A 61,903-nucleotide genomic window follows, 5' to 3' on the forward strand; every position below is an offset into this window, starting at 1 on the left:
CTTTCCATGCATAGATATATCATAGGCGGTTCCCAAACAAAAAATAAAGTTTATTCCTTTTTCCACCATAACTTTCACTTTCCATGGCTAACCGTATCCACGGGTGCCCTCCATACCAACACTTTCCAAGGAATTTATTATTTGACAACATAAAGTAAATTCATTTATTTTTGCATTTCGGGACTGGGCATCCCTAATACATTTGCCTTACTATCGTGCAATGACAAATGAATAAACACTCATCTTGAGAATAACACATCTAGCATGGAAAATATTAGCCACCCCTCACCGCTCCGCGAGCGAAACAAACACACAAAAGAGAAGTTTATTTTGAAAATTAGAGATGGTACATGCAAATTTGCTTAGAACGGCAACAGAATACCGCATATAGGTAGATATAGTGGACTCATGTGGCAAAACTGGTTTAAAGGATTCTGGATGCACAAGTAGAGGTCATACTTAGTGCAAAATGAAGGCTAGCAAAAAGATTGAGAAGCGACTAACCAAGAAACGAATAATCTCATAAGAAAGCATTAAGCATAATTAACACTGAATAATGCACCACAAGTAGGATGTAATTTCATTGCATGATTATTGACTTTCATGCATGCATAGGGAATCACAAACCTTAACACCAATATTCTTACTAGAGCACAATTACTCATCAAAATAACTCACATATCACATCATCATATCTCAAAACTATTACTAAGAATCAAGTTTATTTTGTCCAATGATCTTCATGACATTTTTTTCTTTATCCTTCTTGGATATCTATCACTTTGGCACTAATTTTCATGTGTTGCTTTCCATAAGCTCGAACAAATATAAGTGAAGATCGTGAGCATAAATATTTTTTCTTTCTCTCAGAATAATTTAAGTGAAGCAAGAGAGAATTTCTTGAAAATTTTACTAACTCTCAAACAAATCTAAGTGAAGCAAGAGAGCATTTCTTCAAAAATAACAAAGCACACCATGCTCAAAAAGATATAAGTGCAGCACTATAGCAAGTCCTAGCTCATAAAAGATTTAAGTGAAGCATAGAGAGCAATTCTAACAAGTCAGTATATAATTTTGGCTCTCTCAAATAGGTGTGTCCAGCAAGGATTGATGACTTAAAACACAAAAAAAACAAGCAAAGACACATATCATACAAGACGCTCCAAGCAAAACACATATTATGTGACGAATAAAAATATAGTCTCGAGTAAAATACCGATAGTTGTTGAAAGAAAGCGGGGATTCCACTCGGAGGCATCCCCAAGCTTAGTTGGTTGCTCATTCTTGGATAATAGCTTGGGATGTTGGGGCATACCCAAGCTAAGGCTCTTACATCCTTCCTTCATCCATCGTAAGATAACCCAAAACTTGAAAACTTCAATCACACAAATCTCAACAAAAACCTTCGTGAGATCCGTCGGTATAAGAATAATAAACCATTACTATAAGTGTTGTATGAAAGCAATTCATATTTTGTTTTTGCATTATATCTACTGTATTCCAACTTTTCTATGTCAAAAACTCATCAAAGAAAACCATAGAGCCATCAAAATAAGCACACAACACAAAGAAAATAGAATCTGTCAAAACAGAACAGTCTGTAGCAATTTGACTATTTCAAGTACTTATGTAACTCCAAAAATTATGCCAATTTAGGAAGACGTGAGAAATTTTTATATTTATCTACTGCAATTAGAATGGGTATTTTATCGCTCTCTGGTAAAAAATGATAATTGTTTTCGTGAGCGCAAAACTTTCTGTTTTTTCAGCAAGATCAAACAACTATTACCCAAGAAGATCCTAAAGGCTTTACTTGGCACAAACACTAATTAAAATATAAAAAACACAATCATAATAGTAGCATAATTTTGCTAACACTCAAGAATTGAAAGCAAAAAGCAAAAATAATTTTTTTTCATTTGGTTGCCTCCCAATAAGCGCTATAATTTTACGCCCTTAGCTAGGCATAAGGCAAGGATCTAAGTTTTGTCATCTTTGTTCTTCTTAATTTCCTTGGGGGTATTTTTATCAGGAGGTTTTATAACACAACATAAACCATATTATTCATAGAAACTTTAGCATTCCTTAGTTGATTTTCATCATAACCCCTTTGATTTTCGGCATCAATCCAGGAATAGTGTTGATTAACATTATTAAAAACTTGTTGGATTATTTCTAGAATGGGAACCTCCTTTTTAAGATTCTCATAAAAGATCTTATTATCCCCCATCAAATGCCTTAGTGCATAGTCAATATTGTAAACAATTTCATCTATCATGGGCTTTTCAAGATTCATACCATAAAAATCAAAGATTTCCCTAGCTTCCCGAATTATGTAATCAAACTCGTTCATAAGAACGAGAGTGGCCAACTTTTTGGCTCTAGGATTCTTTATTTCGGGGAGCTCAAAATACAATCTTTGCAAAGTAGGATGAGTGCGGATAAATTTACTTTCAAGTTTCAGAACTAGTGCTGAAATAGCATCCGCATAAGATCTAGTAGTTTTAAGTATAGGAGCATCATCAAGACTCAAATTTCCAACACAATTGAAGAATTCTAGGATACTTTCTTTTCACATAACGTTCCCTTGCCCCAAGATAAAAGTTTTAGCATCCAAGTGGCTTGTACGTCCTATCTTAGGTGTCAGGCCATCATCTGTTTGTGCCATACCGAAATCACTCACGATTGCAAGTAGAGAATAGATCTGACAAGAAAATGGCGAAAGGAACAAGAGGGGTGAATAAAACGACAAATTTTTTTGAAGTGGGGGAGTGGAAAACGAGAGGAAAATTGCAAATAATGTAAATTGCAAGGAGATGAGATTTGTGATTAGGAATCTGGTTATGTTGAAGATCCTCCTTGATGGTAGCTGGAACTACGTCGGTATTTCCTTGGAGAGGGGAGGGATGATGTAGCACAACGACAGTAGGTATTTCCCTCAGTTATGAAACCAAGGTATCGAACCAGTAGGAGAACCAAGCAACACAACGTAAGCAGCACCTTCACACAAATAACAACACCTCGCAACCTGACGTGTTAAAGGGGTTGTCAATCCCTTCCGGGATACGGCGCCTCAAGATAGGCAAATAGACGTGAGGTAAATTGTAGTAGATTGATAGATTGAATGCCAAATAAAATAAATAATGATAAAACACATCAAGGTATTTTTGTATTTTTTAGTTTAATAGATCTAAATCAAAATGCAAAGGAAAAGTAGATCGCAAGGCAAATATATGAGAAAGAAGACCCGGGGCCGTAGGTTTCAGTTGGCTTCTCTCGAGAAAAATAGAAAATGGTGGGTAAACCAATTGTTGTTGGGCAATTGATAGAACTTCAAATAATTATGACGATATCCAGGCAATGATCATTACATAGGCATCACGTCCAAAATTAGTAGACCGACTCCTTCCTGCATCTACTACTATTACTCCACACATCGACCGCTATCCAGCATGCATCTAGTGTATTAAGTTCATGGAAAAATGGAGTTATGCAATAAGAACGATGACATGATGTAGACAAGATTTGTTTATCTATATGGCGGTAGATATAGATCTCGTCTTTTAATCCTTAGTAGCAACGATACAAACGTGTCGGTTCCCTTTCTTTCACTGGGATCAAGCACCGTAGGATCGAACCCACTACCGGGCACCTCTTCCCATTGCAAGATAAATAGATCAAGTTGGCCAAACAAAACCCAAATATCGAAGAAGAAATACAAGGTTATAAGAGATCATGCATATAAGAGATCAAAGAAACTGAAATAACTTTCATGGATATAAAAAGATATGACTGATCATAAACTCGAAGTTCATCAGATCCCAACAAACACATCGCAAAAGAGTTACATCATATGGATCTCCAATAGACCATTGTACTAAGAATTCAGAGAGGGAGAGAAAGCCATCTAGCTACTAACTACGGACCCAAAGGTCTACAAAGAACTACTCATGCATCATCGGAGAGGCACCAATGGAGGTGGTGAACCCCATCCGAGATGGTGTCTAGATTGGATCTGGTGGTTCTGGACTCTGCGGCAGCTGGATGAATATTTCGTCAATGCCTTTAGGATTTCTGGAATATTGTGGTATTTATAGAGCAAAGAGGCGGTCCGGGGGCACCCGAGGTGGGCACAACCCACCAGCGCGTGCCTAGGCCTCCTGGCGCACCCTGGTGGGTTGTACCCCCTCGGGGACCCCCCCAGGTGCAACCAGGGCCCATTGCCTTCCTTCTAGCCCATAAAAAATCTCCGTAAAGTTTCATGGCATTTGGACTCTGTTTGATATTGATTTTTTGTGATGTCAAAAACATGGAAAAACAGAAGCTGGCACTTGGCATTATGTCAATAGGTTAGTACCAAAAAATGATATAAAATGACTATAAAATGATTATAAAACATTCAACATTAATAATAAAATAGCATGGAACAATCAAAAATTATAGATACGTTGGAGACGTATCATCCATCAAGGAAGCAAAAGTGTGTGTGCTTAGATAATCTTTCAAGCATTTGATCAATAAAAGGCAAAGGGTAATGATCTTTTCTAGTTGCTTTGTTTAATTTTATAAAATAAATTATCATTCTATAACCTGTAACAATTCTTTGTGGAATAAGTTCATTCTTATCATTAGGAACAATAGTTATACCTCCTTTGTTAGGGACACAATGAACAGGACTTACCCATCTACTATCAGCTATAGGATAAATTATACCGACCACGAGGGGAGGGGGAGGGGACGAGGCCGTGGGCGAGGCCGGGGCAGAGGCCGTAGCGCTCGGGGAAGAGGAGGACGGGGCGACGCGCCGGCCTCGCCCCTGCCAATGATGCCCTTCCCGATGGAGGGCCACGTTGAAGACCAGCCTTGCGAGTTCTCCATCAGGCTCCGCCGGCCCCCGCGTCGTCGTCTTGGTCTCCCCACTTCGTTCGCTCGAGTGATGGAGCGTGCCCCGCCCCAGACCCTCAGGTTGCACATGAGGGGCTGCGGGAACGGGGGCACGCGGGTTGACGTCGACTTCCCGGCTCCTCGAGTTATGTATCTTCGCCGTGGATGGAAGACGTTCGCCCGCATCCACAGCCTGACGGTGGGGCTCGTCCTCTACTTCAAGTTAATGGAGGACGACCTGCTCTCCGTCAAGGTCATCGGAGATTTTGAAACTCGTTTGAAATGCTACGTGGAGAGCTCCTCTGATGGAGATTCTGGCGATGGAATCTCATCCTCGAGCGAGAGCGATGAGGAGGACAGCGGAGCGGACAGCGGGGACGAGTCCGACTAGGCGTCGGACGCCCCGCGCCTGGGCGGGTGCGGCAGCAGCAACATCTGCACCTGGCAGCTCCTCCGGCAGAAGCTGGCCGGGGGCAGGGCCAGCTCCTTGAACCTTGCGGGGCTGTCTCCTTGGGTGGCTGGCGTCGGGAGGCTCCGGAAGAGGAAGAGGGCGGGCGGCAAGGCCGTCAACTCGGAGTATGCGGGCACTGACGCCTTCATCGTGTATTGCCGGTCCTGCCGCCTCATCTTCTAGCTCCTTTCCCGGCACCGTCATCACCGGCCTGCCCGTGGGTGGCCACCGAGATGTTCTCTTGGTGCTTTTTACTGCTCGTAGCTCGCCTAGGCGCCCCTTTTCCCCTTTTGCCTCCTTGACTTGCCTCATGAGGAGAGGGACAAGAAAGGATTACGGGCATTTATCTCTTTTTTTAGTTTGTAAGCCTGCGTGCCTTTGTTAAATTTAAAACTTGTAATCCCCTTGCTCTTGTTTTTCATTTCGCACGAACTATACCTGTATGGGATGTTTTTAATGAAAAAGGGATGCTTGCCGGGTTTTTCGTTCGTGGGTAAATCCCGCGGCAAGGAGCGAATCCTTGTTATTGTTTTAAGATAAACGTTTTTTGCCTGGCAATAGGCCTTGCCGTCCCCCCACTCCACTCAACCCTTCTCGTGCTCTTGGCGGAGGCAGGGATGAAGTGGGCTTTAGGATCCTCGTCCCACCTCCTTGCCGCCGCGGCTATGACCAAATCCAGACCCAGGAAATAATTCCAAGGTACAGGAAAAAGGGGAGCACGACAACCTAGAGATAAAAACGAGGTTTCACATGCCCCAGTCTGGTTCCGAAATGCATTACAGAGGATAAAAGACTTATCTGGATCCGCAGCCCTTGGCAATCTCATCTTGTCGCGGTTGGATCCTTGTGCTTGCAGCCCCCGACAACTCTGGCTTGCCGGGGTTGGGGCGCCGGTCCGTTTCCTTCTTTCCGAGTAGCTCAGCAGAAGTGCTCATGTGCCCTGTGAACCAAAGGAGGACAGAAAAGGAACAGACGGACGCGCACTCGACCTCTAGGCTAGGGGTTAGTCGCCGCTAAGCACTATCAACCCTAACCAAGGAAGAGACTCGATCTAGCATGCATGCTATAACTTAGGGCGCGAGCGCTTCATTTATTTATGCTCAGGGTCTGCGCCTGGCTTTGTACAAAGGGTCACATGCCTTGTCGGCAAAGCTTGTACAAAATGTGGCTTGCCGGGAGTCCCGACAAGCCGCGCCTTATGGGTAAAACTTCGGTCTCCAGGCGGAATGCGCCAGGCCTGGTGACTCGCATTACCCGATAAGGGCCTTCCAACTTTGGCGTCAACTAGTTGGAATTCTTGGCCTACTGAATGCGCCGAAGAACAAGGTCGCCTTCCTCAAGGCTTTGGGCATGAACCTTGCGGCTATGATAGCAGCGGAAGGCTTGCTGGTAGCGTGCCGCTCTCACAACCGCCCGAAGACGATCTTCCTCAAGGAGCATCGCGTCATCTTAGTGCAACAGCTCTTGCTCAAGCTCATCGTAAGCGAGCACTCGAGGTGACCCGTATATGAGTTCCATGGGGAGAACTGCTTCTTCCCCGTATACCAGGGCAAAAGGTGTCTGGCCGGTGGCTCAATTTGGCATCATCCTGATTGACAAAAGAACCGTCGACAACTCATCAATCTAGCACCTTCCACTCTTGTGCAGCTTGTTAAAGGTCTTCATTCTCAGGCCTCGCAACACTTCAGTATTTGCCCTCTCTGCTTGGTCGTTGCTTCGTGGATGTGCCACGGAAGCAAAATAGACCTTGCTGCCGAGGTCTTGGATGTACTTCATGAAGGTGTGGCTTGTGAAATGCATGCCGTTGTGGGTGATGACTCTGTTTGGCACACCAAAATGGCAGATCAGTCCTTTGAAGAACTTGACGGCTGACTGAGCAGTCACCTTCCTCACTGCATCCACTTCCGGCCACTTTGTGAACTTGTTGATTGCAACGTACAAGTACTCAAAGCCCCTGACAGAGCGGGGGAAAGGGCCCAGTATATCGCGCCCCCAGACCGAGAATGGCCAGGAGAGAGGGATTGTTTGAAGGGCTTGAGTCGGCTGATGAAGCTTCTTTGAATGGAACTGACATGCCTCACACTTGGTTACTAGTGTCGTCGCATCCTGGAGGGCGGTGGGCCAGAAGATACCTTGCTGGAATGCCTTCCCGGCAAGGGCCCTTGACCCTATGTGGGAGCCACATATGCCTCCATGTATCTCCGCCAACAGCTCCAGTCCTTCCTCCCGGGGGATGCACTTGAGTTTCACACCGTTTGGCCTCCTCCGGTACAGGACGTCATCGACGAAATGGTACAGGGTGGACTGACGGGCTACTTTTTCTGCTTCTTCATGCTCCTCAGGAAGCTCCCCTGTTTGGAGGACGTGGACGGTATGTTGTGCCCATGCCGGAGCCTGGGGCTCGACAGCAAGGACCAAAGGTATTTCTTCCGCCATGAGAGCGGCTGTCTCTACGGCCAGGGCTTGACGCCCTGTCGTAGCCAGTCGTTGTTGGGCAGGCTCAGCGTCCGCGGCAGCACCCTTGCCGGCAGCCCCAGGGGGCTCAGTAGGAAAGTACTTGCCGGGACCTGATTTCCTCCGCTTGTTCTGCCCCGCTGATGGTTCGACAGATGGTTGAGTTAACCGGAGCAAAAAGGTACCTCGTTCCATAGGTAGCTTGAATGCGGCATGCTTTGACAGGTAATCGGCGATGTCGTTCTCCGCCCGGGGGACATGCTCCGCCTGGATACCGTCAAAGCGTTCCTCCAACTTACTCACCTCATCTACGTAGGCTTCCATCAATGGGCTCTAATAATCCTTGTTGACCTGCCTGACAACGAGCTGCGAGTCGCCCCTGATGATGAGCTTCTTAACCCCGAGGTCTGCCGCGATCCTGAGACCGGCAAGCAATCCCTCGTACTCGGTAGTGTTGTTGGTGGACATCTCCCTGGGGAAGTGCATATGGATCACGTACTTGAGGTGTTATCCGGTGGGTGCGACGAGTAGCACACCAGCACCAACGCCTTGCAGCGAGAAAGCCCCATCAAAGTACATGATCCAGTCACGGTCTGCTTCCTTGCCGGGGAGAGTGGTCTCCTGGATTTCTTCGTCAGGCGTCGAGGTCCATTCTGCGATGAATTCCACCAAGACTCTGCTCTGAATTGTCGAGGTACTTTCAAACTTTAAACCGAAACTTGACAGCTCCAAGGCCCATTCCAAAATCCTTCCGGTTGCGTCCGGGTTGTCCAGTATCCGTTGCAACGGGAGGCGGGTGACGATAGTGATCTCGTGGGCCTGGAAGTAGTGACGCAGCTTCCTCGAGGCCATAAGGAGGCCGAAGAGCAATTTTTGCATGCCGGAGTACCTCGACCTAGCCCCATGCAAGAGGGAGCTGACAAAGTAAACTGGGTGCTGCATCATCTTCTTCTTTGGCACCACTTCACTTGACTGCGCGGGCATTGCCTTGGTGGCACCAAACTCCGCCAGGGGCCGTGCCTTGTCGGCACCAGGCCCTGCCGGGGGAATATTTGGCTTGCCATCCGCTGGTTCTGCCGCCATTGCCGCCTCCTCGTCGGCCTCCCTCTGTGCCACCAGTGCGGCACTGACCACTTGATTCGTCACTGCCAGATACAGCAGCAATGGCTCTTGTGGTTTAGGTGCAACCAATATCGGCGTGGAGGAAAGGTATTTCTTCAGACCCCGCAGTGCTGCCACGGCTTCTGGTGTCTACTCTATTGGGCCTACCTTCTTCAAGATTTTTAAGAAGGGAAGGGTGTGCTCGGCGGACTTGGAAATGAACCGGCTCATGGCGGCAACGCAGCCGGTGAGCCGACGCACATCCTTGATCCGCTAGGGTGCCTCGATCTGCTCAATAGCCTTGATCTTGTCTGGGTTTGTCTCGATCCCACGCTGCGACACAAAGAATCTGAGAAGCTTGCCGGACGAAACGCCAAAGACGCACTTCTCAGGGTTCAGCTTGAGGTTGATCTTGCGTAGGTTAGCAAATGTCTCTTCCAGATCTTGCACAAGAGTTGGCCCGTCCTTGGTTTTGACCACTATGTCATCCATGTAGGCCTCCATATTTCTATGGAGCTGAGGTTCAAAACCAATTTGGACTGCTCTTGCAAACGTTGAGCCGGCACTCTTCAACCCGAAAGGCATCCGTAAAAAGCAATACGTACCACATGGGGTGATGAATGTCGTCTTCTCTTCATCCTCTCTTGTCATGAAGATTTGGTGGTAGCCTAAGTAGGCATCGAGGAATGATAGCAGATCACACCCGGCCATGGAGTCAACAATCTGGTCGATGCGCGGCAACGGGAAGGGGTCCTTAGGACAAGCCATATTAATATATGTTTAATCAATACACATCCTCCACTTCCCATTCGCCTTGCGCACCACTACTGGATTGGCCAACCACGTCGGGTGAGCACCCCTCTCACCAAACCTGCCGCTTCCAACTTCCTGATCTCCTCTGTGATGAACTCCTGCCTTTCCAGAGCCTGCTTTTTGACCTTCTGCTTGACGGGCTATGCGTGGGGGCGGACAGCTAGGTGGTGCTCAATCACCTCCCTGGGAACACCGGGGATGTCGGATGCTTGCCATGCAAACACGTTGACATTTGCCCACAGGAAGGTGGTGAGCGCGCCTTCCTATTTGCTGTCGAGGGTGGAGCCTATGATGAAGGCCCCTCCCGTGCCATCTTCCCTGACGGGCACCTTCTTGGCCTGCGGTGGCTCGGCTCTGGACCTCTTGCTCTTGTCGGTAGAGCTCTCTGGCACATCCTCAATGGTAGCACAACACTCCGAGGAGGTGCGCTTGCCGGAGTGGGTGCGAGCGGTCTTGCCGGGTTCCTTTTTCCCTCCCGGGCCATCGGCGGCAGGAGCAGGTGCCTTGACGGTAGTTGCTACACCTGCTTCCCGATAGAGTTGGTCGGCGCAGATCAGCGCGTCCTTCTTGTCGGAGGGGACGAAGATGATGGTCAACGACTCGGGCATCTTTAGCATGTTGTAGGCGTAGTGTGACACCGCCATGAACTTGGCCAATGTCGGGCGGCCGAGGATCCCATTGTAGGGCAAGGGGATCTCGGCCACGTCGAAGACGATCCTCTCTGTCTTGTAGTTCAACTCTCCTCCAAATGTCACGGGCAGTGTGACCTTTCCCTTCGGCTGGCTCCTCCCCAGATTGACCCCTGGAAACGTGCCCATTTCCTCGAGGTCTCCATCAGGGATTTGCAACCTTTTGATCACGACAGGCGAGATCAGGTTCAGGCCGGCCCCGCCGTCAACCAACATCTTGTTCACCCTGAGGTTGCATATTGTTGGCGAGACCAACAATGGCAAACACCTGACCGCGGTAGTGCTGTCAGGACCGGTTTTTCAGGATATAAATTTCCCGGTCAATGGTCCTTGTGCTCACCAGCCCCAGGATTATTGTTAGCTGATGAGACCCAATCTTGATACAGAAATTCCAAGCAAAATATAAAATATGCCGTACAAGACCATTCTAGTCTATGAGTACAACAAAAGTTTTTTAATGGTTGACGGCGGAAGCGGTTTGTGGATCATCAGCGTCTATGGGACTCCATTTCCCGTAGGAACAGCTGACCTGGATAACTCCCATCTTCGCGCGGCTGCTATCTCCATTTGCCTAGGTTCCGGGGCTGTCATCGCAGCGCTCCTCTCCAAGCAAGAAATCTGGCCAAGACAATAGCCAGGGGCAAGCCAGTGAGTACTTTGAATGTACTCGCAAACATTATGAACATAGGTATAATATAACAGATGTTAATCATGTTCTAAAATATTTCGTAATCACTTAGTCAGTCACGAAATAAAACTCATCACGCACGCAGGCAGGTTGTTCATATAAAACATGAATAAGCAATCAGAAAATAAAATGCACCGATTGGGTGTCTGAAGCGACGCCTCGAAAGGATAATAATATAAAGCATGCCTTAGTCGGGCGTCTGAGCGATGCCACATAAAGGGCTTATAAAGAAACTAAATAACAAACGTGCCTCAGTCAGTCGTCTGTGTGACGCCACATAAAGGGCTTATAAAGAAACTAAATAACAAACATGCCACAGTCGGGCGTCTGTGCGACGCCACATAAAGGGCTTATAAGGAAAATAAATAACAAACAAGCCTCAGTCGGGCGTCCCAGCGACACCACATAAAGGGATTATAAGAATAATCACAGTGAATATCCTGGAGGTAGAACCGTCCCAGGGATACTTGATAATTCAAATAATACAAATGGTTAGCCATAATAATAATCATCATAGGTCACATGTCATGATCAATGTTCTGGTTTAGTAGTTTTTCCTCTGAAGACCGACACTAAGACCGACACTTGACCCATCCCAGACTATAGTCCTTAACCATGGACACGGCTATTCAAATAGATATAATCTCTGCAGAGGGTGTACTCTTTACCCACGAGTAACGGATTCCTTTAGTCCATCGGGACTAGTTTTGTTTATGGTCTTTTAATTGAAAACACACCTGACCTGCACACACACTAGCTTAACTTACCGGTGTCTAGAAGAACCCACGACGCTCCTTAAGCAAAACTCTAAGTGGGGAGGCTACAACCTCGATTAGCATGGGATCACAAAATTTATAACGTACGCAAACTAGTGGAGCTACCCCCTCGGCTCCAACCGTAAACACCCATGCCCCCGGACTAGGTGGCATGTCTACCGGAGGCCGCCAGTGTCCCCCACCATGGCATCTCTGTACGGTGTGTGCTAAGAAGGGGTTGACAACTTACTGAACCGTACCCTACCGGTGGCAGGGACAAGTGGTAGTACGAGACAAGTATGGGGGTTACTGGAACAAGACTCGATCTACGGTCGACTCAGGAGGTTAAAGCATCACCTGCATGATTAGCATAACAAATGTACTCCACACCAACAGACAGAATCACCACTCATCATACCATACCATGCCCTACTGACTATACTCGTTTCAACGAAATATCAGTAACAAGCCCGTGTCTACCCAAGACAGAGATTTTCCCGGACTCCTTCCTGTAGGCATGAGAGGTAGACGAGGGTGATTACTATCACAAGCATATCACTTTACAATAGCAAAAGTCTTTATCATGCACTCATGAGCATGATCACATTGTCACATAAAATAGCAAATACTCCGTGTCATATCAAACAACACACAACAATATTATGCCAGTGTTCAGAATGCTTGCCTTCAAGTTGTGGAGATGCAGGGTGCATTCCAAAACTTTTGAAAGTTTTCTTCTCTCTCCATAATCATATTAAAAAATTAAATTAACACATAGTTTCAAAATAGTACAAAAAAAGTTGTTCGGAAAATTTTCAAATAAATATGAAAATAAACTAGAGAAAAATTGAGAAACAACAGAAAAAGAATCAGGTCCATTGGAGCTGTGGTTTAGAAACTAGAGCTAGTCAAATTTTAGTCAAAACTCTGCTTTTAAATAAAATAGAAAAAGAAAAACGGTTCGAATAAGAATACGTTTTCAAGACGGAGGAGACGTACTTCTGGGTTTACGTTTCCACTTAAACCAGCGCAGGCCGTCGCTGTATCACTGACAGTGGGACCATCGGGCCCACTAGTCAGGTTTGACGAGTCGCCGCGCCTCCTCCCTCCTTTTTCCGAGTGGAGGCGGAGCTCCGGTCGACCAACGCCGGCGATTGGTGGCTCCTTGCAGGGCTCCGACGGCGGGAACAGGTTCACCGCTCTAGGACGATCCTCTCGGTGGTTGAGAGGGTCGCGGGGACGAAGGGGGTCACCGGCGGTGAGCTCTGCAGCGGACGGCATCTTCGGGAACCATTGGGTCTCGGCCTATGGTGGCTCCCAGTCAAAGCTGAGAGGTTGGGCGGCTCCACACGGTCGAGGGGAGTCGGATGGTGGTGCTGGAAGGACTAGGAAGGCACTGCACGTGACGGACGGGACCGGAGTGTGGCGGCGGCCGAACTGACCGGAGACGAGGAAGAAGGCCTCCCTCCGTCGATTGTTGGCGGTGGGGGCTCTAGAGGGCTGGCCCGAGGTCGTCTGAGGGTCTGGTTGAGCACGGGGGTCTCCTATTTATAAGGAAGGGAGGTTGGTTCCGCCGACTGCCGAGGATAAGACCGGCGAACCGCCATTCTGTAGCCAAGGGGCGCGTGGTGGCGACGGGCGCTAGCAGACGGGCTCGAGGATGAGATCGTCCTGCTCCTGGGACAGCTGGCGCGCTGGAGTGGCTCGGGCGGCGCCATCCATGGCAGAGCCTGGCGGAACGGTCGTGGCGGCTTGCGGTGGTGGCGCTGTGGGGTGCCAGGAGGGGGCCAGGGTGACTCTGCGACGAGAGAGGGGTCGGGCGTGCTGGCGGCGAGTGGTAAAGGATCAGAATGGGCGCGGGGAGGGCGGCAGTGAGACACGGCGTCTCGGGTGCACACACGTGCAAAACCGTGCTCTGGACGCGCCCAGAGCACACACGCCATGTGTTCAGCAAAATTCTCAAGCATGCTAGGGGGCCTGGATATGAGGCTGGGAATTAACAGGACCAGGTTAGAGGTAGCTAGGAGCTTAGTGGACATGGTTGTTGGATTAGGGGATCAAGTTCGTAATGCAAACTAAAAACTATGTCAAATCTAACCATGCACACAAGGTGCTCGACAGAATGCCATGGGCATCTGGGCATCCCTTCTGGTGGCCAAAATCTCCAGATCAGAGTTTCTTTAGATGTAGGTGATGGTGGCATGGTTAGTTTGGCAAGACCAAAAACTTGTTAGTGCATGTTTTTGAGAAAACCAAATCTGGACAGAAAATAGAGGTCATTAATGCATGGAGCAAAAATATTCAAATGGTTCCCAAATCCTGGACTTAAGGGTTTGGTAGGGTGTACTTCAAGCAGGACAAATCCTAAGGCAACAAGAGCAAGATAAAATATGGTTGCAGTACAAATCACCAAACTGGAACAGAATGAAGATGAGGATGGTTTGCTCAAATTTTCCAAAGAACACCAATGGGTTTTTGCATTGAAATGAATTATATACTTCCACTGACATCACCAAATTTTTATGTAATTTTAAAGAAATATTTAAATAGGTTGTAGTGCAAACTACAAACTGAACCAGATTTGAAAACTTGAGGTAGGGCTCAAAATCCCGAAATGATTAAGAGAGGTTCTTGCATAAAAGTGATTTAGGAACATCACATGTCATCCCCAAATTTTGGTGGAATTTTTAAATGAATCTATCAAAGGGTTGTAGTGCAAATGGGACTCTAAAACTTATGAGAAACCATTTTAAAATAAATAAAGCTTAGGAAAATAATTATAGAAATAATTCCACTGATAAAAGAAATGTTCTTGAGTATGCACTCAAGTACAAAATTATTTTTTTGAAAAGTTTCCATTTGGAGGGAAAAACTCCACCATTCAGAAGAAAGAAGTGGTTCTGAATTCAAAAGATAAATCCAGAAAATAAAAATTTAATTTCCTGGCAAAATTTTAATTAATAAATCATGGTTAAAATTTTGGGGTGTTACAACACTACCCCCTTAAGAAAAATCTCGTCCTCGAGATTTGCTAAGGACATAATTTGCAAAAATATTACTCGTACCATGTGGCAATCGTAACATGGAAAACAGATACACCACACACATGATAGGGGGGTCACATTAGAATCGCTAACTAAGGTGCAACTGTGGTGTACTAGCGAGGTAACCGATTAGGTGATAAAAGAACGTGCGGTCTGGTATTTAGCGTATGCATCTTGTGAGTCGTATAACGCGAGGGCATGCAGATCAAATTTTTTTGTTCAAAAACATTTTTCATTTCAGTGGTCTTTTAGGAAAAACCTTACCATGAAATTTGCCATAATGAAAAAAATTGATTTTCAATCACAAGCATCAACATCTACTTAGACAATATATTCATACAGAGAATTTAAAAACACATCACAGGTATCACAAGAAGCAGTCAAAAGCTACACAAACTCACACAATTACGACGCTGACGGTTGAGGTAATACACTATAGGTCACGAGGAAATATTCATCGTAGTGGGATATATCCTTCGTCTATTCGGAGCGGATGGGGGACTCACAAAAGGCGTCTCTCTTAGTCTGGCCTCAGGGTTCTGCTAGTGGCGACTAGGGTTTTACAGAGCAAGGGTTTGGAGAAAACCCATGGTACTATGGTAAAAGAATCCCATAATTATATTTAATAAAATCCCCAGGGTTGCATCTGGGGTCTTTATATGAATCCCAAGGTACGACCTAAAAAAATTGGCTGTGAAGGCAGTGCACAAGGTGAGGGATGCTTGGTAAGGTCACGGAGTGGCCTCATGTATAGCATCTGGGCTAGATGACATATCATGTTGTGGGGGCAATATTAATTGTTGGTTTGGTTCTCTAGTGGTCGGGGTCATTGTCACAGATATACATATATCGCCAAATGCGATGTATTACTGTGGTTGTTGGCTAGGGCAAACTTTCCCTTTATATAAAGAGAACGGAGTCTTCCTTCGCACGCTTGCGAATGGGGCAACTCAGGTGTCGATCACGGGTGTGTAGTTTACTGGGCTAGTCTGATAGGTTGGGCACCGACTGCCAAAAGCTTTCGAGGTCACTGTGTGGGCTATCGGGTAGGATAAGCTTGGTTGCGGTGAGGTTAAGGTCTGGTGGGTTGGTTAACCTAGGTTTATCGACCCGGCTAAGATAGGATTAGCCAATGGTCAGCCTGGCTCTGATACCAAGGTTGTCAGGACCGGATTTCTAGGATATAAATTTCCCAGTCAATGGTCCTTGTGCTCACCAGCCCCAGGATTACTGTTAGCTGATGAGACCCAATCTTGATACAGAAATTCCAAACAAAATATAAAATATGTCGTGCAAGACCATTCTGGTCTATGAGTACAACAAAAGTTTTCTAATGGTTGACGGCGGAAGCGGTTTGCGGATCATCAGCGTTTATGGGACTCCATTTCACACAGGAACAGCTGACCTGGATAACTCCTATCTTCGCGTGGCTGCTATCTCCATTTGCCTAGGTTCCGGGGCTGTCATCGCAGCGCTCCTCTCCAAGCAAGAATTCTGGCCAAGACAATAGCCAGGGACGCCAGTGAGTACTTTGAATGTACTCGAAAACATTATGAACATAGGTATAATATAACATATGTTAATCATGTTCTAAAATATTCCGTGATCACTTAGTCAGTCAGGAAATAAAATTCATCATGCACGCAGACAGGTTGTTCATATAAAACATGAATAAGCAATCAGAAAATAAAATGCACCGATCGGGTGTCTGAAGCGATGCCTCGAAAGGATAATAATATAAAGCATGCCTCAGTCGGGCGTCTGAGCGACGCCACATAAAGGGCTTATAAAGAAACTAAATAACAAATGTGCCTCAGTTGGGCGTCTGTGCGACGCCACATAAAGGGCTTATAAAAAACTAAATAACAAACATGCCATAGTCGGGTGTCTGTGCAATGCCACATAAAGGGCTTATAAGGAAAATAAATAACAAACAAGCATCAGTCGGGCGTCCCAACGACACCACATAAAGGGCTTATAAGAATAATCACAGTGAATATCCTGGAGGTAGAACCGTCCCAGGGATACTTGATAATTCAAATAATACAAATGGTTAGTCCATAATAATAATCATCATATTCATCATAGGTCACATGTCATGATCAATGTTCTGGTTTAGTAGTTTTTCCTCCGAAGACCGACACTAAGACCAACACTTGACCCATCCCAGGCTATAGTCCTTAACCATGGGCACGGCTATTCAAATAGATATAATCTCTGCAGAGGGTGTACTCTTTACCCACGAGTAACGGATTCCTTTAGTCCATCGGGACTAATTCTGTTTACGGTCTTTTAATTGAAAACACACCTGACCTGCACACACCAGCTTAACTTACCGGTGTCTGGAATCACCCACCACGCCCGTTAAGCAAAACTCTATGTTGGGAGGCTACAACCTTGATTAACATGGGATCACAAAATTTATAACGCACGCAAACTAGGGGAGCTACCCCCTCGGCTCCAACCGGAAACACCCATGCCCTCGGACCAGGTGGCATGTCTACCGGAGGCTCGGTATCCCCCACCATGTCCTCTATGTACGGTGTGTGCTAAGAAGGGGTTGACAACTTACTGAACCGTACCCTACCGGTGGCAGGGACAAGTGGTAGTACGAGACAAGTATGGGGGTTACTGGAACAAGACTCGATCTACGGTCGACTGAGGAGGTTAAAGCATCACCTGCATGATTAGCATAACAAATATACTCCACACCAACAGACAAAATCACCACTCACCATAAGATACCATGCCCTACTGACTATACTGTTTCAACGAAATATCAGTAACAAGCTCGTGTCTACCCAGGATAGAGATTTTCCCAGACTCCTTCCAGTAGGCATGAGAGGTAGACGAGGGTGATTACTATCACAAGCATATCAATTTCCAACAGCAAAAGTCTTTATCATGCACTCATGAGCATGATCACATTGTCACATAAAATAGCAAATATTCTGTGTCATATCAAACAACACACAACAATATTATGCCAGGGTTCAGAATGCTTGCCTTCAAGTTGTGGAGAGGCAGGGTGCATTCCAAAACTTTTGAAAGTTTTCTTCTCTCTCCATAATCCTATTTTAAAAAAAATTAAATTAACACATAGTTTCAAAACAGTACAAAAAAAGTTGCTTGGAAACTTTTCAAACAAATATGAAAATAAACTAGACAAAATTTGAGAAACAGCAGAAAAAGAATCAGGTCCATTGGAGCTGTGGTTTAGAAACTAGAGCCAGTCAAAGTTTAGTCAAAACTCTATTTTTAAATAAAACAGAAAAAGAAAAACGGTTCAAATAAGAATACGTTTTCGAGACGGAGGATACATACTTCTGGGTTTACGTTTCCACTTAAACCAGCGCAGGCCGTTGCTGTATCACTGACAGTGGGTCCATCGGGCCCACTAGTCTGGTTTGACCAGTCGCCGCGCCTCCTGCCTCCTCTGTCCGAGCGGAGGCGGAGCTCCGGTCGACCAACGCCGGCGATTGGCGGCTCCTCGCGAGGCTCTGACGGCAGGAACAGGTTCACCATTCTAGGACGATCCTCTCGGTGGTCGAGAGGGTCACGGGGACGAAGGGGGTCGCCGGCGGCGAGCTCTGCGGCGAACGACATCTTCGGGAACCATTGGATCTCGGCCTACGGTGGCTCCCAGTCGAAGCTGAGAGGTTGGGCGGCTCTGCACGGTCGAGGGGAGTCGGATGGTTGCGCTGGAAGGACTAGGAAGGCCCTGCACGTGATGGACGGGACCGGAGTGTGGCGGCGGCTGAACTGACCGGAGACGAGGAAGAAGGCCTCCCTCCGTCGATTGCTGGATGTGGGGGCTCTAGAGCGATGGCCCGAGGTCGTCTGAGGGTCTGGTTGAGCACGGGGGTCTCCTATTTATAGGGAAGGGAGGTTGGTTCCGCCGACTGCCGAGGATAAGACCGGCGAACCACCGTTCTATAGCCAAGGTGCGCGTGGCGGCGACGGGCGCTAGCGGACGGGCTCGAGGATGAGATCGTCCTGCTCCTGGAGCAGCTGGCGCGCTGGAGTGGCTCGGGCGGCGCCGTCCATGGCAGAGGCTGGCGGAACGGCAGTGGCGGCTTGTAGTGGTGGCGCTGTGGGGTGCTAGGAGGGGGCCAGGGCGACTCTGCGACAAGAGAGGGGTCGAGCGCGTTGGCGGCGAGTGGTAAAGGATCAGAACGGGCACGGGGAGGGTGGCGTCTCGGGCGCACACACGTGCAAAACCGCGCTCTGGCCGCGCCCAGAGCACGCACGCCATGTGTTCGGCAAAATGCTAAAGCATGCTAGGGGGCCTGGATGAGGCTGGGAATTAATAGGGCCAGGTTTGAGGTAGCTAGGAGCTTAGTGGACATGGTTGTTGGATCAGGGGATCAAGTTCATAATGCAAACTAAAAACTATGTCAAATCTGACCATGCACACAAGGTGCTCGACAGAATGCCATGGGCATCTGGGCATCCCTTCTGGTGGCCAAAATCTCCAGATCAGAGTCTCTTTAGATGTAGGTGATGGTGGCAAGGTTAGTTTGGCAAGACCAGAAACTTGTTAGTGCAAGTTTTTGAGAAAACCAAATCTGGACACAAAATAAAGGTCATTAATTCATGGATCAAAAATATTCAAATGGTTCCCAAATCCTGGACTTAAGGGTTTGGTAGGGTGTACTTCAAGCAGGACAAATCCCAAGGCAACAAGAGCAAGATAAAATATGGTTGCAGTACAAATCACCAAACTGGACCAGAATGAAGATGAGGATGGTTTGCTCAAATTTTCCAAAGAACACCAATCGGTTTTTGCATTGAAATGAATTATATACTTCCACTGACATCACCAAATTTTTATGTAATTTTTAATGAAATATTTAAATAGGTTGTAGTGCAAACTACAAACTGAACCAGATTTGAAAACTTGAGGTGGGCTCAAAATCCCCAAATGATTAAGAGAGTTTCTTGCATAAAAGTGATTTAGGAACAACACATGTCATCCCCAAATTTTGGTGGAATTTTTAAATGAATCTATCAAAGGGTTGTAGTGCAAATGGGACTCTAAAACTTATGAGAAACCATTTTAAAATAAATAAAGCTTAGGAAAATAATTATAGAAATAATTCCATTGATAAAAGAAATGTTCTTGAGTATGCACTCAAGTCCAAAATTATTTTTTTGAAAAGTTTCCATTTGAAGGGAAAAACTCCACCATTCAGAAGAAAGAAGTGGTTCTGAATTCAAAAGATAAATCCAGAAAATAAAAATTTACTTTCCTGGCAAAAGTTTAATTAATAAATCATGATTAAAATTTTGGGGTGTTACAAGTGCGGTCAGGGTGGTCCTCGGCGTCAAAGATGAGGGGCGTGCTAGACCACTTCAGCGGCTTCTGAGCGTCGAACGACGGCTCTGTTGCTGTAATCTCACGCGCCCACTGCTTGAGCTGTCGGTGAGAGGTATACAGCAAGGCGTCGCCATCGACGCACATGGCCTCCGTAGCCTTCTGGAACCCTTGCTCACCAGACTCGTTGTCCTCGTCATGATCGTCGTCTTCTTGTTTCTTGTTGCGGCCCCGGGCGGGCCTCTCTTGCTGGTTGTCCTTGCCGGGGCGGCCTCCTTGGCCACCATGCTTCTTGACGGATCCCTCAGCATCGTCCTGGTCCTTCTGCTTGTCCCGCCTTTCGTACTCAGCCTTTTCCTTCTCGGCAAGCAGCTCGACTTGTCGGCAGTTCTGGAGGTCGTGGCCCTTGGTGTGGTGGATCTTGCAGTATTGTTTGCCGGAGCTTCCTCGCTTGTCGGTAGCCGCCAGGGCCCAGCAGGCGGCGCACCCGGCAATCTCCTTGTCGGGGGCGTCTGCCTTGACCTTCTTGCCGGCACCGGTATCGTCAGATCCCTCAACGGCAAGCACGGCCTTGCCTTAGCGTTTCCTGTTGCCACGCCGGCTCTTCTTCGTCGGGGTGGCGGCATCTTCATCAGTAGAGTCGGTTTCCACGCCGGCGTCTTCGCCAGGGTACTTCCTTCCCTCTTCAGCCCGGGCGCACCTATCAGCCAGAACGTAGAGCTCGACCACATCCTTAACCTTGGTCATCGCCAGCTCCTCGCGCATCTTGCGATTGCGTACGTTCTAGTGGAACGCGCTAATCACAGCAGCGGGATGAACGTCGGGGATGTTGTACTGCACCTGGTTGAATCTCTGGATGTACTTGGGCATGGTCTCCCCTTCCTTCTGGGGAATGATATGCAGATCACTGGCCTAGCCATGAGCTTGGTGGCCTCCTGTGAAGGCGCCAATGAACTCATGGCAAAGATCTGACCAGGAAGAAATGGAATCCACCAGCAAGTGCATCAACCAAGACATCACATTGGGCTTGAGCACCAGCGGGAAATAGTTGGCAAGCACCTTGTCGTCGCGAGCCCCAGCGGCCTGCATCATGATGGTGTAGATGCTGAGGAACTTGGACGGGTGGGTCTTGCCGGTGTACTTCTCGCCGACGTCGGGCTTGAACATGCGGTGGGACGGCAACTGGAACTGCCTCAGCTCACGGGTAAAAGCCGGGCAGCCCAGCTCGCAAGGTAGGCCGCCGGGGCCCCCCGGTGCTGGGTGGTCCATAGCGGGTCCCGCCCGCTTGTCCGACTGGCGGCGCGTTTCGCACCGGCGCTCGACAGTGGTTCGAGCGTCTTCGTGAGCTCGCTCCCGAAGGACCTGGCGCTGGTCGCGGAGGGTCCGCGGGTCGGACGACGCTATGGAGATGTAATCGAAAGCATCGTCGTGACGGGCCGACACCCGAGGCGGCTGGCGAGGAGGAGGAGAGTGCACTGTGGCCGCAGCTCCCCCAGTCCTCCCAACGCCAGCATGTGGTGGCTCGGTGGAGCACCGGCCTGAGGGCCCCGCCGGTCGCGGATCGTCTTTGTTTGCGATGGCGATGAGGCTTCGGGTGGTGGCCCTCCACTCGTCGAGCTTCTCCGCAGCAGGAGGGAAGTCGAGGAGCAGCTGTGCACGCGCCAAAGCTTCCGCTGGCATGGGCGGCGGCGACAGCTGCATGGATCACGACGCGCTTCGACTTGTAACTACGTTAGAAGGAGCTTCGTCACAACCCAGTAGCTGCGCGCCATTTTTGCCAGCGCTTCGGCGAGCGTGCTGAACCCCCTCATCTTGCCGATGACTCACATGGCTCTTCCCATGGCGGTGCCCAGGGTCACCATCGTGGTGACGCTGCTCGGTGCGCAAACCATGGGAAGAACGCGCGGTGGTCGTCGGTGTAGGCATCCTAGAGGTCGCCGTGCCGCCCGAAGTCGGCACAACAATGCCCCTGGAGGGCCCCGCGCCGCCTACGGGGGGCCCCAGCTCCGTCCTTGGATCCGGCGACGTTTGGCCGCTCGCCAGGCTCCGACCGCCTGGGTGATGCTAGTGCTCGCGGGCCGCGGCCCGGGTCCTGGCTACGACCGGTCTACTGCTCGTCCGCACCGGCACGGGTTGTTCGGCTCCCAACGAATCGACCGCCGTGGCCATCCTCTTCTTAGGGGCCATGGCGACGAAGAACTGCTAGGCCAACTACTAGACCAAATTCTCACAATTGCGCCCCCTGCCTGGCGTGCCAGGGATGTCGGTGTGGAACGACACCTATGGGATCACAAGAATCCCTACTACGGTTGCTGGGGCACAGGGTTGCGAGGAGAGCAGGGCTAGTAGACAGCACAAGGATCATTTACCCAGGTTCGGGCCGCGAGGATGGGTAAAACCCTAGTCCTGCTTTGGTGGGTGTATTTCTGAGAGTTCTTGAGCTCTCGAACTAGCTGTGGTCAATGTTTGGTTCGAAAGAGCCGAATGCCCCTCCTTGTAGCCTCGGGCCTCCTTTTATAGGAAAAAGGGGTGGCCACAGTGGCATACAGGAGGTGGAAAGGTCTACAGTGGCACGAGGTTATCCCTCGTATTACAGGACAAGGTGCATTTAATGCATCGCTTAGGTGTCCTCTTACTTTATCGGGGACGGGGCGAGGCCCGTCCCGTCCGTCACTGCTCCTCCTCGCTTCGACACGCGCCTCGGCCAGGGATGCATGCGGTGCCATGTAGGCAGGCAGGCAGCTGAGTTGGCGCGGTGGTGGAGCCTTCACGAAGATCTGCATGCCGCCACGCAGGCGCTTAATGAGTTGGCCTGGGAGATGCATGTTGCCACGCTGGTGCCCGCCCAGCTGGTTGGGCTGGCAACTGCATGTGAACGGCGGTGGAAGCTTGTTTGACGTGGGCTTGGCGGTGGCCTTGCCAGGTCTTTGGTGAGGGCCTTGCCGGGTGGCCCGGCAAGGGTCTCACCGTGGCGTGTTGTCGTCCCTGGCAAGGATCTTGCTGGGTGTCTGGTGGCCTTCCTCGGCAAGGATCTTGCCGAGAATCGTCGTCTTCTAATCTGATCTTGAATATGTCTTCACAAAGATCTGCATGCCACCACAGGGCTGCCTTCCGAAGCCCTGGCCCCACGCTGATGATGGCACCGGGGGCCGTGGGCTTAAGGGTGGCTCGCTCTGTTGGTGCGAGGCGAGCTGTCCCGGCAAGAGTCTTGTCGGGGCCGCTGAGGCCACCCGGCAAGGGTCTTGCCGGGGGAACTTGCTTCGTCCCTCTGCTCTTTATGGTCTTGGCCTTGGCGTTGCTTTGATTGTCTTGGACATCAATCTTACCTTGGCTCACCTCCCTCGTTCTGCTTGGTGTAGATGTGGGCGCGGCTCTGACTGCCCGTGCACAGGAAAAGGGGTACAAAGATGTGCCCCTATTTTTGTACACCGACAAGTCTTGATCTCACGGATGTGAGATTGCTGAGTCCTTGTGACTCACGGATACTTCCAAACAGTTGCAGGTGCTGATGATACCAGTGCAGGTGACGCAACCGAGCTCAGGTGGGAGCTTGATGAAGATCTTGATCATTGTTATGCATCTTTTCCGGTTGGCCAGTAGTGGTGCCCAGTTGGGACGATCGGGGATCTAGCATTTGGGGTTGTCTTCCTTTATTTTGGTTCCATAGTCGGACCTTTGATTGTACTCTGGATGATGTATGTTTAACTTGTATTTGTTTGAAGTAGCGATTGTAAGCCAACTGTCGTGGTGGGCACACGACAGATGCCAAGGGATGGCTAAAGATAGGAGGAGGCTCGAGGGCACTAGTGGGCTCCAGAGGCGGGGTTTGCATGAGCGAGGACGGGACGCAAGACATACCCAGGTTCGGGGCTCTCCGGAGAGATAACACCCCTAGTCCTGCCGAGTGTGGTTTATATGTAACAGTACAAAGCTGCTCCTAGAGCTGTGGGGAGGAAGAAGGAGGTCCGGCCGAGGTTTATTCTGCTCCATCTCCTCGGGTGTCACTTGCTAGGTGTGTGTGATCGACTACGTGAATGAAGTGGAGGGTTCCCGTATGCATGGGGGCTCCTAGGGGTTTTATAGGTAAAAACAAGGGTAGTGTTACAAGGCCATAGGGCCAGGTTGTCAGTGTCCGGGAACCCGGTGCTGGGACCCGCTAGGTACCAGGGCTCACCGGGTTCTCTAGACGCGGGCCCCACGCACCTAGGGGGCACTGTGTGCCGTCTTGTCGATCATCAGGGCGTGGCCGAGTTGAGTCGGCTACAGTGGCGTTCCGTCAGGTCGCCACTTGTTGGCGTCATTGGTCACGCCGGGGCACTGTTGCTACGCCAGACCTAGTCAGCGGGTAGGCGTAGGGCACTGTAGCCATGCCAGCCCTAGTCAGCGGGTAGGTGGAGGGCACTGTTGCCTCGTCCGGCTGACCAGAGGCATGGGCGGGGTACTGTGGCTTTGATCATTAGCTGGCGGAGACTCGTCCCATCGTACGGCTGGGATGGGACGGCCGCTGATCCTCAGCCGAGTTCGGAGAACACGCCAAGGGCAGTGCCGGCTTGCTGGAGAAATCTTGAGCTTGGTTGTTAGGGCCGAGTTGAGGAGTCTGGGCGAGTCGGCCTGCTTGGCCGGGTCGAGCGACATGGCCGAGTCGAGCAACTTGGCCAGGGTCGGGCCGGGTTGAGGGGCGATGCAGGCCCCGTTGTTTTTGAAAAGGATCCGGGTTCCGTTGCCTGCCTGGGGTTCATCCCCCCGACAGTAGTCCCCGAAGCTGTGAAGGTCCGCCGTCTTCAGATGGGTGGGCCTTCGCAGTCCCCCCCCTTTGCAGAGGCAAACTTGGTGACCGCCGGGTCCGGCAACACCCACTGTGTGACGGCTTCCGGAAGCCGGATCACGGCATCTTGGTCATGGCGGGAAACCGAGGAGCTCGACGAATCTTGGGCAATCTTCTGGGCTTCGCGAGGCCGCCACATGGAGCCTGCGAGCCGGAAGGGCCTAACAGGCCACGCGTGCGATAGGACGGGACGACGCCCTGGGGCCCACCGCTGCGCGCCCTCGGCCTACGCGTGTGGATTTATTGGGGTGTCCGTAGGTCGGTTGCCATTCTCCAGGCAGTTATTAAGTGCGTACATGCGCACTTATTTCGGGGAAGTGGGAGGGGCGAGCGCAAACGATCCACCTTCCCCATGTTTCGAATCGTGGCCTATAAATTGGGGGCAAGGGGGTGGTGGAGATCATTCATGCTCGCGCTCCCCTGCCTCTTCATCCTCCCTCTGTTTTCGACGGTCGCCGCTAGCTGCGACGCCTACCGTCCTAAGCAGGGCTTTCTTGCCATCTTCCTTTCCTTCTCCTTCTTCTTCTTCGCGCACGGGTTGATGGCGCTGCCATCAGGGTCGTCGATGGGCTCGACCGTCACCCTTGACGACATCGCCTACCTCCGCGACACCAGGCGCCTACCGAGGGCGGAGGAGGTCGAAGCGCGTCTCCCGCAAGGCGAGCAGGAGCCGTGGCCCAGGGGTTCGGAGCGGGTGGTCTTCCTGCCGCACTTCAAGCACGGGTTCGGGCGGCCCGTGAGCGGCTTCTTTCGCAAGTTTCTGGAGTTCTTCGGGCTCCAGCCCCATCATCTTGGCATCGACGCGATCGTGCAGCTGTCTGGCTTCATCACCCTCTGCGAGGGGTACCTGGGGGTCGAGCCTTCGTTCGACCTCTCGGTGCGCTTCTTCTCTCTGAAGTAGGAGGGGCCGAAGGCCAAAGAGATGTCCGAGTGCGGGGTGGCCGTCATCACCAAGCGCTCAGGCGCCGACTGCCCGAAGGTGCCGCTGGAGGATTATGCCAAGAAATGGCAAAACTTCTACGTCCACAGTCTTGGCGAGGACCGCATCAACCTCCCTCTGTTCATCAACCCACCGCCGTGGGGGAAGTTGAACTGGAGGTACTACCCCAAGCAACCGTCGCAGGAGGTGCTCAACTTGTGTCGGTGATGAAGGAGCGGGAGGGGCTCACCGGCACCGACCTCATCACCGCCTTCATCGTTCGGCGGGTGCTGCCATTACAGCAGCGTAGCCGTCTCATCGGCCAGATGGCCGGCCTCCAAGATCCCAACCGCATGGCAAACACGTGGCTGGCGGCGGACTAAGTCGCACGCCGGGTCAATGACATCTCCAAGGCCAACTTGGGGGTTGACTGGGCGTTCGGGAAGGTCCCGTACAGCCGTGCGAACCCGGCACCATTGATGAGTCCCTGATCTCCATACTTTGCTGCTACTTATCTTCTTGTTTGTCCCGACGCGACGCGAGAGGTGCTTCTGAACGCCATCCGACATCCTTATGTCCGGGCACGGGCGCAGGTGGGGTGGGATGCGTCGGAGGAGCCTGAGGCCCATGATAGAGGGGAGGCGGCGGCCGCCGATACGGGCACAGGGCGCCGAGTAGGTGAGTCTTGTTTACATTCCTTGAGTCACCGGTTGCGGGATGGCTTCGGAAATGTTGATGCGAGCTATTGACGCAGCGTCACCGGATGGAGGACGCGACGGCGCAGTCGGGGCCGGGTCGTCTCGGGGGTCGGGGACGGCGCGGTGCCCGCACGGGAAGGATATCGTCTCGCCGCGGAAACCATCCATGAAGCGCGCGGCGGACCTGGCTGGAGGCACGAAGCCGCCCGCCAAGAGGAGGCGTGGCGCTCCGCAGGAGAGGGTGGCGAGGCCCGAAGTTCCGGTGGTGCCGGGTTAAGTGATTTTTTGTGTTCGAGCTGAGTTGCTGAGCGGCCCCGCTCGACCCGGCGTAATTATTTTTGTCTTGTGCTTCAGGTCACTGATTTCGCTGGAACTGGCGGCGGCGGATGCTGCGTCTGCCGAGGGCGCCGCATTCCGGAGGAGTCGATCCGGCACCACCGACCAGGACGAGGACAAGGACGAGGCAATGGTGAATCCGGACCTTAGTCTGGACCCGGCCGATGCTGAGGGCCTGGCCTGGCGGGATCGGAACCAGGCCGAGGCGGAGCTGGCGGCAGTGTCGACCCAGGCCTGGGTCAGAGCCGCGACAGCGTGGGCACAAGACAGCGAGGAGCCGTCGTGGCCGGAGATGCCGGCGGAGACGGTGGCGGCGACGACGGTCTTCGTGCCGGCGTCGGCAAGGGAGCAAGGCCAAGGCGGCCATGCGGACGCGATGGACCTCGACCGGGAGGTCATGGTTGTCAAGGACGAAACCCCACCGCGGACCGACGTGGTCGAGCGGGAGGGGACCAAAGGAAGCGGCGGTGTTACCGTCTTGGAGGAGACGACACGGGCGGCGCCGGAGGGGGTGTCATGGGAGCCAGCGGGCGAGGCGCCGCTGGTGGTGGAGCCTCCAGCCGCTCCGCCCATCGAGCCGGTGTCGGTGCCGGGGAGGGCGCTGGAGAAGGCACCAGCTTCAGGGGAGGCGTCCAGCTGAGGGGACGCCCTAGCGATCAGGGCCGGAGTACGCCGGGCTGCCGAGCCGTGGGTGTCGCGAAGCGGGACTAGCGAGGTCCCCTTCGAACCTCTGACCCAGGAGGAGGCGGCGATGGCCTTCGTGACCCGTCGCCTGCGAGGGCAGACGGACCGGATCCAGGCCTTCGTCCAGGACAAGGTCGAGGCGACGCAGGAACTGGAGCACGGCGTCTTCGTAAGTTTCCATCTGCGCTCTGCCTTTTCTTTTTCCATCGTTTTCCTTTTCGTGGGGGAGCGTCAGCGCACCCACTGGGTGTAGCCCCCGAGATTCGGGCCAACTGCATGGCAGTTGGACCGAATCTTATCTTGCCGGCTTGGCTGATTGTTTCCTCTTGTAGCAACTTGACTCCTATCCGGTCAACGTCTTCAACCGGCTACTTGAGATGCATCGGCGTCTCAAGGAGGGGCTCGCCACCAAGGAGGAGGAGCTCCGCGTCGTGACAGGTATTTCTTCCTCATGCTCTTTTCTAGTGGGGGCGCGCTAGCGCACCCACTGGGTGTAGCCCCCGAGATTCGGCCCAACTGCGTAGCAGTTGGGTCGAATCTTAAAACAGTACTTTGTTGCTGAGTTTTTTCTTCTGCAGCCGAGGTGCTATCTTGGAACACCCAGCTGATTCGGGCCGGTTTTCTCTATGACCAGCTTGTCGCGGACGTCAGCCGGCTCGCGGCTGAGGTGGAGATAGCGAAGGCGGAGGCGACTAGGGCCCGGCAGGCGCTTGACGAAGCCAGCCAGCTGCGGGAGCAACTGGCGGGAGACAAGAGCCGCCTCGAGGCTGAGGTGGAGCGCCTCAGGGCGGAGGCCGCCAAGGTCGTGGAGGCGCAGCAGGCCCTTGTCGAGGCAGACCAGCAGCACGGCAAGCTGGCCGACGACAAGGGGCAACTCTAGGCCGAGGTGGGGCGCTTGAAGGCGCTAGTGGCCACGGCGGAGGAGACCTGGCTGGGGGAGACCCGGCTCCGTGAGGAGGCCATGAAGGCGGCCGAGGACAAGGACGTTCAGCTGAAGGCCGCCCTTGCCAAGGTCGCTGACCTGGAGAAGGCGCTGGAGGAGCGTGACCGCACCATCGCCCGGGAGCGGCGCGGTACATTGCTCGAAGCGGAGCACCTGGAAGAGTCCTTCTCCAGTAAGTGCTTTTCTTTGGTTTTGTTGTTGTTGCCAGGTTGGGACTCCGGCCTCTCTTCCTTAGTAGTTTTCTTCTGACTTGCTTTTCTTCTTGACAGGGACCTTCCCGGAGACGCTCCCGCTGGCGGAGGAGGCCGTCCGCTTTTAGAGAGACCCATAGGGAATCGTGGGTTCCGGGACCGACCCGAATGTGGCCTGGACCTTCCTGGAGATCGTGACCACCGCCCAGGCCCTCCTGCAGATCCTGAGCGACCAGATGGGGTGGCTTTCTTAGGCCGGCACGGCGATGACGGCGGCCCTCTGGTCGGGTTCCGTTGCGCCGGGTAGCTTCACGCGACTGGCGCGGTGGTTGGAGGCGGGCCCGGACCGTCTTCACGAATGGTGGGTTTCCGCTGCTTGCGCCGGCTCCGAGATGGCGCTTCGGTTCACGGTATCATGGCATCCGGACTTGGCGCTGGATGCGTTGATGGGCCAGTGAGCCGGCTCGGAGAGCCAGCTGCAGGCGGAGGCTAGACGGATCGCCACCCGGGACAGCTACATCGTCGGGTTCGTTTTCCATGACGAGTTCCAGCCGGAGCGGTCAGAGGATGCCGGAGTTGTGCCTGCTGAGGACTACGGCCTTCTTATGGACGACCTGGAGGGCAGCTCCGAGGAGATGGACGTCTACCATGACGCGGATGCCGAGGAGGAGGATATCGGCACCTCTGCGGACCCGACCGCTGCGCGCTCTGGCGGAGGCAATGCCTGATTTCTTTTAAGTTGTAGAAAATTTCTGTTAGGTAGCATGTCCACCCACCCACTGGGGGTTGACTGGGTGTAATGAATTCTGGCCTTGGGCCTGTTTAAATTTATGATGTATGAGTTGTGTCAATGTTTGCGCCTTTGCTTCTTGTTTTTGGAGATGTTTTCTTGCGACTGCCTCCCTTTGGTTATCACCCCCGCGAGTCTGACGGCCAGGGCTCTGGTCCGTGACAAGGGGTTCGACCTTTGAGAGGGACGCGCAGTACTTGGGCTTTTGAAACGTTGGACGTGAGCGAAACACCCACTGGGCCGGCGGCGGCAATCCGGCGGGCCGGGTTGGCGAGCAGTCGGTCGTGTGGTAACTTAAAGTGGTGCGGCCGGGTCGAGCGATCCGGCGATATGCAGAAACTTCATGGATGCCTGCGCTTTAGCTTTTCGTTTTTAGGGCTATTTTCCTGTTACTTTCCCTCTTTGGGCTCCCCCCTCCCCCCCCGCGAGTCTGACGACCAAGGCTTTGGTCCATGACAAGGCGTTCGGCTTTTGAAAGGAGCATTCAATACTTAGTCTTTCAAAATGCTAAGCGCGAGTGAAACACCAACTGGGCCGGCTGGCGGCCATCCGGCGGTCCGGCTTGGCGAGCTACCAGTCGTGCGGTAACTTAAAGGGGCGTGGCCGGGTTAGGCGACCCGGCGGTTCTTGACTTAGTGTTCATGGCGCTCTGGTGCTTTCGTTCTCATGCGCTTGCCAGCCCGCAGTCGAAGCCGGATCTGCAGCTTAGGGCGAAGCAAGAAGCTATGGCGATCCAACGCGTTGAGAACCGCTAAGAGAAAAAATGGCGAGTGGCCAAGCCGGCCAGCCCCCTAGCCCCTGGGTCGAGCCAATCGACCTGGTGGCCGGGTTCGGCTTAAGCTTTTAAAGTGGTGCACAAATGTAGAGACACGATAGCTTGGTCGCAAAAGGGGCAGCCCCCAAGCGTCGTCCGGGAACCCCATAGTTTTGAGATGATTACAAAAGATGGTGATACATACGTGTTCACAGCTAACTGTAAAACAGGTGGAGTAGCTCCGCGTTCCATGGCCGGATTGTTTCTTCGCCGGCTGTGCCTCTCTTTTGCTTGTTTGACTTGCGGGCGTCGATGAGGTAGTAGGCGTTGCGATCGCATAGGGCCTTGCTGACGATGAAGGGGCCCTCCCATGGGGAGGACAGCTTGTGCTGGCCAGTCTGCTGCTGGATGAGTCAGAGGACGAGGTCTCCTTCTTGGAAAGCAAGGGGCTTGATCTCCTTACTGTGGTAGTGCCTCAGACCTTGCTGGTAGATGGCTGAGCGACTGAGCGCTAGGAGACGTGCTTCTTCGAGCAAGACGACGCCGTCTTCGCGGGCTTCTTTTGCTTCGGCTTCTGTGTACATCGTGACGTGCAGCGAGTCGAACTCGACGTCGATCGGGATGACGGCTTTTGCTCCGTACACGCGGAAGAACGGGGTGAACCCGGTCGACCGGTTAGGCGTGGTGCAGACACTCTAGAGAACAGCCAGCGACTCGTCGAGCCAGCTGCCGGGATAACGGACGAGTGGCTCGACGAGCCGCGGCTTGATGCCGGATAGGATGAGGCCGTTGGCCCGCTCGAACTGGCCGTTGGGCCGTGAATGTGCAAGGGAGGCCAGGTCGAGGTGGATGCCGGAGACGGAGCAGTACTGCGCGAGCGCGCCCTTGGCGAAGTTGGTGTCGTTGTCCGTGATGATGCTATTCGACATGTCGTAGCGCACCGCAATGCCGTTGATGAATCGAACGGCCGTTGGACCATCCAGCTTCTTGCTCGGCCTTGCCTCGATCCACTTGGTGAATTTGTCCACTGCCACCAGCAAGTGCGTCATGCCGCCTCGAGCCGTCTTGAAGGGTCCCACCATGTTGAGTCCCCTGGCCGCGAAGGGCCAGGCGATCGGGATGGTCCAGAGTGCCGACGGCGGCTGGTGGTTGCACTTGCTGAAGCATTGGCATCCCTCGCACTTGAGGACGAGCGACTCAGCGTCTTCGAGGGCCGTGGCCTAGTAGAAACCATAGAGGAAAGCCTTGGCCACCAGGGACTGCGAGGCAGCGTGGTGCCCGCACTCGCCCTGGTGTATGTCGAGGAGGATCTCAATGCCCATGTCCTATTCAAAGCAGTGTTGGAACACGCCGGTGGAGCTGCGCTTGACGAGCTCGTTGTTGATGATGTTGTAGGCGGACGCTTGGTGCTGTACTTGCCGAGCTTCGGTCTCGTCCATGGGGAGGACCCCGTTTTCCAGGAACTCTGAAATGGGCAGGGCCTAGGACGGTGCCACAACCCCGATGAGGACGGCCATCGCGATGGGTTCCGGGGTGGCAGCCCCTGAGCCGGGTTCAGCGGCCCCACGGCCGGGTTGAGGTGCGGTCGGGCTGGCCGGAGCAATCCCTTGGCCGGGTTGAGGGGCGGCCGGGTCGGTCGGAGCAGTCCCCGGGCTGGGTTGAGGCGCGGCCGGGTCGGTCGGAGCAGTCCCCGGGTTGGGTTGAAGCGCGGCCGGGTTGGTCGGAGCAGTCCCCGGGGTGGGTTGAGGCGCGGTCAGGTCGTCTGGGACATGGATGGACTCGGAGTCCGAAGACGGCTTGACGGACGGCTTGTGCAGGTGCTCGAGAGAGACGCTGGACGGAATGGACTGCCGGGACGAGGCGATTTTGGCGAGCGCAGCCGCTTCATTCTCCACGCGCGGGACGTGGAGGAACTCGTAGCCCTCGAAAAACCCAGACAACCTCTGGACGAGGAAGTTGTAGCTCGCCATGTTGGAGTCGTGGGCGTCCCACTCGCTTGAGCACTGCTGGACTACCAGGTCCGACTTGCCAAACCACAGGATTCGCCAGATGCCGAGTTCCTTGGCATGCCGGAGGCCATGCACAAGGGCTTCGTACTCGGCGACGTTGTTGGAGGCGGCGAAGTGGATCTGTAATGCATACTTGAGTCGGTCGCCCTTGGGGGAGGACAGCACGATGCCGCCCCCTAGGCCGAGTCGCATCTTCGAGCCGTCGAAGTGCATGCGCCAGTGCGTCGAGTCTAGCGGCGGCGGCAGGTACTGGGTCTTAGTCCAGTCGACGAGGATGTTGGCCAAAGCCTAGGACTTGATCATAGTGAGGGGCTCATAGAAGATGGTGTGGCCGGCTAGCTCGAGCGCCCACTTGGCGACCCGGCCAGAGGCATCCCGACACCCGATGATCTCGCCGAGAGGGGTCGTGCTGACCACGGTGATGACATGTTCTTGGAAGTATTGCTTCAGCTTCTTGGCGGTGAAGTACACGCCGTAATATATTTTCTGGTAGTGCGGGTAGTTCTACTTCGAGGCAGAGAGCACCTCGCTCAGGTAGTAGACGGGACGCTAGACGGCTTGAACCTTGTCCTTCTCTGGTCGCTCGACCATCATCACCGTGCTGACCGACCGTGAGGTCGCGGCGACATAGAGCAACAACGGCTCCTTCTCGGACGGGGCGGCCAGGACAGGTGCGGTAGAGAGCATGCGTTTGGGATCCTGGAAGGCTTCGTCTGCCTGGTCGTTCCACTCGAACGGTGTTGTCTTCTTCATCATCTGATACAAGGGCAAGGCCCTCTCGCCCAGCCGGCTGAGAAACCGGCTGACCGAGGCCAAGCTGCTGGTGAACTTCTGGACATCGCGCATCGCTCGATGGCCTTGATCTTCTCCGGGTTCGCCTCAATGCCGCGCTCCGAGACGAGGAAGCCGAGTAGCTTTCCGGCTGGGACGCCAAAACGCATTTTTCCGGGTTGAGCTTGACCTTGTATTCGCGCAGGTTGGCAAAGGTTTCCTTCAAATTGTCAAGGAGCATGAGGTGCTGCTTGGTCTTCACCATGATGTCGTCCACGTAGACGTGGATGTTGCGGCCGAGTTGCGGCAGCAAGCATTTCTGCATGCGGCGCTGGAAGGTGGCACCGGCGTTCTTCAAGCTGAACGACAAGCTGATGTAGCAATACGCCCCGAAAGGTGTGATGAAGGACGTCTTCAGGGCATCGGCCGGGTCCAGCTTGATCTGATGATAGCCGGAGTAAGCATCCCGGAAGGACAGGAGCTCGCACCCGGCGGTAGAGTCGATGACTTGGTCGATCCGCGGGAGGGAGAATAGGTCTTTGGGGCAGGCCTTCTTCAGGATGGTGTAATCGATACACATGCGCCAGGTCTTGTTCTTTTTCTGGGTTGGCCAGCCACTCAGGGTGAAATAGTTCCATGATGAAGCCGGCCGCCAAGAGCTTGGTGACCTCTTCACCGATGGTCCTTCTCTTCTCTTCAGAAAAGCGTCGCGGGGGTTGACAGACAGGCTTGGCGTCCTTGCGGACGTGGAGTTTGTGCTCGGCGTACTTCCTCGGGATACCCGGCATGTCCTTGGGGGTCCATGCAAAATATCCCGATTCTCATGAAGGAAGTCGACGAGCTCGCCTTCCTATTTGTTGTCTAGGCGGGTGCCCACGACAACGTACTTGCTGCAGCTGGGATCCTCTGGGTTCAGCTTTACCTTCTTGGTCTCTTTGGAGGCTTTGAACGTGGCCTCATCGGTCGGGATCTGGGTGGCCGATGCCTCCTGGGCCAAGGCGACGATCCGGTCGAGTTGGCGCCGCTCCTCGGCTAGCTTGGCGTCGTCTCGGGCGCAGTCCAGGGACTTGCAGTAGTCGCCGGTGATGGTGATGAGGCCCTTCGGACCCGACAGCTTCATCTTCAGGTAGGCTTAGTGGGGGACCGCCATGAACTTGCCGAGCGCGGGCCTACCCAGTAGTGCGTGGTACACGCTGGACAGGTCCACCACCCCAAACCAGATCGACTCGCGTCGGAAGTGGCTGCTGTCACCAAATAGGACATCGAGCCGGATCCGGCCGATCGAGGAGCAGGAGAGGCCAGGAACGATGCCGTGGAAGATCGTCCGGGTCGGTTCCAGGTCCTTGGCCTCGAGGCCGAGCTTGGTCATGGTATCGCGGTAGAGAATGTTGATGCTGCTGCCGCCATCAATGAGAACCCGGGAGAACTTGCACGTGCGTCGAGGCACGACGATGGTGGGGCCGAGAACGAGAGCGTAACCACCCGGGCTCGGCATGACGGCAGGGTGGTCTTTCCATGTCCAGGTGACTGAGCGCTCCGACCAATGCATGTACTCCATCTTGGCTGGGATGACGATGCTCACCTCCTGCCGAAGGAGGTGCTCGCTGCGCTTGTCATCGCCGAGGCTGGTGAAGACAACGTAGGTCGCGTTCTGGGCCGGGTAGGGGTCGTCGCGTATCGCGGCGGCTTGTGAAGGCGGTGGTGGAGGCGGGGGCGGCTGCCCTGATTTCGGAGCCGGAGCTGGAGGTGGCGGGATGTCGCCCCTGGCAATGCGCTTGGTGATGGTGCACTATCGAAGCGTGTGCGGAGACGGCCTCGCGCCGCTGTCATGCTTGCAACCAGCGTCGAGCATCTCCTCAAAACTCATGGCGGGCTGCCATGCCATTTTGCCGGTGTTCCGACGTTTGGCGGCCGGGTCGGCCGCGGGTGCCTGCTCGGTGGCCGTGACGAGTCGGTTGTCGTAGTGCTGAGCCGGTTGATCGGCTTTGCACTTGTTGTTTGGCTGGTTGTGATACTACCAGCTTCCCTCACCAGCCGGCTTCGGAGGCGGCAACGGCCTTGCCTTGCTGTCTTCGTCCAGTGCCACCTGGATCTTCATGGCGGAGTCGGCGTTAGCGTCCTTGTCCGCCGTTACCATGAGCGCCTCCATAGTGGCCGGCTCGGAGCGCAAGAGCTTGTGTTTGAGGAGGGTGCCGTCTCGGCACCCGTTGACGAAGTATTGGGTGGGTTAAACTTCATGGACACCCTCACAGTTGTTCCCGAGCTCAGTCCAGCCTGCGAGGTACTCGTGGCCGGTTTCCGCCGGCCCTGCATGCACATGGCGAGCTGACTCGGGCGGCCGGGTCGCTTGTAGGTGTCGGTGAAGTTGCGCACGAAAGCCTGCTCGAAGTCGACCCGCGTGTTGATGCCGCCGGCCGGCAGACTGTTCAACCAAGTGCGGGCCGACCCCTAGAGCATGAGGGGCGCGTAGAGCACGGCGAGGCGGTGGTTGCCGCCGGCGATGCCAATGGCGGCGGTGTAGTCGGTGAGCCAGTCCTCCGGCTTCACAGTGTCGTTGTACTTGAGGGTGTCGCGGGGGAGCGTAAACCCTTTGGTGAAGAGCTCGCCCCAGATGCGTGGCCCGAAGCACCCCAGTCTGACGGGGCCGGTCTCCTCCAGCTCCTGGGAGAGGTCGAGGCGGTCAAGGCGGTGACGAGTGTCAGTGTTGTCGATGTCGCGTGGGCCCAGCCGGTAGGTGACTGCGCCACGGGGGCTGGGTCGCCTGCAGGCGGACGTCGGCCGGGTTGGAGAAGGGGATCAAGGCGGCACCGGGCCTCGGAGGCCGGCTCATCCATCAAGGCGCCAGCGGCCATCAGGGCGGGGTTGCGCCGGGTCCAGGTGCGGCCGGAGTGCGCCTCACCGGGTGGCGAAGATACCGTGTGCTGGAAATCGCCGGGTCCAGCGACACGGGCGGAGTCAGATCCGGCCGACTTGGCGAGTTGGTTGAGGCGGTCCTGCTGCGCGTTAGCCGCGGCGAGGAGGTTGTTCACCCTCTTGAGGCGATCCTGCAGCTCTTCGCCGCGAGCTGATCGATGCTGGCCGCAGCCTTCTGGGTGGCGCGCATGTTCTTCGTGGGAGTCTCGTAGACGGGAGGGAGGGCGCCGAAAGCGTGCCCGATCGCGCCACCTCGGGCTCGCACGTCGGCGACCCGGCTTGGCTTGGGGGCGATAGGCGCGAAGCCGTAGGCAGCATTGCGCTCCAGCTGGGCGGAGTCGAGGCGACGCTGCGTGGCGGCGAGTGTCTCGGTGAGGTCCAGCAGGCGCTGGCAATCATCGTTGAGGCAAGTCCGGACCTCGACGATGTTGGAGGCGTCGATGTCGGTGCCGATGGGAACGCGGAGGCTCTATATCATGGCGCGCAGCGGGTTGGGCGAGCCGGCCCTATCCGCCGCGACCTTAGCTTCGGCGACCTTCCTTGCCGCGCTCGACAATGAGGAGGCGTCGATGTCGGTGACGAAAACCTCCACGCAGAGGTCCATCGCGCTGGTGGGAGCGTCGTCGTTGATGGAGAGCGGGGAGTCGGAAAAGCTAAGTACCTCGCGGGGGTAATTGTCGTCCATAGGCGAGACGGAGATGCGCAGCGTGGCGAAGGAGGCAGCAAGCGCGTCGATGACGTCGTCCGCCAGCGCGACGGGCTCGTCGGAGTCGGAGAAGATCCCCATCTGAAGCATGCTCCCGGCCAGGGCCTCGAGCTACCCCACGGTGGGCGCCAACTGTCATGGTGGGTGCACGGCAGATGCCAAGGGATGGCTAAAGATAGGAGGAGGCTCGAGAGCACTTGTGGGGTCTAGAGGCGGGGTTGGCATGAGCGAGCGCAGGACACAAGACATACCCAGGTTCGGGGCTCTCCGGAGAGATAACACCCCTAGTCCTGCCAAGTGTGGTTTATATGTAACAGTACAGAGCTGCTCCTAGAGCTGCGGGGAGGAAGAAGGAGGTCTGGCCGAGGCTTAGGCTGGTCCCTCTCCTTGGGTGTCGCTTGCTAGACGTGTGTGATCGACTGTGTGAATGAACTGGAGGGTGCCTGTATGCATGGGGGCTCCGGGGGGTTATAGGTCAACCCCCAAGGGTACAAGGGTAATGTTACAGGGCCATAGGGACGGCTTGTCAGTGTCCAGGAACCCAGTGCTGGGACCCGCCGGGTACCAGGGCTCGCCGGGTTCTCTTGGCACGGGCCCCACGCGCCTAGGGGCATTGTGTGACATCTTGGCGATCGTCACAGCGTGCTCGGGTTGAGTCTGCTATAGTGGTGCTCCATCACGTCGCCGCTTATTGGCGTCATTGGTCATGCCGGGGCACTATTGCCACACCATACCTAGTCAGCGGGTAGGCGTAGGGCACTGTGGCCACACCGGCCCTAGTCAGCAGGTAGGTGGAGGGCACTGTTGCCTCGTCCGGCTGACCAGAGGCATTAGTTGGTGGAGACTCGTCCCATCGTACGACTGGGATGGGACGGCAGCTGACCCTCGACCGGGTTTGGAGAACACGCCAAGGGCGGTGCCGGCTTGCTGGAGAATTCTTGAGCTTGGTTGTTGGGGCCGAGTTGAGGAGTCTGGCCGAGTCGGCCTGCTTGGCTGGGTCGAGTGACCTGGCCGTGTCCAGCACCTCGGCCAGGGTCGGGCCGGTTTGAGGGGCGATGCAGGCCCCGCTGTTTTTGAAAAGGATCCAGGTTCCGTTGCCTGCCTGGGGTTCATCCCCCCGACACCAACTCTTTATGCCTTTCTTATTCAGTACATGGGATTGTGTGAAGATTACCCCACTTGCGACTAAACCACCATGCGGTTATGCCTCTAAGTCGTGCCTCGACACATGGAAGATATAGCCGCATCATGGGTGTTACAAGTTTGTAATCAAAGCCATCCCCGACTTAGTAGCCCCCTGCTTGATCGAATCACTGACGTTGTTGAGTCTAGAACAAAATGTTTTGAGTCTTAGGATTATATATATCGGAGAGTAGGATTCTTTTTACTCCTCAGTCCCTTCGTCGCTCTGGTGAGGTCTCTTGACGTAGAAGTTTTGACTCTCCTCTCCTCAAATTTCATGGAATTTTTTTAGGATCACGCAGGTATCTTGGAATCGTTTCGATAGTCTTCTGACAAGAACATTGTTCTTGGTGCCTCCTGACATTTAGGGGTTGTGGCAGTGTCCCGGGGAGTTGAGCTCCGAGGTGTTGTCGTCACAATTTTATCATTGCAGTTCTGGAATACCTGAGTTCGCCGACATCAAAAATCTCTTTTATGCAGTTGTTGGTGAGATAACCTCGACGCCACCTAGTACTGGGGCGGGAGTTCGGGAGTATTGCCATAACTCGTATAACAGATGCTTTTCGAAGGTTGAGGTACACGATTTCTGAAGGTTTCTTGATTGTGTTGAAGGATGGATACAGCTGGATATAGCGATTGTTAGTTTGGGTGAGATATTATGCTTCCCCTGTATCCCCAACACCTGATTGCATAACCAGAAAGTTTCAGGAGTTTATAGGTGGGAATTCAAGTATCTCGTAGGATATCTTTCCAACAGACACATGATACGATATGGGATCTATCATATGTTTGTTTCCGGCTTATTCTGCAAGCCAATCCTTCTTGATCATCGAGGTTTTCATGTCAATTCTTTCCAACTGGTGCGATTCTATTCAAGATGATCCTATCATTTTCCCCATCCGCAAGATCAACTCTAAGTTTTCTCAATGGTATCCTTTCCATCTGCCCAAGTTGCCTTTGTTTTCCCGCCCTCCCACCCTTTCTTTTCTTCAAGGACTCAGATTTCTTAATCAAGTATCCATTTTATTCATGTGAACTTTCTTCATTCTTTTCCTTCAATGTTCTTAACTGGTGTTTCTCATGAAGATGCTAAGGAAGCTTCAAGTTCATCATTCTTTGTTCTTTTTCTTCTCCGGTGGATTCAATTCAAGTTTTCGGTGTTGAGCATGTCCCTTTTTCCTCTTTTCAAATGTTTTCTCATGCCGGTGCACCTCTTAATCATTCACTTCTCGCTATTCAATTGTTCCGGAGTGCCGAAGATATCTCAGAAGATTCGCGTTTCCATTACTAATTCGTTCAAGATATCTCGAGGTTGTTATATATTTCGAGCCATTTAATTCAACCGGCGCAATCTATCTTTTAAATCATTCAATGGTGTTTCTTTTGAGTGGGCCCTAACCAACAGGTCTTTTCCCAGGATCTTACCTGACTCTTCTAATTTTCCCGAAGCTATCCTCAAATTCTTTCAAAGTTGACGTAAGAATGAATTATCATCAGTCATATGTCTTTCTCCAAGATCTTTCAAATTCTTTTCATTGTTGATTAAACCTTTATATTCTTCATTATTCCGGAGTCTTTCAACAATTCGTGGTGGTGTTTCTCATCGTCGTTCTCTGCATTTGTAGATCGAAGAAGAGATTTCATCTAAATCCTGCTCCATTCTCTTGAAGATTCGTGGTTCAAGCTTGATGCCATCCTCTCATAATTGTTTTCGATTGTGAGATATTCTTTTCACCCATCCGGAGCAATTCGGGGGTCTTTTCAGTTTGATTCTCCGGAGCTCATCATCTCAGATTTATTCTTTCTCGATGTTCAGCTCTCATTCCCCAATTCTACCAGCCGGTGCATCATTCAAATATCCTCTAATCAGTTCATGATCTCTTCATTCATTTGTATCTATATTCTCTCAAGTATCTTCGTTCATTTTCTAATTCTTCCCGGTGTTTCGCTATCTTTTCTTTATTCAATTCTTACGGTGGTTCGTTCAAGACATCTCTTCCTTCGTGATCATATCAATTCATTCGTTCTTTCCTAAAGTCTACCGATGGATTCGTTCAAGACCTTCCCAAGTTTGTACAATATCTCTCTTTAATCTTTTTCAATGAGAATAAGTGGCATGCCAATTCCGTTCCTTGTTATCAATTTAAGTTGATGAACAGTAAGCATGACACAATTCTTATCATCGAGGTGATTCAATTCCTTATCCCAGAGGCTCGTCAAAATTCCCGGATCAAGTGTTTCATTCTTTTCTTTCTAGAGTCTCAAGCTCTCAATTACATCGTCGCGAAGCTCCATCTGAATCATTGCAAGGCTTCACCCTGTGTTTTCAATTTCTTTTCCTTATATCATCCTTTTATTACCAGAGTTCTTCATGGAGGCCACATGCTGGTTCGTCAAGGATTCCTTTCATTCTTCAATTGTTCTTCAAGTTTTCTCTCGAAGCTAAGATCCGCCAAGCTATACTCTAAAATAAACATGGTGCTCAACACATGTTTTGTTTTGAGGAGTTCAAGCATTCTTTATCTTGCATTCCGAAGTGCAATTCTTTCTACTTTATCTTTTGAGGTGGTCTTATGTCATTTTGGCAGTTTCCTTCATCTTTCATGATTGACAAGTTGTCAGGAATGAGATATTTAAACCCATCAATCTCTTCATTGGAGTTATATTGGGTTATATTGCACCTAAAACTTTCCCTAAGGATTGTTGCTATATATGGTGCTTATAAATGACCCAGGTTCTTCATTTATCCTCCCGATGGAATAAGTTTCTCGTCTCCTTATTGATATCAATCCAATCTTTGTTTCCGTAGTGGCAGAATTTCACCTCAAATTTCGAGATGTTTTCCATAAGCCCACACCAAGCTTACTCTTTTCGTTGTTGGTTTTCCAACAACTCCATTTGACCCTTCTCCTAAAGATGCTTTTTCAAGCTCATTTGAGGTAGAAGATGTGGTTTTCTCCTCCGTTCTTTTGATTCCATTCTTACATTTGTTCCGGAGGCATTGTGATGTTGCTCTCTTCGATCCATCGTCCCATTTTTGTCTAAAATCATGTTCAATTCCTTCCATTTACAACCGGAGTGTTGTCGTAATTGATTTTTATCGTTCCTTGTACATCTCGTTTCAACCGGAGTGCTTGCATGTACTTCTTGTCCATTGTAACCCTTTTCTTATGTCTTTCAACCTACAAGGTTCCCGTAATGTTCCTTGTTCCTCTTTTCTAACGTAGTGTTTGTAATATCGCCCATCTCTGTTGTATTCTTTCTTTCAAGTTGTTCAACCCTTGAAGGTTTGTTGGTTTCACTCGTTTGTCATAGAAGCAACTTAGTTTTACCTCTTCTCTTCCTCTTCCGTTTCCCTCCAGTGTCATCCTAGATCTCGGGACAAGATCCTCTTGTAGTGGTGGAGTGTTGTAACGCCCCGAGACCGATGCGCCAGGTGTCTTCCAGTTATTCGCTGTTGTTGCCTTGTCTTTTGCTTGCGTGTTTCTTCTTTCCATGTCATCATGTGCATTGCATCCTCATGTTTTCAAAACTTGCATCCGTCCGGGTTCCCCGGTTCTCTCCGTTGCCCGTTCTGAGCCCAGAAACACTTGCACATGCCCGCGACACCTCCAAAATATTATTTTATAAGTGGCATAAAAATGTTCTCAGAATGGGATGAAAATTGGCGTGTGGTCTTATTATAGTGTAGATAGACCGTCTGTCAAGTTTCGTTGCATTCGGAGCTCGTTTGATAGCCCAACCGTTAAACATATATCGGCAATATAGTCGGTCTTTTCGTCGGACGTTTTCGGTCTGTGGAGACCGTCGTCGGGCTGCACTCCTTCCCTCTCATCTCAACCCAACTCCTCTTCACAGTCCACCTAGGCCTAGCCTGCCCCTCTTTGCGCAGTGCATAGACCCCTCTCGCGTGTCCGAAACCTCCCCGAACCCGAACCGGACTATCGTTGCCGCTGGGTCCGGATCATCCCCAAACATCTATAAAACATCTCCGTTTTCTTGTTTGGACTCCCTGTCTATTTATTTCTCGACCGTCCGATTAAGATCGTAGGGACCAAATACCCCTACCCAAAATTCACTTGTTATATAAAGACCGACCCTAAAACCTAGGGACCTTGTCCCATCCACCCGTCGCCGCCGCCGCCAATCCACCAAATCCCCCTCGAGATCCATCCCCATTAAGCCTAGCTACCTTCCTCCAACCCGCTCCCGCAGCTTCCTCCCTCGATCTATGCATCTTCCTCGGGATCCCTCCTGATCCTTCTCCACCCAACTAGCGCCGCTTGCCCGATTCCCTGTCCTTGCAAGCCGCCTCTCGTTCCCCACGCCGAACAAATTTGTGTTGCCGCCTTCGTTTGCATCCTCGAGTAGCTTCATGGCCCGAGCAAGCATTGGAGCCCCGCTCCCGAGGCCCTGCCTTCTCCTCGTCTGCATCGACCGAAGCCAGCAGGGCCGCCTTCCTATTCTCCTATCTTCCTCCTTTTTATTCTCTTCTCTCCCTCACTCTATCTCCCTGTCTCTCTGTTACCTCGAACAGGTGAGCACCTGAAGCCATTGACAACCTCGAGCTCTTCCCCGCCGCCACCGTTTGAGCTCCCCAAGCATGGATCCGTCTGTCCTCGACTCACTGAACCTTGCCGCCGCCTGGCCTACTCTACGCCCAGCCTACGGTGCCAAGGAGATGCCTCTGCATCGGACCTCGACGAGCCGCCCCAAGTCCCTTACCTTCGTCCTCCGCTCGTGAACGAGCATGATGCTCACCGCCACGTCGCCGGAGAACGTCGTCCCCTATCGGGATCCACAGCCTTCGCGTCGTACCAGACCACCAAATCGCTATACCACCACTCTCCTTCGACCATGTCGGCCCCTTCGAGCCCCTGGGCATTGACCAACATGCCGGCTGGACCAGGCACCAAGTCACCACAGCGTCATTTGCCTTCACTGCCTCATCTCCTCTGCCTGCAAGCTGACCACCACGCCCTGCCTCACGCTCAAGCGTTGCGAGCGAGCGTGAGCTCCCGTGCCCTTCCGCGTCGTCTCGACCTGCTCCAACTGTCGCCCTCTGCTTCGAGCTGCCTCCCGTGCCTCGATCTCCTTCAAGACCGACCGGATCCATCTTCTCGTGCCCGGGCCCGCCCGTCCGCTCCATCCCGCCGCTCACCGGAGACCCAGGCGTCCTTGCCGTCGCCGTTGATTGCGTGTGAGCTCGACCCCTGCCTTCTGCGCGTCCTCGTAAGAGCGCTCAAGCACCGCCCCGTGTTGACCAGTCCAGCGCCAGCGTGGACGAGTGTCGCGTCACCCGCGCGAGCCCTCCTCTGCTTCGTAGTGGGCTGCCAGATCCGCCCCGCTGGGCCTCCTCACTTACGCTGGGCCATGGCCCATGGTGAGCTGCCCCGCGCCCCTCCTTTTTTTTGCTTTCCCTCATGTTGGACTAGTCTGCCAGATTCGGCCCGCTATGTTTTTTTTCCTAGTCCTGCGAATTTTGCCAATTTTTCTAGAGTTGGTAGTTTTGCAGTTTAGCCCATCTAGATCATGCATTTAATAACTAACAATTGGTGCATCGGTTTGAAATGTTTTATATATGAAAAATGACTAGAATTTCATCTAGTTTCATAATATCCAACTTTCATGCATGTTTAAAATGATTTTTGCATATAATTTGCCATATTGCCATGTTAAAATGATTTAATTCATAACTAAATAACCGTAGCTCCATTTTTAAATAAACTTTATATGTAAATGGGGTAGAAAAATGCCTAGCTTAACATGTTGCACTCATCTTGCATGTTTAACAACTCTAAAATATGGTTTAAGGTAGTTTTATTATGCTTGCACCAAATCCATAAATTGCATATGAGGATTTTTCCGGACTTGTTGCTTGTTGTTCCGGCCTCATTTAAACTTGCCTAGATAGATAGTTTTATTATGCTTCACCTCTTGCCATGTTTAATAACATTTAATATTATTGGGTACATAAACGGAAGAGAACTAAATAATTGATGTGGTGTTTCGTCAATATGCAACTCGTTGCATATTGAGCTCCACTTAATTTGTAGTATTATTTGTGCACTTTGCCATGCCATGCCTCATTAAAATGGACATGCATCATACTTGATTGTGCATCATGCCATGTTTTTGTGATGGTTGTTTACTATGTTGCTTGCTTCTTTTTGGGTTGCTTCTCTCGTTAGCTTCGGTTCCGTTTCGGAGTTGTGAGGATTCGTTCGACTATGTCCGTTTGTCTTCTTCATGGACTCGTTCTTCTTCCTTGCGGGATCTTAGGCAAGATGATGATACCCTCGATATCACTTTTATCTTTGCTTGCTAGTTGTTCACTCTATCGCTATGTCGCGCTACCTACCACTTGTTATATCATGCCTCCCATATTGCCATGTCAAGCCTCTAACCCTCCCTAGCAAACCGTTGTTTGGCTATGTTACCGCTTTTGCTCAGCCCCTCTTATAGTGTTGCTAGTTGCAGGTGAAGTTGAAGATTGTTCCATGTTGGAACATGGATATGTTGGGATATCACAATATCTTTTATTTTAATTAATGCATCTATATACTTGGTAAAAGGTGGAAGGCTAGGCCTTATGCCTGGTGTTTTGTTCCACTCTTGCCGCCCTAGTTTCCGTCATACCGGTGTTATGTTCCTTGATTTTGCATTCCTTACGTTGTTGGGTGTTATGGGAACCCCTTGATAGTTCGCTTTGAATAAAACTCCTCCAGCAAGGCCCAACCTTGGTTTGCCTAACAACCTAAGCCTTTTTCCCTTGGGTTTCCAGAGCCCGAGGGTCATGTTTATTTACCCCCCGGGCCAGTGCTTCTTTGAGTGTTGGTCCAACCTGGGCGATGTCCGGCGCCCCCTGGGCAACCAGGGTCTATGCTAACCCGACGTCTTGCCCATCTGGTGTGCCCTGAGAACGAGATACGTGCGACTCCTATCGGGATTTGTCGGCACATCGGGCAGCTTTGCTGGTCTTGTTTTACCGTTGTTGAAATGTCTTGTAACTGGGATTCCGAGACTTATCGGGTCTTTCCGGGAGAAGGAATATCCTTCGTTGACCGTGAGAGCTTGTGATGGGCTAAGTTGGGACACCCCTGCAGGGTATAAACTTTTGAAAGCCATGCCCGCAGTTATGTGGCAGATGGGGATTTGTTAATGTCCGGTTGTAGAGAACTTGACACTTGACTTAATTAAAATGCATCAACCGTGTGTGTAGTCGTGATGGTCTCTTTTCGGCGGAGTCCGAGAAGTGAACACGGTCTTGTGTTATGCTTGAACGTAAGTAGTTTCAGGATCACTTCTTGATCACTTCTAACTTCTCGACCGTTGCGTTGCTTCTCTTCTCACTCTTATTTGTGTATGTTAGCCTCCATATTTGCTTAGCGCTTGATGCAGCTCCCCCTCATTACCTTACCCTACCCATAAGCTTAAATAGTCTTGATCTCGCGGGTGTGAGATTGTTGAGTCCTCGTGACTCACGGATACTTCCAAACAGTTGCAGGTGCTGATGATACCATGCAGGTGACACAACCGAGCTCAAGTGGGAGCTCAATGAAGATCTTGATCGTTGTTATGCGTCTTTTCTGGTTGGTCAGTAGTGGTGCCCAGTTGGGCCGATCGGGGATCTAGCATTTGGGTTTGTCTTCCTTTATTTTTGTTCCGTAGTCGGACCTTTGATTATACTCTGGATGATGTATGTTTAACTTGTATTTGTGTGAAGTGGCGATTGTAAGCCAACTCTTTATCCCTTTCTTATTCAGTACATGGGATTGTGTGAAGATTACCCCACTTGCGACTAAACCACCATGCGGTTATGCCTCTAAGTCGTGCCTCGACACGTGTGAGATATAGCCGCATCATGGGTGTTACAATGGGCGCCGGAGGTAGGCCCTCCAATATTCCTCAAATAATCCATAAAAAATCTCTGTGAAGTTTCAACTTGTTTGGAGTTGTGCAGAATAGGTGGCCTGACGTAGCTTTTCCAAGTCTAGATTTCCAGTTGCCAGAATTCTCCCCCTTTGTGTATACCTTGCATATTATGAGAGGAAAGGCATTAGAATTACTCCAAAAAGCATCATTATGGATAAAAACATTATAAATAAAAGTAAGAAAACATGATGCAAAATGGACATATCATTAACATACATTCTCTTCTTGGATCATATGCACTTATGATTGGAACTCTAGCAAGCATCCGCAACTATTAAAGATCATTATGGTAAAACTCAACCATAGCATTAAAGCATCAAGTCCCCTTTATCCCATACGCAACAACCCCCTTACTCGGGTTTATGCTTCTATCACTCAAGCAACCCACTATAAGCGAATCATGAAAGTATTGCAACACCCTACAGCGGGAATCCTTCACATGTGTGTGGCACGGAAGGCACCATAGGACAATACCAAAATAAAACATACAACTCAAACTAATCTAGATCATCAATCAACCCAAAGGACAAAAGAAATCTAATCAAAATACCATAGGATGGCAATACATCATTGGATCATAATATGTGGCATAAGGCACCATGTTCAAGTAGGGGATTACATCAGGGTGCGAGAGAGTGGACTGTGTAAAAGAGATGAGGATGGTGGTGAAGATGGTCACCGCGGCGATGGTTCTCCCGGCGGCACTCCGGTGCCACCGAGAGAGAGGGGGCGGCTGAAGGGTCGATGCGGGGCATGGCTGATGAGGAGCTGGGGCGGATGGTGCCGGCCCGCCATGAGTGACGGCGGTGAGGGCGGTGTGGATTGCCCGGGTCCGGGCCGTCTTCATCTGCCTCTCCTCCGGCTTGAGGTACGCCACCATCTTGGCGAAGGTTGGCTCTGGGATGAGAGTAAGGTTGGAGGCGGCGTTCCCAAAGTCCTCGTTGAGACCGACGGTGAGGGTTCTAATGAGGATCTCGTCGCCGACCATCTCGCCGAGATCACGGAGCTCATCGGCGAGCTTTGAGGCGCATGCAAAAATCGTCTGTCGGATTTCGGGTTCCGGAAAAACCCTTGAGGTTCGAACACTAGGGTGCGCATGAAGATCTCCCCCCTCTCTAGCTCGTGCACTCGACGGTCTCACGGCCTAGCTTCGACGGACTCAAAGAACACGAGACACAATATTTATACTGGTTCAGGCCACCGTTGTGGTGTAATACCCTACTCTAGTGTGGTGTGGTGGATTGCCTCTTGGGCTGAGGATGAACGGTTACAAGGGAAGAACAACCTCCTGAGGAGAGGTGCTATTGTGCTTAGTGAACTTGTGTGAGGCTAAGGATGGAATGGCTCTCATCCAAGATCAGATCGATCCCCAGCTATGGTGGTGGCTAGTCCTATTTATAGAGGCCCTGGTCCTCTTCCCAAATATTGAACGGGAAGGGATCCCACAACTGCCAAATTCAAAGGGAGACAACTAGTACAAGTTATCCTGACAAAAGTAGTCTTCGCCTGCCAAAGACTCTGGTGGTGACGCCGTCTTGGGCTCCACGGTGACCTCCGTCCTACCGTTCTACTGGTCTTGGTCTTGTTTCACCAATATGGAGACCTTTTCCTAATGCCTTGGAACTCCATGCCTGCGCTTGCCTCCTTATCACCAAAGAGGAAGCGAGGACACTGCGCCTGCTGGCGCCCGCCTGGTCTTGATCGTGATGGCTTACGTCATTGGAACCTCACGAGGTTTGCCTTGCCTTGATCTCATCGCCCCTCGCGAGCCATCCTAGTGAGGCCGCCCCTGAGGAGGTCTTGCATCATCCGCCTCGCGAGGCTTGGCCCCTGGCGAGGGTCTTGGGTGTTTGCTGGTGAAGATTGGTCGTACGGGGCCACTGGTAGAGCCACACTGCGGGCCTCAGGCAGGCAAGTCTCGGGACCCCCATTCCTAGAACACCGACAGTAGCCCCCGGGCCCAAGGCGCGCTCGGGCTTGGCTTCGAGGTGAAGCCAAAGGGAAAGTGCGGAGCACCACGGGGCCCAACAGCCTGCGGCCTTGGTCGACGCGTGGCAACTGATTGGACGTGGGCGTCTCCGCTTCCCCATGCAGCCTTGAAATCCGCCTAGCTAGGCGGCCACGACATCCTACATAGTTACCACCTCGCTGCTGGCAACACACTCCCCGACTTCTTCGCTTCCTTGTACCTCTGCTTCTCTTCCAATCCAACTCGAGCTCTACCCTAATCACCATGCATGGCCGAGCCGGAGAGAGAAAGGGAAGAAGCCCCTGTGCCCAGCCAACTCGGCTCCAGCCATCGAGCCCGCCATCGGCCGGTCGCGGGTGCTCAATCGGGAGGCCATGGACAAGGTCATCCTTGCGCTTGCTACCAGCTTCAACGAATGGGGAGGGACGGTGGCCTGGCCTGCGTCTCGAGCCTGTATTGATAGGACGGCCACCGAGGTCCCGTTCTTCGTCGACGCTCTGTGGGCTGGCCTAGTTCGCCTCTTCTCTGCCTTCTTCGATGCCGTGCTTTCTCATTACCAAATCCATATGCTGGACCTTGATCCCCAATCTGGTGCCCTTCTCGCCGTCTTTTCCTTTGTCTGTGAGGCCATGGTGGGCATTGCCCCTTCTGTGGCGCTCTTGCACCATTTCTTCTCGCTGCACCTGACCAACCCCCGATAGTGCTCTGGGTGCCTGAGTTTCCAGGCCGTGGTGGCGACGGCCGGCTCGGGGATTGATTTTGATCTCCCGCAGTCCACGGGCAAGTTTCAGATGCGGTGGGTGTATTTCGATGTCGGGGTACTCAACCCTCTGCTCTCGCTTCCGTCGTCGCCCGCCGTCCCCAGCTCCGGCTGGGGTCACGAGGAGCTCGCGGGCTCCCGCCTCGCCTTCGTTTGGCTCCGGCTGAGGAGGCTGAAGGATCTTGATGTGACAGCGCCCAAGGTGATGAAGGAGTTCCTCCGACGCTGCATCGCCCCACTCCAGCGCCATTCCCAGCCGATGTGGGCCCTGACCGGCGATTAGGATCGCATGAGGCTTCAGGCGTCGGGGCTTCCCACCGAGGCACGAAGGATGGTGCTCGAGGTCTTGGCCGGCGACCGCTCGCCGGGTTACTTCCCTCAAGCGGGTTGTTGCTTGTACGACTGCTTGAACAGGGTGGAGTTCGCAGGGCAGATGCCCTCCTCCGATGAATGGGGGCTGCACCCAGTTGGCCTTGTGGGGGCCCGCGAGAACCCCGTCGTTGTGGTTCCTCGCCCCAGGGGTGGACGCAGGGGGCAAGCATCGCTGGAGGCCGGAGGCGCGAGCGCAGAGGTGTCGATGCTGCCTGGGACTCCCGGGGCGTCATCCTCGGGAACCCGTGATTCTTGCCCTGGGACGGCGGCTGAGGAGGCAACGCAGTCCATTGCTCCTGAGGTCGAAGCTCCTGAGGCCTCGGCAAGTTGCCACGAGGCGGAGCCCGATATCTCTCCTCGGCATGGCGCTCTTGAGGCTGTCTCCTTGGGTGCCTCACGAGTCGCGCACCGCGCTGGTCGCCACGTGCAACGCTTGGGCCGGTTTCGCGTGGACTTTGCGGTGCTACGAAAGAGGAAGGGTTCTCCGAGCTACAACAGTGGCGCCGTCCGACCGTTGAAACATAGGAAGTACATTGCCGTAGATGAGTAAGTACCTTATCTCTGTAATTCCTCGAGTGTCGCTTCCCTTCCTGGCGGTGGTTCTCCAGGATCCCATCTACCAAGGCCATGAAGCCCCCGGTGACGCAACCTCCTCCTGCCTCGAGTCTTCCGCTGGCCCTGAGCGTCCAAAGCCGGCATGCTACCCCCGTCACAGGGTCGGCGGGTGAGACAAGTGCGCCGGCTTGGCGCCTTGAGCCCGCGCTCCTGCTGCCTCTTCTTTGCGGCCTCGTCGGGGTGTGACGAGCGTGCCAAGGTCTCCTCCTCTGGTTATGGACGGTGACTGGATAGCTTCGGTCTTGGTCCCTTCTTTGAGCGGTGAGCCTCATCCCAACCGGGCTCCTGCTGAGGCCCAGTCAGCGTCCGGAGGGGTGCCAGCCCCCAGTCCCCGGCAGGAAAGGGGCGAGACGCTTCAGGTCCCGTCGACGGCCCCTGCTGTGGAAGACAAAGTCGGCTGCACGCTCAAAGCTGCGCATGAAAGGAGCGTTGTCCGCCACGAGCTTTTCCGGGAGGCGATGGGCGCGATGAACCGGCTTGGCGGGGAGCTCGCGGATGTAGACGCGCGCCTCGAGGCTGAGGGTCTCCGGCTGGCGGAGGAGTGGCATAAGCTGAAGGTGGCCATCAACCTCGGGCGCCACCAACGTGAGCTTGATAATGTGAAGGCCACGGCGTCTCTCACGACCTTGCGCGAAGCTTGTGCCCGTGCTTTGGAAGAAGCTCGGGAAGATGATCGACATCGCGAGATCGCAGAGAAGCACGCGTGGGAGCTCCAAGCCTGGAGTGCTTCCCTGGAGCAGCAGATGGAGGCACACAAGGCCGCCTTAGCGTCAATGAGGGGGACGCCTGTTGAGGACGAAGAGATCCTGAGGCGCGAGGAGGCGGTGGTGCTGGAAGCCACAGAGCGCAGCCTTGAGCTCGAGCGGTTGGAGACGAGGGAGCGCCAAGTTGCCCAATCTTAGGACGCCGTCGGTGCACGCGAGGCCAAGGCCCAGGAGGAAGTCGATCACCGAGCGGCCGAGGCTCGCGCGGACCTTGTGGGCAGGTACGACCTGAAGTTGAAGCTTGTGGAAGCCGTGGCTGTGGGCAGGACCAAGGCCCTCAGGTCAGGGCTGGACAAAGCCGAATGTCGCGAGAAAGCCGATGTAGTCGCATTGTCTTTAGTGCAAGCCGAGCTGGTTTCCGCACATGCCGAGCTGTCTTCTCTTCAATAGCGGGTTGCCGATGCCGAATCCTCCACGCAGTAGGGCAGGGCGGAAGCACTCCGGCGGCGGACGCTGGAGCGCGAGCATGCCGCCATGCTTCAAAACCTTAGGACCAGAGCCAAAGCAATGTTGGGCGCCGTTTGTGGCGAGAATGCGCCTCATCCCCACTCGGACGACTACGCCAGTCACCTCCTTTTCTTCACTGACATGGTGACACGCTTGGAGAATCGGTCCGAGAGGGCTCGCGTGCTTGTCGAGGAGAGGAGCCACGGCCTGCTCAAGCGTGCGTTCTCCCGTGTCTTCAGCCATCTCCAAAACACCTACCCCAACCTTGACTTCGACGCCTCCATTGCTCCAGTGCCCTAGGCCACCCGGTATGACCTGGCGCGTTGGGTTGAGGACAATGTGCATGCCCTAGTCAGGGCCTTCACCTCTGAGGATGACGCGGTGGTGGTCGTTGCAGATGGAGGCGATGTGGTGCACGACGGCGAGGGCGGCGCCGGTGATGGCAGCGACGACGCTGGTGATGATGACGGAGACGTCGGCGATGGTGACAGCGATGCAAGCGATGCGTCTGAGGGCGACCCGGAGGACGTGGTGAGCGACATGTCCGATTGAACCCTCGCTTCTTTGTTGCTGACCCTGCATATGAAAGCTCAGGCATGGCCTTGAAGGTTGTGAGAGCATTTTGGGAGGGGAAAACCCTCATGTAAACAGATTATTGCTTTTGTTCTTTAGGCTAGGCTAAAGATGTGTTTTCATAAATCCGCGAGTCCCGTCATGAGCCTACCGTTGTAGTTTTACCTTTGTCCGGGCCGGTTCCGAACCGGGCCACACGGTCTTGAGTTCCGGAGGAGCCTGCCGATCTGCCCGAGAGGGCCTCGCGAGAAGCGAGCATTTAGCCATGGAAGGACGTGTGCGCGGCCCGCGCACGCCGTGCCCAGCCCCCGCTCGCGAGGAGCTCTCAAGGGAGGGAAGGCAGCTAGGGTGAACCCCGAACCAGGGCAAGGAGCCAAATCGCAAGAAATCGCATGAACGAGAAAAGACACCCCCACGCTTATCAACGAAAATTCAGCTTCAACTTAAATCCAATGCCAGAAAACAGGGCTACAAAAAGAGAGATTGAAAGCAAATGACCACGTCCGACACCTAGTCTAGTCTTCTTGTCTTCTTACAGCATGGAGCTATCACTACTAGAAAAACCCCTACTAATGGCGCACCTAATATGGCCATTAATGGCGCATCAGTGGGGCGCCATTACTAGCACGCCATTAGTAATTTTTACTAATGGCGCACCACTGGTGCGCCATTAGTATCTGGTATACTAATGGCGCACCTAGCAGTGCGCCATTAGTATACCATTCGGTGCTCCACTGATATTCCCTCTAGGTGCGCCACTAATAACCTTATAGGTGCACCACTAGTAATAAAGGAAGGTGCGCCACTAATAAGGGCTTAAATGCGCCACTGGTAATGTATTTGGAAAACAAAAAAAATCCAATTTTACAGAAAACAACCTATAAGGAAAATAATTTAAAAACAAAAAATGAAATAGAATCATATTTTTTATTATAGTAAGAATATTACAATGTCTTTACAAGTATCCAATAAAAGGAAAATTGCAAGGAAATAAAAGAAAATCCTAAAACTAATCTTCTAGTAATCTTTTCTTCTTTTTCTTCACTTTATCCCTGCAAAATGTAACAAAATAAACAGAAATACAAACAAACTATTTATAACATGTCAATATTGTCATTTTTTATAACATGTCAATACTGTCTTTTCCAGAATTACATGGTGTGAATATTGTATGAGTAAGATTATAATGGAAATGAATTGCAGAGGACATATGAGGTTCAACACTAATCATCGACAAGATGGAAGCGCTATGTACATATATGGGGCATTCGTTCTTCGTTCTTCGCTCTCCGACCGACCGCACCCACCCTACCAGGACTGCTCGGCGTTGCCCTCACCTGCATTGTTCCTTTTTTTTGAGAATGAAAGAGAGGGAATGAAAACCTGAGCGATTTCAAGCATGTGATGAAAGGATTGTTTTTGGGCCGATCGCCGTACCTTTTTCTCTTGCTCTTGTCTGACGAGGACGAGGTAGGGTTGCTGTGCCAGTTCCGCTTGCGCTGGTTGATGAACCAGTTGTTGATCTGCTTCAGCTGCAGCCCCGTCTCCTGCACCAGCCGCGCCTTGTCCTCCTCCTAGCAATACCCACCAGCGATGCTCATCAGTAGCACAACAAGAATTGCATGTAAAATGGTGACAAAGTTGCTGGCGATGACGGTATATGCGGGATGTCTGTCACATACAGTTGGGTACGGCCATTTGGCGTGGGCTTGCCACCAAGCTTTCAGGGTAGACGCCGTGTCCCCTGGGAGCTTTCCGGCTCTTTGCTTCCGCAGTATCTCCTCCCTGATGTCCACAAGCTTTTCTCTATACCCCTGCAAAGTCAGGAAAATAATTTTGTTTACAGTTTAGTTTGGACACCAACATAGTGGCAGCTGATAGAATGGAAGGCAGCGAGTTTTACCTGTTTAAGCTCATGCTTCAGCTCTTGCCTCACGCGCTCGACCAAGGATCTCTCACCCTCGGTTAGCATTCCGAAGCCCATGCCATCTGACACATCATTCCCGTCAAACATGTTGCTCTCACTGTCGACCGGATTGTCTTCGTCATCGGACATAGTTGCCCCGGTGCCTTCACCAGCAGATGCCCCTATAGGAAGAATCGATATTAGCAAAACTCAGAACTGGCCAATCTCCAACTTATCTTGGTCACATTTATATTGCGTCTTGCCTTGGCAGGTACTTATTCTTGCTCTAGTTTTTTTTCAGTACAATATATAACTAAGCCTATCCAGGCTTAATCTTGCTCTATTTTTTTTCTGACACAATTCTCATTATTATCTGAAGGCAAACTTCCATGTTCAAGCATATGCCTCTCACCGTAAACTGATTGATGATTACACATACAAACAGATTATGCAAAGTTCTATTGTCAACAAAAAAAAGAAAAATCACTCCCTTTGGTTTTCACAGCGACACCAGTTTCCAGTGTGACTGGATATTGGCATGGTTTTCTCATAGGTGTGTGCCTCGTGATGCCTATAGGCAGAATGGTGGAAAATGTGACGTAGCAAAAGGAACTAAAAACAGTACTATATGCAGACAATCAATATCCATGAATTAAATTCAAGTAAAGTACAATTCCACTAGAAATTTTGTAGCCATGTCAGTTCATTTTGACGATGAAGCATTATTCAATATGCAACACTTTTTTTGCACTACGCAAGGGGCTTCTTTTCCTATATGGATTATATGTCATTTTGACAAGCAACATAAAGTATCTGAAAGGGTAACCCTTGTGTGATGGTTCCCGATTATATAGTCCGTGACTGTTCCGTGTGGAAGCTAATTGCAGTAGACATATTAAGAGAGACTTTATCAGGACAGCTTAGCTAAGATTATGAACGCAAGGTACTGTCAGTTCAGTTGCATGGTTGGTGCAACACAAGGTTCATGAATAACTGCCACATACACCGAACTGAAATCTCAAAAGGTACAGCTTTGAAGCCAGGTCCAACAGCTCAAAGTCTGCAACTCTTGTAACTAATAATAATATATAAGAAGGAACCGGTACTACTATAAAGGTGGACCTAGTATCTCATAGGACCTACAAGGGTGTGAATTATGACCTATATTTTCTGTCACGACGCGCAATAATACAGGAAAATGGCCAGTCATCGAGCTCTTTCTAGTTGAGTTGAAAAACAAAATATAAGACATTTTTGCAGTTCTTATATTCTGGTACAGAGGTAGTATTTGTGTTATGTTTGTACTCGCTGGATGCAGAGAGCAGAAGCAATGGATCCCTTCTTTTAAAAAAGAATTCCCCTGTGGTTGAGATCCTATGAAACGGCGCCCCTCATGTAGCATGATACTTACTGTGACTATCAACCTCTTAATAAGCATGTAGTGTAGAGATTGTAAAACCCTCTTCCTAGAGAATTTAAGAAGCACTTATCTTGCTGCTGAACTGATGAAGTTAAGATGATGTATGGTACTTGTAAGACTCTGCAGAGTTTGCTCGAGCTCCCACCAGGCCATCACCGCCTCCATGGCGTGGACGCGCACATGCTGCTGGAGCTGTTCCTTGAAGGAACAGAGGAGCAGCACATAGTGTGTCTGCAACAAGGAAAACAGAACCTTTAGAACACATATATAGAGAAAAAGGCAGGTGGTCGATAATAACCTTTACACAAGGAGAATTGCCATTTCCAGGCAAAGGAAGGAGCCCCTGCTTGCCTAGCAAAGGGACACTTGTAGTTGTTTTTTGGGGTTTGCTTTTGTCTCTATCGCAGAGGTGAGGCGCTTGTGGTTGAGGAAACAAAGTTGCTCACAGCTAGAGCCTAGAGCACGCAGTAAATTATTTGGAGGTGGGATGGGTAGCAATCAAGGGATGAACTAGCATAATACTCATAGTTGAAGAAGCTAACTTTAACCAAATCCACTGGCGGAGGTTAGTGAGTGCTAATAATCCCATGTGAGCTCGTGCGCAACCAATCAAACATGTTGTGTGCGTTGGAAGAAAAAGGTAACCTGGCTTAGCCTGTTTGAAATCCCAATCCCAGTCCCAACACGAGCGGGGCAATTTCATCGCCAAATCCCATCCAATCCCCAAATTTTCGAACCACACACGCACGCACGCCGCGTCAATCTACTACACATAACATAGAGCACGCGCGGGGCAGCCCGGCCCAGCCGGCGCGGGGCGTCCGTACGCGGCGTGAGCGTGAGGCGAGGAGGCCTGGTGGTGGTAGCAGCTCACCATGAAGAGGTCGAGCTCCTCGCCGCCGGCGGGCGCGGCGGCGGGGGGCACGGGCGGCGGGGCGCGCGCGGCGATCTGCGCGTCGATGCGGGGGAGCTGGTCGACGGGGGTGGCGATGCGGAGGCAGGCGACGTGCGCCTCCAGCAGCAGCAGCCTGCCCTGCACATAAAACAAACCAATGAGGGGACGGGAGGGGAGATGAAGAAGATGGCCTGCAGCCACACGCACCATGGTCGGGGTCGGAGATCCGTCACCGGAGATGGCCTGCAGCCGTCGTCTGTCGCCCGGAGGTTGAGGCGTTGTACCTCCATGGCTAGGCTAGGCTAGGGTTTCTGGCATCTCCGTCCTGGCTTCTGTCGGCCCTGGATGGATGGTCGCGGCCCAGGTCGACGACGGGACGATGCGCCGTGGATCTGGATCTGGGCACTCCTCACCTCCCTGGAAGCTCGCCGGAGAAGGCCTTCCCTTCCCTCCCCTCCTCTCCTCTACTAGGAGAGAAGAGGAGAGAAGAGAAGAGAAGGTGAGGTGCGGCAGCGCTGCAGGGAGAGGAGGCCGCCATGACCGGGCTCCTCCTGCTGCCATGGTCGCCATGGCATCGGGCTAGGGTCTCGGCCCGACCAGGCAGACAGAGGAGAGGATAGGGAGGTCACCGGCGCGGCGTGGATGGGGAGAGGAGGCCGCCGGAGAGGTGATGCGGAAGAGGAGATCGGCGGCGGCGTTGGGTCAGAGCCGGAGGAGAGGCGAGTGGCTGTGTCAGGAGGAAGGGGAGGGGAGAGAACGTGACTAGAGGGAGGGGATAAGGGGTGATAGCAATGGCGCACCGGTAGGGGGTGCGCCATACGTATAGATAGCAATGGCGCATCTCTTACTGGTGCGCCATTACTAGTTAAAACTAGTAATGGCGCACTTTCCCCCTGGTGCGCCATTGGTAAGTCTGGGGAGGGGTGTGGGGCCAGGACAAAACTACTAATGGCGCACCACACACTAAGTGCGCCATTAGTAATATGGCCACTAATGGCGCACCCATATCTGGTGCGCCATTAGTGTCCATATCATCTATAGCCCTTTTCCTAGTAGTGTATGTGCTGCCACTAGTCGTGGGAGGGAGCCCCCGAGGCCCGAGGGCTGCACTCCTGAGACTCCGGGGCGTGTACAGCCCCAGTCATTATTACTTGAGAGTTTCACGAGCGGAGATCTTCACAAGCGCGAGCCTTACTTCATATCATCAGACGAGGGGCCCGCCTTGCGCCACCCTCGACCACCACTGGGGGCGACCGGTAACTAGGACGACACCTGGGGGCAAAGGGGACGCCAGCGGTGCCCTCGGCGACCATGGGTCCTCTGCCGGGGGAAGGCTCGCCGCCACCTTCCCGGCAGAGGGCCTACCTCTGGGCTGTCTTGCTCCGTGTGATGCAGGGAGGGGCCTTGCTCCCGGCTCCTCCCCGGCAGCCCCCAGTGCGTCCCCTGGCGGAAGGGAGGCCGCCAAGCTGGGACCGCCGTCCGCCACCGTGACCTGATCCTCCTGCGACCCATGGTTAGCGTAAGCTTGCTCCTGAGAGATTAGTGGTAACCTCTAGCTGTTGTTGCGGGCATGGTTGGTGAGGCTTCTGAGAGGCTCCTGGAAGGCCCTAGTTTCCAGTGCCTCCTCCTCCCAGCTCGAGGTATCCTCTAGCTCGTACCTGCGCTCGTTGGAGGTGGCGAGGGTGCGATTGGGCATCTGGTGCAGTTGGCCACGCCAATGTTGATGGAGCTCTGAGGCGCGCCCAAGGGCGCGCGGGCGCGGTGAGGCCCGCCATGCGATCCGGCCGCGGCCTGAGGTGTGAGCAGGGAGCAGAAGGGAGGCACTCCCGAGGCCACGACGTCTAGTAGCTCGGCGACCCGTTCCAGTAGTGCATGCCGGCCGCTCTCCATCAGCCGCCATCGCAGTAGCTCGCGAGCCACCGTGAGCGTGGCCCTCATGTTTGCACGCGTGGCTTGAAGCCCTTGCAGCTGCCCGTACTTGGCGTGGGGTAAGGGTGGATGGCGGTTGACCGCGCCGCCCGTGCCCTACTGTGCTTGGCGGTGCGTGCGCTGCCTGGAGCGCAGGGTTGAGGTCTTCTTGGGCAGGTGGGGCCGCCCGAGCCGGCCAGGGTCCCTACCGGTCGGTGTTGGCCCTCGGGTCGCCAGGCATTGGAGCTGCGGAGTGTCGGTAGATCGACTGGCGGAAGGAAGATTCTGGCGGACCCCTACCTGGCGCACCAAATGTCGGATTTCGGGTTCCGGCAAAACCCTTGAGGTCTGAACACTGGGGTGCGCACGAAGATCTCCCCCCCCCCTCTCTAGCTTGCGCACTTGGCTGTCTCACGGCCTAGCTTCGATGGACTCAAAGAACACGAGACACAAGATTTATACTGGTTCGGGCCACCGTTGTGGTGTAATATCCTACTCCAGTGTGGTGTCACTACAAGAAATATGTCAACTTGTGACCTTCTGTCAGTGACCCTGAAAGAATTGGTCGTAAATCTATGACCATTTGAGACCAATTGGTCAAAAGCTGTTCGAGGGGCTCCAAACCGTAAACCATAACGACCATTTTGATCAGAAAGTTCGCAATTTCCTTACACGAAATGGTCGTAAAGCAGACAACACTGGTCCGGTGCCTTATTTCTAGCTGATCACGACCAATATAAATGGTCATAGCCTTGTAAATTGTGGTGCATTGCTATGATTAAGCGCCACCTCATCAGTTTTGCCTATGTGTCATGCTCATGTGTCAATTATTGCTTATATGTCATGCTCATGTGTCAATTTTCACTTATGTGTCTGCATAACACTTGATTTAAATCTACCACTGACGGATGGGTCCCACGCATGAACATGTTGACCAGAAGTTCAACTACACCGCCTATCCAATTACAGGACCGGAACCACCACCTCTTTATACCTACATGACACGCGGGTCCCACCACCGAACTAACATGTAGGTGACATGCGGGTCCCACCACCAAACTAACAGGAACTCACATCTTGTAACACCCTCGATGCGGCTATAGCTCCCACGTGTCGAGGCACGACTTAGAGTCATAACCGCATTGAAAGCAATGTCGCAAGCTAGGCAATCATCACAAACATCCCATGCAATATATAGAATAAAAGGGGAGATACATAGTTGGCTTACACTCGCCACGTCACATCAAAGTACATAAATAACATCCATCATACAAACACTCATGGCCCGACTACGGCGCCAAAATAGAAGAAAACCCAACATGCGACAAGGCCCTGAATCGAACCCCAACTAGGCACCACTACTGATCATCGGGAAAAGACACGTAGTAACACTGAGAGTCCTCGTCGAACTCCCACTTGAGCTCGTATGTGTCACCTGGAGCGGAATCACCTGGACCTGCATCTGGAGTTATAGTATCTGTGAGCCACAGGGACTCAGCAATCTCGCACCCTCGCGATCAAGACTATTTAAGCTTATAGGAAGGGTAAGGCAAATGTATATGTGGAGCTACAGCAAGCGACTAGCATATACAGTGGCTATCTTATTCGCAAAAGAGAGCGAGAAGAGGAGGCAAAGCACGAGCGAGAAACTAGAGAGCAACCTGCGCAAACATTACTCCAACACCGTGTCCACTTCCCGGACTCCGCCGAGAAGAGGCCATCACGGTAACACACTCAGTTGATTCATTTTAATTAATTAAGGTTCAAGTTATCTACAACCGGACATTAACAAATTCCCATCTGCCCATAACCGCGGGCACGGCTTTCGAAAGTTCAATCCCGGCAGGGGAGTCCCAACTTAGCCCATGACAAGCTCTCACGGTCAACGAAGGAATAGACCTCCTCCCAAGACGTTCCGATCAGACTCGGTATCTTGGTAATTCAAGACAACTCCGACAATGGTAAAACAAGTCCAGCAACACCACCCGTTGTGCCGACAAATCCCGATAGGAGCTGCACATATCTCGTTCTCAAGGCACATCGGATAAGCTAAGCGTACGGGAGCCAACGTAACCCAAGTTGCCGAGGGACGGCCCCGCACGGTGCTCTAGGTTGGACCAACACTCAGAGGAGCACTGGCCCGGGGGGGTAAAATAAGATGACCCTTGAGTCCGCGAAACCCAAGGGAAAAGGCTAGGTGGCAAATGGTAAAACCAAGGTTGGGCACTGCTGGAGGAGTTTTATTCAAGGCGGACAGTCAAGGGGTTCCCATTATAACCCAACCGCGTAAGGAACGCAAAAATCCGGGAACATAACACCGATATGACAGAAACTAGGGCGGCAAGAGTGGAACAAAACACTAGGCGAGAGGCCGAGCCTTCCAACCTTCACCAAGTATATAGATGCATTAAGATAACATGGCAATTTAATGATATCCCAACAAGTAAATAAATGATGTCCCAACAAGGAATGACCTCCAATCTTCACCTGCAACTAGCAACGCTATAAGAGGGGCTGAGCAAAGCGGTAACATAGCCAATCAACGGTTTGCTAGGACAAGGTGGGTTAAAGGTTTGACATGGCAATTGGGAGGCTGGCAAGCAAAAGGTAGGCATCGTAGCATTGGCATAGCAAAAGAGCGAGCAAACTAGCATAGCAAAGATAGTAGTGATTTCGAGGGTATGATCATCTTGCCTGCACAGTTGTCAGAGTTGACTGGAACCTCAAGAGCAAACTCAACGGGCTCCTCATTAGCAAACTCGTCTCCCGGCTCTACCCAAACAAGACAAACAAGCAACAAGGATACAATCAACCACGTGCAAACTCAAGCAATAAGATGCAAAGATGATATGCTATGCGGGATGCGATGCGGGATGCAAAATGCAAGATATGATAGGAAATGCATGAACCTGGCCTCAACTTGGAAAACCAAGTGTGCCACTGGAAAGAGGGGATGAAATCGCTTGAAAACAATATAAAGAACGCCGGAATCGGAGTTACGGTTTGGAAATGGCAAGCGATTTAAGAATGACACCGGTCTGCGATTTACAGCAAGTAGGCATCTAAATGCAATAAAATGAACATGCTACAGCCACCAAACATGACAAGAAAATACATGGCAGGGATGCACACAAGATGCTTAACAAAAGTCTAGCACTGAGCTACGGCCAATTCATCCATTATGAGGTTCAAACAAGCATGGCAAAAACGCAAATGCAAAACAGATTTCAGACTTAGTGAAATTAACACTTGTCTGAAATTTCAGATCACGGAGCCCTCTTCGGAGCAGCAAAACAACATGATACATGACCTGATTAAGACAAGTAAGAACATGGCACGGAGCTACTCAACAAGCTTAACAAAAGACCCAAAGTGACCTGGGGCCAAAAGGGTTCACAAAATATACTAACGGGCACACGAACATAGCTAAAACACAATCAGTTTTCAGACTTAGTGAAAACCGAGACATGCTGAAATATAACTCACGAAGGCACGTAAACGAGCTCGATGCACTCACCACGGTGCAAGTCATGGCAAGGCAAGCATACATCCATTAAGAAGGCACAAAATTCTAGCTAGAAATGGCAAGAACAATGGCATAGCATGCACGGATCAACCACAACAACATCGGCAAAATCGCAAATGAGTTGACAATCTGCCCAGATTCACAACGAAGCAAAAGTAGAGCTCGATTGACTCAAGCTAGGGTGCTCCATAATTGCAAGAAAAGACATGGATGGATAGATCACTACAACATTAACAAAACTCCTAACTGATCATCCTCAAAAGAGGCACGGATCACTCGGAAACAACATGAACACATGGCATCATGAACTAAATAATCCCAGACTTAGTGAAAACTACTAAGTCCCTGAAAACAGATTTACCGGGTGCCTCACTTTACAAGCTTGCACAAGTCACCACACACATTCCAAAAATGCATGGGTTACACCTCTGGAAAGAAGAAAAAATCCTTAACAAAACATATGAAGGACTCACAGGCATATCATGCACACAATAATCATGGCAAAAATGACAAAAGTCTAAGATGAACTAGCAGATCTGACAATTAACTCACGAAGCCCTCTTCTAACAGCATTTCGGGCATCAAGACGAACTCAAATGGAAATGATGCAATGGAATGAAATGATGTACTCATCGAGGCGAACATTATGATATACTATATGCCCAAATCGGAGCTATGCATGCAAAGTTACAGCAGGTCAAAGATCACATAAAAATTAGGGTTTCGGGAGGAGAAAGTCAACCGTTCGTTTGAATCTTAGATCTGGATCGGGGCGAGCACTGTTCACCGACACTGTAGCACGCACGCACGACGAGGATGGCCGGCCGGAGTTGGAGGTGGAGAGGCCGGCCGGTGAGGGGGCGGCGGATCCGGCGACGAGGGGCGGCGGCGGAGCG

At 52.2% G+C, this 61,903-nt stretch overlaps 1 protein-coding gene across 1 annotated transcript; it reads right to left on the reverse strand.

Moving 5' to 3' along the window:
* Positions 1–52,422: 52,422 nt before the first annotated feature.
* Positions 52,423–55,852, reverse strand: LOC119300682 (homeobox protein knotted-1-like 11). The gene is made up of 7 exons (XM_037577582.1): positions 55,781–55,852; positions 55,553–55,711; positions 54,789–54,909; positions 53,256–53,440; positions 53,035–53,166; positions 52,790–52,926; positions 52,423–52,700 (listed from the first exon to the last, which is right to left on the reverse strand). The coding sequence occupies exons 1-7, from the start codon at positions 55,781–55,783 to the stop codon at positions 52,661–52,663; spliced, it is 777 nt and encodes a 258-aa protein (XP_037433479.1). The 5' UTR covers positions 55,784–55,852; the 3' UTR covers positions 52,423–52,660.
* Positions 55,853–61,903: the final 6,051 nt, after the last annotated feature.

This window comes from Triticum dicoccoides, chromosome 5A (assembly GCF_002162155.2).
Source record: "Triticum dicoccoides isolate Atlit2015 ecotype Zavitan chromosome 5A, WEW_v2.0, whole genome shotgun sequence".
NCBI classification, from domain to species: Eukaryota; Viridiplantae; Streptophyta; class Magnoliopsida; order Poales; family Poaceae; genus Triticum; species Triticum dicoccoides.

Bases quoted from the DNA above. Each gene is read 5' to 3' on its own strand.
- LOC119300682 (XM_037577582.1), bottom strand. The intron at 53,441-54,788 runs GTACCATACATC...TTCTTCCTATAG, and splicing joins AACTCTGCAGAGTCTTACAA to GGGCATCTGCTGGTGAAGGC. The intron at 52,701-52,789 runs GTACGGCGATCG...CTCAAAAAAAAG, and splicing joins GACAAGAGCAAGAGAAAAAG to GAACAATGCAGGTGAGGGCA.